Consider the following 53,538-nt stretch of genomic DNA (forward strand, 5'->3'; position numbering starts at 1 on the left):
TAAGATGTTGTTGTTTAAGATGAGGAGTTGTTGTTGCATTGTAGAGTCGTCATAACATGAAATAAATGATGATTGCTTAAGATGTTGTTGCTGCCCTTGATGATGTTGTTGCTGTTCTGACCTCAATGGATGATATTAGTTAATGTTATATAATGATGAATATATACATATTGTTGATGTTTAAGATGTTGTTGGTTGCTTTATCCTTATTAAATGATGTTAAGTTGATGATGTTGCATAGTCGAGTTGGCGTCGTCGATGTCTAAATTGTTTTTGTTGTTGTTGTTAAATTGATTGCTATCAATGAGTTGTTAATGAAGAGTTATGTGAAGTAATAAGTTGCTAAAGGTTGTAGTTACGTTGTTAAATTCCATTGATGAATTACATGCTTATTATTTTTGATTATGTATCTCACTCCTTCTGCTTGAAAATGTTGCTCTTCGTATGAGTAACTTGCAGGTAACGAAGAATAGTGCAGTTGTGAGTGATCTCCGTCGTGTCGTCTAGGATGCTCTGATACGTAACGGGATACGGATTTGTTTGATGCATTGTTTTCCTTGTTACGTATTTCTTTTATTATTGTTGGACTAATTTCACGAAGACTATTTTAAAATGTTAAGTTGTGACCTTTTAGTGCCAAGGATTTTATAAGATGATGTGAAACTATTCCGCTGCATATGATTATTGAATTTTTTATAAAGGCTGGTTATTTTAATAAATAGTATTTTCTATTATTATAATTGTGGATAATGTTGTAAGATGAATGTGATGCTCCGTTTTCTGATGAGAAAACTCTGATATTCTTTATATTTATTTATATTGGGAAAACGGGGTGTTACAAGGGGTAAATAAAAAAAATTACAGGGGGAAAACCGAAAATGACCTATATTACAGGAGGGTAAAGACCTATTACCTTAATATTTTTTTTATAGAGTTTTCTCTCAAAAAATTAATTTTTGTTAGAAGAATATGAAAATTCATGAATTGTCATATTCATTAATTGACGTAGATAGGGATGACAAAATGGATTGGATCTGCCAGATTGGCCCGTTTAACCCGTCATTTGTATTTGGGTGGGTTGAGATTTTGAACCCGCGACAAGTAGGGTGTCCACTCCGCCTAACCCATAATATATATATATATATATATATATCTTTAAATTGGCTTTAAAATTGTATATTTTTACATCATTTATGTGAAGATTTTAATTAATATTTTTTTAAAAAAACATTGATGGTTCAACCTGTCAACCCACCGGTCCGTCATAAAACGGAATGGGGTGAGATTTTCAACCCTACTTCTTTAGTTGGCCATAAGCATTGAACCTTAATGTCATCTATTTGATTTCTCTTTTAGTTGGATTGAATATTTTAAATAACTTGGTATGATTTAAAACCAAGTGTTGGGTTGATCTTATTCTTCTAAAAAAGTTTGGGGTTGCTCTTTGGCATTAACGACATCTTAAGTTTAGGGTGTTGCATCTCTAGAACTTGTTTATCAAAAATGAAAAATTGTACATAAACCATATAAAAATATGGGTCTACAAAAAAAGAAGATCCAAAAACATAAAAAACGTTGATCTTTTAAAAAAAAAAATAGAAAAAAAAAGATAAAAAGTTCGGCTTGGACCCATCTTGTGTTGATTTAGGGAAGGAAGGTTGGTAATGCTTCAATGTTTTCTTGGAATCCGTAGGTTGAGAATCTAACTCCAAGTTATTTTACTAGCCTACTTTCTCAAATATATCTCATATTAACTTAAGCCATGTTACAACCCTGAAAAACTACAAAAGTGCGTATATAGTATGATATTGAATGTCTGTTTAGAATTGTTACAAATTTATAGCAAGGTGCATTCATGTAACGACTGGAGTGTACAAATGTTGTGACCAGCCCTACTGGCTTTAGGATGAACATACATGTACCTTGGAGAAGAGTGTGGTTGAGAGTATAAAATATCTTCTCTAAGTCTGTCCTGCTTAGATGGAAGTGGTAAGTTAGTCAAGTTTGGAAATGAGAAGAAACGATGATCTAAGCAACCTCTTCATAAAGGGGTGTTTTCTTTGAAAAATATGCGAAGTTTAAAATTTATTTTCTTTTGTTACATTAGGACAAGCAACTATTTAAGTTTGGGGTTGTGATGGCAGGTCATTTTACGTTCTTTTCAGCATATTTTTTATTCATTTTAGTTACGTTTTGATCCAACTTAGAGGAGTTCTAGAACAATTTCCTTTGCTTTAAGGGATATTTTGTAATTTTTTCATTTCAAGTCATGTAATTCTAGTTTAATTTTCTCAAAACCAATCAATTCATAGGTGTTTTTGATGTAATTCACTGCAAAATCATGCAAATCAGTAAAGCAAAGCACCTCATGAGGATTTGGGAAGACAATGGATGAAGACTCAAGACGCCTCTGAAAACTTTACAAAGTGGATAAATTATGTTTCAAGTCCCAAGACAAGTTTCAAGGAAGAAAACACTCAAAAGACCACAAAAATTGTGAAAAACGCATTGGAAGAAAGTGACACACGTCTTGGGTGTGGTAATGGGCACCCCTGGTTTGCAAAATAGTGCCAAAAATGCACCATTTAAAGCGCCACACGCGGAACGCCTAGCACCACAAGCGGCGCGCGTGCGCATCCCGGAAAAACTCCTTTTTACTATTTTTCTCCTGCGGTTGGAGGAAAATCCCAGATTTTCAACCCAAACCCACATGGTAGGAGCCCACTCTAATATTTCTAATGTTGGCCTATTGGACCCTGTATGATTGATGACATTGCGCCCTTTAGTGTTGTGTATAACCTTAAGAGTGATCAGCAGGTGAAACTTGACAGATGGAGAGACATATTGCCACACGAACTTATCACTTAAATAGAACCATTGTAATATAAATAAATGTTGACTAGTTTTTAATCCAACAAGGAAATAGAGGGGATTCAAAGAATCCGAGCCGTCGCTAAAATTCTACAATCAAATCAGGTTACAAACTCGCAACTATTTTGTGCAATCAAATAAAACTTGAAAATTTCCCCCAAATTTTACTACATATATTTATTTTATTTGTTTTTCTTTTATGTTTTAATAAGTAACACTAGTTTCCGAGTTGAAACGACAATCCCTATAGAGACAATCGTACTTGCTACTTTATTACTTGTGAACGATATTTGATACACTTGCCGAAATTTTCCATCAGCAAGAAAAAAAATTAAAATAAGACAAAAATTATGAAAGTTGATAAAATAAGATTATTTAAAAGTGAATTTTATATTATTTATTATAAAATTAATAACAAAATATTTAAATATAATCATCATTGACATTTAAATTATAAAGAAATGAATTTATTTTTTAAATGGCGGTTCAAACTTGGTCGATATAATAGAAATATTTATTTATTTATAAATATATTAACAATAAAGCATATTATTAATTATTAAAGAGTGGCGTGTGTTGGGGGGGGGGGGGGGGGGGGGGGGGGGGTAATTCAATCATCTTGTAGGGGAGGAGGAGTATAAGTTTTACTTTTCAAGGAAATGGAGTTTTCTTTTTAACATGATAGGGGAGGGAGGTGTAATTCAAGTCTCTCTTCGGGAGGGGGTGTAATTTACTTTAAAAAAATCTAACCTAAAACAAACCCTAACCTATTGAAGTCCATATAAATTAGTTGCTTTGTTCAGTTTTACAAAACAAACATGAACCGGCGCCAATTTTGCAAACGATATCAATGGGTCTCTAGATCTGATTCCTAACCCTTGTTATCTCATGTCGTTGTAGGGAGGTAAATCTATGCTTTGTTTTGAAATTGACTGCATCTACTTTGTTGTTGGTTTCTTTATTTTGTTTAATCTTTCTGTTAATTTTTGTTCACTATATCCACTTGTGGGGAAACCAATCAGTTTGTGCTTGATCAAATGAAAATCACCAATGATGTCATATATTTATATGATTTCTCTATTATGTTTTAAATTATTGTCGTTTTGTTGATGTTCAACACAAATCTTCACTGACTGTGATTTATCTGATTAAATATGAATGCATTAAGAAGGGGTTTAAATTGAGGCACTTCACACCAATGGTTATTCTTTGATATCGGTGAGTTTCAAGAATTAAATTTTAAATTCTGAGTTTAAATTTTAAATTTTTCGTGGATGTGTCATCATTGTATTTTTTTAGATATTCAGTGGTTTAATTCATATGAACTTTGTAATTTGTTTCAAATAAAAATTTATTTTAAACATAAAAAATCAAATTACTATTATTTCAATGTATTTTTTAATTTAACAGACAAAGTTGTTATTTAAAAATAAGAATATAAGATAAATTCTTCTAAAAGTAATTAATTTCCATGGCTATTATCTATTAATTACTTGAATTTGTTGGTTGATGGAATACTATGTGAAATATGATCATTGGAAGCTAACTAGTAGTGTTTCCATTTGTTGAAACTTACCAATCATTCATTAATGTGATATTGTTTGAGATAATGAATGTTTGTGTTTCTTGAATGTATTTAAAATGATATTTGGCAATAATTATCATGCACATGTATAAAGATATGGAGGCTCAAGTAGTTGCAGCTCTACAACATGAGTTAAAACTAAAACAAAAACATTCTTTGATGTTGGAACGTGAGAAATTTATGCATCAAATGTCCATTGTTCATAAAGAAACTCTTGTTAGATATGGTAGTTAACATTATATATGCTTGCTTTAAAATTGTTTTATAAGCAAATAGTATATGGCATGAGAGAATAAAAACATAGTCCCTGACCCTTTAAATATAGTTAAAAGAAGGTTAAAGAAAATAGATGTATTTAGTTCAAAATTTAGACTAAATACATCAACTTTCTTTAATCAACTTTAGCTTATATTTAAGGTCAGAGGGATTAAATTTATTAATTTAGTCCAATTAATTATTAGCTGAAATTGTGGAACACAAAATGTAAGTAAATAAATTTAGACACACATCAATATTTGTGACATCTTTAGATCTTTGAATGGATAACTTGGTGAACATTTCTTTCTAGAACTAAGGGCTTGTTTGCTTTCTAAAATACTTTTCAATTGTAGGTTCAATTTTCATTTTACCATGTCATGGATGGATTGGCTATTACAGTTAATAACTGTGACACAGAGAAGATGAAAGGGTAAGACAGAAGAGTGCATTTCCAGAAACACTAAAAACATGTTATTCGGTGTGTGGTCTATTTGAAGGATCAAATGCTCAAGAAGTTGGGGCAACAGCTCTGGATATGCAAGCTAGGTTGTTGCAAGATATGCTCGAGAAGGGAATTGAGTCCTTTTTAATACATCTTTTAGATTTATTGCATGACCTATGGAAGGCATCCACGATGATGTTATCCAGCATGACCCCTAATCAATGGTTGTTTAACCTGCACAAATTCCATATATTCAGGTTTGTTTGTTTACAATTGTAAATTGCCATGTTAAGTTTCATATTTTGATTGATGGGAAGTTCTTGATAAAATTTTCTACCACAATAGTTTTTAACTGCATGGTAATATCTACATAATCTGCATTGCTAAATTATCACAATACATACCTCTATTTATATTCGCACTAATAAAAGAACTAATATTGTTGATTATAAAATACACCATATAGATAAATATATCTACCAACCTATTTAAATGTTTAACAAATCAAAGCAACAACACCAACTCATTGAAAGAGTGGAGGCAATAAAAGGATTACATATACAAACATATTTAATAGGTTAGTAGATATATTTATCTATGTATTGTATTATATATGCAACAATATAAGTTATCTTGCCAGTACAAATACAAATAGAAGTATGTATGGCAAAAATTGAACATTGTAGACTATTAGATGTAACCATGAGATTATCAATTGTTGGGGTGCAGATCCTCTCCATTTCTTAAGAAATTGAGATCTTCAAGTTTGTTGAGTATGAGCTTGACACGTGGCACATTAAAACTCCAATGGCTGAGATTCATTTTAAAATAAAATTATTTAAAATAAAATAAAAATTCAGAAAATTAGAAGAGAATATGAAGAAAACGGTTTCACTTCCTTCGTCGTTTCACTTCCTTCACCTCTCTATGGTCTGAACCAATACTATGGTGTTCCCAACCTCCTTCTCCTCATTACTGTGACTTACCATCATCATTTGGTTTCACTTTTGTGTCGTTGCTTCACTTCTGCGTTGGTGTCATCTCGCCTCCGACGACGTCGATTCTGAATTTTTGTCGTCCTTGTTCCACTGTATTGTAGACCTGAAGCTTGCTTCAATGGTAGAAACGACACACGTAGAACATGATGCAAATCTTCACCATTCATCACCACCTCTGGGCACCGGTAAGATTTTGTTCTTTGTCGATGAATATACACACGTAGAACATGAATATTTGAAAGTAATTGGACAATATAAAATTAATATAAAATGTCTATGAATATTAACATGTTGACTTTATATTTTTTTTTTCCATTTTCTAGATAATGTGAATATTACATCCAATCCAATGGTTGAAGGTGTAGAAAAATTGGTGAATGATATCGTGCAACAGGGAAAAGAGAGTATTGTTAGTAATGTACCACACTTGGAAATGGAGTTTGAGTCTGAGTCCTTGGCATATGAATTTTATAATGAGTATAGTAGGAAATGTGGTTTTGGTATCCGTCGAGAATATGCAAATAAAAGCAAAAAAGATGGAGTTCTTACTTCAAGAAAATTTGTGTGCTCCAAAGAGGGTAGACGCGGTGTCGACAAACGTGATTACTTAACAAAAGAGGCTCGAGCAGAAACTAGAACAAGATGTTTAGCACGTATGGTTATTTCACTTGATCGGAAGATTGGAAAATACAAGGTTATTGACTTTGTAGCGGAACATAATCACCTTCTTCTGCCAGCTGAGTATGTTTATATGATTCGCTCTCATCGACACATATCTGAGTCACAAGCATCCCAAATTGTATTGGCTGATGAATCTGGATTGAAACCAAAAGATTTTCATGATTTTGTGTCAAAACAAGTTGGTGGAATAAACACTGTTGGTTACACAAGACAAGACCATAGAAATTTGCTTCGCACTAAAAGGAACCACTCACTAAGGTATGGTGAAGTAGGTGCATTACTAATACATTTCAAAAAGCAAAGTGAAAATCCTTCATTCTTTCATGAGTTTCAGATGGATGTTGAAGAGCAAATAACAAACATATTTTGGGCCGATGCACAAATGATAAATGATTATGGGTACTTTGGTGATGTTGTCACTTTTGACACCACATTCAAGACAAATAAGAATTATCGTCCGTTGGGAGTATTTGTTGGCCTTAATAGCCACAGACAAACAATTGTTTATGGGGCAGCATTATTATATGATGAAACAATCCCTTCTTTTCAATGGTTATTTGAAACCTTTCTCAAAGCAATGGGTGGGAAAAAGCCTAAAACCATTCTAACAGATTAAGATGCAGCAATGGCTAAGGCTCTTTCTATAGTCATGCCAGAAACATTTCATGGATTGTGCACTTGGCATATAAGGGAAAATGCCCTAAGGCATGTGAATCATCTATATCAACAGAGTTCACAATTCTGCTCAGATTTTGAAGCATGCATTGATCTACACGAAGAGGAAGAAGAATTTTTGAGTGGATGGGATGCTTTACTAGTTGAGCATAATGTTTCTAAAGACTCATGGCTCCATAATATTTTTCGATTCAAGGAAAAATGGGCATGGGCTTATGTGCGAAAGACTTTCACTGCAGGTATGAGATCTACTCAATTAAGTGAGAGTTTTAATGCTGATTTAAAAAATCATTTGAAGTCAGATTTAAATTTGATACAATTTTTCACACACTTTGAAAGAGTTGTCAACGGAAAGCGGAATAATGAGTCAGAAGCTGAATATGAGTCGAGACAAAAGTTGCCAAGATTGAAAATGAAAAAGATCCCTATGCTTGTACAAGCCGGCAATGTTTACACTCCAAGAATTTTTGAGGAATTCCAAGATGAATATGAGGAATGTCAAGCTTCTTGTTTAAGAAATTTGAAAGAAGGGTCATATGTTGTTACAAATTATGATAACAGCAAGGAGCGGATAGTAGTAGCGAATCATATGGATAAAACAGTTGCTTGTGATTGTCGAAAGTTTGAGACACATGGAATCTTATGCAGTCATGCTTTGAAAGTTTTAGATTTTATGAATGTTAAGCTAATTCCTCAGCAATATATACTAAAACGTTGGACAAGAGATGCAAGGTTGGGATGTAATCAAAATTGGAAAGGGGAACATATTGAATTGGACATAAAAGCTCATTTCATGAAACGATACAATGAGTTATGTCCTCGAGCAGTTAAATTGAGCAATAGAGCATCAGAATCTCATGAAACTTACACATTTTTGTCCAAAGTTTATGAAGAGTCTCATAAAATAGTTGAAGATATGCTGACTAAAAAGTCTATGGATGGAGAGTCAATTGGAATGAGTCATGTGTCTATATCAATTGCAAATGAAAAAAAGGATCAGAATGTGGACACTGTTGATCTTGGTGGGGCAAAAGCAATAAAGAGCCGAGATTGCTTAGATAGGACTAAAAAAAGGCATCCAACTTGGCTTGAGAAATTGGATAAAAAGAGACAAAAAAGGCTATCACAGACTAAGAGAAAGAAAAAATTGGTAAACAACTCTTTACTTTCTTTTTAACATGTGCCTAAAATTTTAGTACTGCTATCACATATACATAATACATGTTACTTTTACTACTATGTAGGAACAATCTCCTGCAAACAATGATGGTACACATGCTTTGAATGGAAGGAAGAGAAAGAAAAAATTGGTAAAAATATCCATACTTTCTTTTTAACATGTGACAGAATTTCAGTACTGCTATCACATATTATGATGGCACACATGCTTGGAATGGAAGCCAATCTGGATATGGAAGCCATGCTTTGATGGCATCTCAAACTGGGAATGCAAGTCGACATTTACCTTTAACAGAAGCTGACAATGGAAGTCTACATGAGATTAGAATCCAAATGTCAAATGAGATTAGGATCTAACACAATTGGGATGTATAACTTTTTTTAGACATTACTACTTTTTCTATTAGGGGACCTATATTGCATTTTGTTGATCACTTTTTGGGTTTGATGACAATTCTGATATACTAGTTTATTTTGGCTACTTTTATCTTATAATTTGGGTCGATGCTCTTATTTTGGCTACTTTTCATTTCCATCTATATGTACCATTTTGCTATAATGTGAAATAGAAAAGGTTCTGCTATAGTTACACTTGAAAAAAAAAATGTGAAATAGAAAAAGTCCTGCTATAGAAAAGGTTATGCTATAGTTACACTATTAAAAAAAATATGAATATGGTACATTTGATAACAGGACAAAGCCAATTCATTACACGAAAATCCAAACATTACATTTGATATGCTAATTTTATTGACAACGAATGGGTGCAAGCCGCACAAAAACCAACAGCGCAAGCGAAAAGAAACAAACCAATACAAACAAGGGTGCCGTATATAGGCGGAACACCCGACACAAACCCGTGAAACAACACTCCTTAAAGAGACTACCAAAATAAAACCCCGCCGCCTAACACTAGAGAATGATGCAAAGGTATAAACTGAACCAAAACAGCCGAAAATTGAACATCCGGACAAGAGAAATGGCCCTCTACGCATAGGTAGCATACATCTGCATCAAAACCAGCCCCCTTGCACAACAAACCGTGTAGAACCGCGCCACAGATAGCTGCTGGCAGCTGCTAACACCAATTGACAGCAGAAGCAAATAGCACCAACCGCCCCATATTGATGGCAGACACCAACCAAAACCGCAACACTTGCAATGAGCACAAAACCAGACGCCCCAAAATCTAAAACACATATGACAATACAATTCAATACAATGTTGGGCTCCTCTAAGGATTCTTCCTTTAGGACAACAATACAACAGCAGGACATAAAAACAATCCGCAAGACAGAAAAAATAACAACATTTTATCCCTTGAACTTCATCATTGCTTATGGACTTGGCTCAGTAACCCTCCCAACTATGATATTATCATATATGTATCAGCATTACATGTAACAGCAACCAAAGTCTTGCTCAAATTATGAATATCATCACTAGCAAAATCTGCAAAAAGAATAAGCCAGTAAAATAAAATACAAAGTGAGTTCCTCTAAATTGATATGAACAATTGAACATGTATGCAAAGGTATCTGTCAAAATTGAAGAATTAGAATGCCAAGGGAAAACCTTCATGTCTTTGTTGTCTTTTAGAAAACATGAACGAGAAAGGGCAAATTTGGGTCGTCACAGTAACATATGGTGTTGGCTTCTAGAAAGGGTAGGTTTGCAAAGAGGCGGGACGGTGGCAGTGGCGGAGGGCTTTGCTTTGAGATGCGGCGACGGCGGAAGTGACGGAGGTCGTTAGTCGGAGAGACAATTGTGAGAGATGGAGAAAGTGTATTCTCTCTCTTCGTATTCACTATTCCCATCCATGTTTTCTGACTTTTTTTTCTTCAGTAAATCTTAGACATTGAGTTTTAATGTGCCACGTGTCAAGCTCATACTCAACAAACTTGAAGATCTCAATTTCTTAAGGAAATGGAGAGGATCTGCACCCCAATTGTTGTGGCATAAAATTGTATCAAGAACTCCACGTCAAACAAAATCCGGAGCATATGCCATTGCAATTTACACCTATAAACAACAAACTAACCTGAATACATAGAATTAGTGCAAGTGCATCAACCATTGATTGGAGTTCAATGTTGGATAATGTCTCCTTGAATGTCTACCATGCATCAGACAATAAAGCTGAAGGATTTATTAGAGCAGACTTGATACCTTTCCCATGCATATTTAACAACAACCTAGATTGCATATCTAGAACCATTTCCCTGACCTCTTGAGCATTTGATCCTTCTAGTAGCCTATACACTGAATAACATATTTTTTGTGTTTTTGAAATACAATCGCCCGTGTTAGCCTTTCAGCTTCTTAGTGTCACAATTATTAACTGTACTAGCATTTCTATCCATGAAAAGTAAAATTAAAACAGAAATTAAAATTGAAAGTATTTTTAAAAAGCAAACTGTCCCTTAGTTTATGTAAAGAAACTTTCACAAATTTTTATCTTCAAATATCTAAAAATGCCACAAAATATTGTCGTATGTGTCTCAGTTTCTTGAAAATTGATGTTCACACATTTGATAGGGCTGAAAAACAAATGTAAATTACTCAAATGCCCCTCGGCAGTTAACTGCCGAATTTGATTGGAACCGGCTGCAATTAACTACCGAGGAAAACCTCGGCAGTTAACTGCCGATGATCTGTTATAAGAATAGAACAGGCATAGGAGTTTTCAAAACTCCATTGTTACGTTTTTGGTTCTCCTAGGTGCGATTTTCAGTCATTTCAAGTCATTCCAAGCCAATTTCAATCACAAAAACAAGTACGTTTTTTAAATCTTATTGCATTGCTGTTTTGTTGTTGAATTGTTTGTTTTTTTTGTTAAATTTCGATTATATAGGTTTTATTGATTTTATCATTTTATGATATGTTAGATTTATGTTTAGGTTTTATTGTTTTGACGATTTGTTGTAGAATTGTTAAAATTGTTAGAATTGTTAGGTTTATGTTTTATGATTTTAGGATAGTTTAAGTTAGAATTGTTAGAATTGTTTAGGTTTAGGTTTAGGTTGTTATGAATTGTTTTAATTGTTATAGAAATTTTATTGAATTGTTAAGTTTAGGTTTTGATGAATTGTTGTAGAATTGTTTAGGTTTAGGTGTAGGTTTTGATGATAGTTTAGGTTTAGGTTTAGGTTTTGATTTTGATTTTTTGATTTCATGATTTTATCGCATTGTTGTTTAGTTTAGGTTTTGATCGCCAATTTTTTTTTCTGTATACATGTCTCATAATCAGAACCAAGGTAACGTTCAGGGTGATGAGAAGAAGAAAGAAAAATCTCCTATGACATGGCACAAAATCACATGTGATGGTTCCGTCAAAAAGAAGGATTCGAAGGTGCTGGTGTACAATCAGTCGAGGTTGAGGAGGAGCGGGAGGACATGCTATTTTGGTCCTCAGCCAAAAGCAGGTGCTCCAGGGACTGTCACGGGCAACCCGATTGACTTGTGTGACGAGGAAGATGCTTGAATGTAGTTGCTTGTAATACCTATTTGTTTTGGATCTTTTTTATGTTTTTTTATATGTCGCGCGTATTTTGCTACATTTTCCTTGACATTATGGTGCTTTTAAATAAAAATCGTGTTTTAAATTATTTCAATTAAAGTCCCGTTTTGAATAATTGCGTATTCGAATAAAAACTAATTAAATCTAACATGAATTCGAATAATTAAAATTGCGTAATGAATAAATAAATTCGAAAAGTGAATAAATAAGATAATTATTGTTCCATTACATTATATATGTTATCACATTATATTACATTACATTCGGAAATATACCTTCCAACTACAACAATTATCTTACCTTTGAATGGGGTAAATTCAAACTTGCCAAATAGCAGGACTCAAACATACGTCCGGCATTCCCATTGTTCCATTCAAAAGATTAAATTATTATTAGGCTTGGTTTAAATGATGGTATTCAAGTGTCAAAAGAATGAGGTCCATTCCTTGACACTTCAATACATTCATCTAAACCAACCTAACAAGAATTTAATCTTTTGAAAGGAACAATGGGAATGCCGAGTGAATGTTGGAGTCCCGCCGTTTGGCAAGTTTGAATTACCTTATTCAAAGGAAGACAATTGTTGTAGTTGGAAGGTGCATTCCCTACCTAATCACGATCTTCTGGTGGAATCAGACTCTTGATAATATCTTCAGTTGATCTCAGCAACGTTACCCGCATATCGATCCAATGGAACATGCTGCGCTCCCAAAACATGCTCGTCACGTTTTCGTCGTTCTTTAATTCCACCCAAGTGAATGATACTCTCCCCTCGTCGAGTGTTGGACGTTTATACCGAACGTATTCCACCCTCCTTGTGTCTTCGGGGTTGACTCCTTGTTTGAATTCATTCAGTTCATCCTTGAGACCTCTTAATGTTACACCAAGGCACCGAACCTTCAACCTCTGAGGTTCTCCGCCGTTGAATCGTGCATGAACATCGATCCACCCGACCTTTGTTTCAAATCTACACACATAGAAATTAAAAATAATCAATGAAAAACTCATTCAAACATTTCATCAAACATTTGGAGTGTAAATTATACATAAACCCTACAAATCATAAAAATAACCCTGAAATGCTTTACCCTAAAAAAACATAAAAATAATGTAAAATATAACAAAATTATTCAACTTATATCTACTCTTAAAATAAATCATATACTCTTTCATGTAAATCTACTTAAAAACTAAAATAAAAAAATAAATATAAAACACCAAAATAAAAAATAACCCTAAAATTCTAAACTATAACATAAACATCTTGCAAACATTTTAACTAAATTAATCAACTAACATCTACTCTAAAAATGAATTATAACATGTAAATCTACTCAAAAACTAAAATAATTTAAATCTACTCAAAAACTAAAGAAATTTGGTTGAGATTTTGTTGAATAAATTTGGTTGAGATTTTTAGAGAGATTTTGAGAGAGATTGGGGAAATTTTGTGAGATTTTGAGAGTAATAATGGATGAGAGAGCTTCTGCCAGATTTGTAGCATGAGCACATCAGCAGTTAACTGAAGCAGGTTCCAATCAAATTCGGCAGTTAACTGCCGACGGGCATTTGAGTAATTTACATGTGTTTTTCAGCCCTATCAAATGTGTGAACAACAATTTTCCAGTTTCTTTACTTTGATTTTACGTAACACAATTTTAGCTAGTAATTAATTGGAATCAATTAATAAATTTCTTTTTGCACACCTAAATATAAGCTATACTAGCTTATAGAAAGTTAATGTATTTAATTTAAACCAAATACATATATTTTATTTGACCTACTTTTACTTATAATTAAGGTCAAAGGGAGCACGTCTATCTTCTCACATGCCATATAATACTTCCTTATAAAACAATTATATAGGAAGCATATGTAATGTTATGTTTACTACTATCTCTAAGAAGTATTTCTTTATTAAGAATTTCCACTTGATGCATCAATATCTCACGTTCCAACATCAAATAGAGCTTCTAGTTTAGTTTTAACTCAAATTGTGGTTGAAGAGTTTCAATTATTACAACCTGCGTATATTTATATATAAGTATGATAATCAATGTTAACTATCATTTAAATGGAAAATGCTAGATATCAAGAATGGATTTTCTTGATGAATTCAAGAATGACATGGCAGAATAATCACCCTTAGATTTTAATCTTATTTATTAAAGTTTCATAAAAAAAAATACATAACACCCACCACCCCATGATTTCCGGCCATGCTGAGATTTTATTGGCTAACATTAATTTCGGAACAATTTCTTGATAAAATCTTTCTTGATAAATAGCATTGCTGTAAATAATATCTTTGTGTTTATTAGCATTTCCTTCAATCATATATTGTTGTAGATAATTAATGATTGTGTTTCTTGAAGATATTTAAATGCAGCAATGCTATTTATTAAGAAAGATTTTATCAAGAAATTGTCCCGAAATTAATGTTAGCCAATAAAATCTCAGCCTGGCCGGAAATCATGGGGTGGTGGGTGTTATGTATTTTTTTTTTTTTATGAAACTTTAATAAATAAGATTAAAATTTAAGGGTGATTATTCTGTCATGTCATTCTTAAATTCATCAAGAAAATCCATTCTTGATATCTATCATTTTCCTTCTTATGAATTACGAGAACATAAACGGTGCTGTTAAGAGATAAGGTGGTGCGATGCCTCTTATCTTCACATGGTGTAGTCAAAACATTTATTGGTGACCAAGTATAATCTACTACTATACTTGCTTCTCAATTCTTCTACTTGCTACTTGATTTGTTTACTTCCAACATCTATTGTTCATGTTGAGCATACATAATTGAAGTTTCTTTGTTTATTAATTAATTGGTTCGATTTAGGCGTACAGTTCAACCAAACTTGCTGTTTAAGGTTCTTATTGTGTTTGTCTGTTGGTACTTTATATTATAGACATCTAACTTAAGATTTGTGAGCCTCTCTTAATTAATGGGACTGATAATTTCTGTTTTTGATTTTTGTGTTTATTGTATTCTACTATTTCATTTAATGGTGGTTGATACTTTTTTTCAATCGTATAATGTTTGTCTGCTTCATCGAAAAATTAATTGGAAATTGAAATTCATATGTACTCTCTCTATAATCATATCACTTTATTCTTCTTTGCGATGTCTTATTCATCTTCGTGTTGTCCTCTTTAATCTCATATATATGAATAAACACGTTTTTGTTTGTGATATTGAAATTTGTTGTAGTTTGAGTTTGGTAATTTCTCACTTCTTTATTTTTAATTTAAATTTGGTGCTGCTATAATGAAAAATAATAAAGTTGTGTATTTTAAAGTTGTTAAATGTAAGCAAAATATGTACTTGGTTGAGAAGTTGATATATGTGGACTAAATTTTTAACCAAATAAATCAACGTTACAACTATCTTTTTTGTTTATATTTCATTCTTAAGAGAGTAGATTCTACGAGAAATATGAGAAGACAAGTAGTAATAGTATTTTTGTTTTTTGTGGTGTAGGTAGTAATAGTACGTATATGAGAAATATGATAAATAGGAGTTCCTATGAGAAATAACAGGTATATGCATACGCTTTTATAAGAAGAGAAATGATATTTTGACAACCACTTTTTGACAATTTTTGGACAACTTTCTTTCTCATACTCACATGATGTTGTTATCCTCTCTCTTTCTTTTTCTCTCTCCATTGTTTTTGACCAATAAGAAGTGAGAAAAACAAGGTTGTCAACAAAGTTGTCACCAAATGGATGTCAAAATATCATTACTCTTATAAGAAATAGCTTTTTTACTTTCTTCGTTAATATATAATGTAATGTTTTTGTTTGGTTGATATATTTTAGACTTGCATATTCTGATGCTATTTTAGTCAACTAAAATATTTTACCCTCCAATTTTGGTTTTTTTTTGTATTAATTCAGAACTATGTATGCAAGTATATTGAATCCTCCAATTTTGGTGTTTTTTGTATTAATTTAGAACTGGGTATGTAAGTATATTGAACTGACGTGGTTGTGAACAAAAGTAAGCGAACCAGTGATTGAATAGAGTTGTCTCTTCGAGGTGTATTGCTTAAGAATAGTGAGATATGATTATAAAGGCAAAGAGTGATTCTTGGAGTTCGAGGAAGGGAAAATTATACCTCTATGACATGTTACTATTCCGTTCATCACTGATGCAGATGTTTGATACTCCCTCCGTTTTTAAATATAAGCAAAAGTCACTTTTTAGGTTCATTCATTTAATGATGTATATGGTTCATAATATGGACCACATACATCATTAAATGAATGAACTTAAAAAATGACTTTTGCTTATATTTAAAAACAGAGGGAGTATCTTGAAGAGATTGATTGTGTGGTTTCGTATGTAATTTTGTTGTTGTAAATTCGTTGAACTTGGTTCATAAACGAAATGAGTTAAACTTGAGTGGAGATAGATCCATTGATCACGGGTCAAATCTATAATGTGACGTGCTTTTTTCTATGACTTATTTATTATCGATGACAATATATATATATATATATATATATATATATATATATACACACACACACACACACACTATAATAACTTATTGATATATATTACAGTTGATAGAACCCGGGCGTCATATGGGTCGAAGTCTAGTTAAGAGTAAAGACAACTTGTTGAAAACTCAATTCTCTCGCCCACTATAGAGCTGCTAGTAGTCCCAACACTTCACAAACTTGAACATCCACGTGACATTGAAACAACTATACGATTATTCCTCTTTTTTTTTTTTTTTTCCTCTTTCGAATAATACACGTAGTAAAAGAAAATTTTAGATTGAAAATGAAAATTCAACTTTAGTCAAATAAACACACACTTACCTTCATTCTTTTAATTAGTTTTTATATTAAAATAATATAGCAATTGAACGGAGAAAATTACATTTAAAATTAATTGTGCACATGGAAAAAAAAAAAGAGTTTGTCTAACATGTGCAATATTGCACATGTTAAAGAAATCAAAAGTAGTAACTTTTCATTGAAAAATAACAATCATTTATTAAAAAACTACTATATATTTAATATTAAATGCACAAATTTCAAGTCAAGGTTACCACTTTAAACTTCTTAACATGTACAAATTTACACATGATAGAAAAACCCACAAAAAAATAATAGAAGTGGTTAACACTCACCTCTAGACATCAAGTTATTTGATAGGAGAAGGACCCTATAGTAGATTGTCTTAACTCCTTATTCAGAAATAAATAATTCATATTGTATTTTGGCGAAATTCTAATATGGATCATATTAAGAAGGAGTTGAGATTCTCTCTATTTAATTGACATTGTCATTTGAAGAGAGATAAAATCATTGAATATTACTTCTTCCTTCTGTCTCAATTTATAAATTGTTTTGAAGAAACAAAAATTGTCTCAAATTATAAGTCGCTTTATAATACTAATGAACATTAAAACACCAATGAACATTAAAGTTACTCTTTTTAATTTTTATTATACCATTAACTATTACTCTTTCTTCTTTAAATTCTTTAACTTATATTTCTCATACCATTTATTAAGTACATTTTTTTTTTTGCTACCGGTTTCTGACCCACTAAAGGTGGGCGACTAATCCGGCTCGTGCGTAGATGCATGTGTACTGACCAAGCGTTGTTCCCCCCCTGAGAATTGAACCCGGTATTCCCCGAGAAAGTCCTTGGAAGGAGCTCCTTGCCACTGGAGCCCAAACAACTTGGTTTTATTAAGTACAGTTTTGTAAAACAACTCATAATATTTTTTTTCATACATAATTAATTACATTTCTAAATACTTGTGAAATGTCCAAAACTTTATACAATCTGAAACGGAGAGAGTATGAAGGTTTTCCACCGATTATTTTTTTTTAATGTTAGTAACTTGTGCCCTTAAGACACATGTTAAAAATTTCGTAAATAGCAAATATTTATTATAAAAAATTAATTTTCAACTTCTTAAAAAATAAATGGGCATATTTCTGGGTTAAGATCCTCTCCATTTATTATTCTCTCCATTTCATCCATTTGGAGAGGTATAGATACAAAAAAATTTCAAATAACTAAAAAGTAATTAATGATGGTGGGACCCACTTAATAGTAGGATCCACTATCTATTTATGGGTTAAGATCGTCTCCATTTCTTAAATAAAATGGAAATGTCAATTACTATAGTTTTGAAGTAAATATATGATATAAATGTACACATTTCAAGAATTGAAGACATTAATTGCACATTTATACACCAAAACTTTGGTAATGGAGCAAATGGAGAGAACTTAAAATTGAGAGGATCTTCACCCCTATTTTATGTGTCTACCTCTCTCCAAATTGTATCCTCCATTTATAAGCAAAAATCCACTTTTTAGATACATTCAATTAATGATGTATGTGACATATAATAAAGACTACATACATCATTAATTGAATGTATCTAAAAAATGAATTTTTACTTATATTAGTGACCGGAGGGTGTATTTCTAAATGAATTTTTACTTATATTAGTGACCGGAGGGTGTATTTCTCAATGTTTTATTTGAAGATGATTTTGAGGAGATGAGTCGAGTTGGTCACACAAATTTCACTATCCCTCTTAATATAAGAAAAGAGTATGTTGTGGAAAACTCATTTATGCCCATCAATGGTTGGCTGCCACATCTTACATTTGAGGGTAAATTATGTCTTAAAATTACTTTTTCTAACCAAATGACCACACTTAACTGATATGATGTCATCTAAGTACTAATAACTTATAGTTCAGTTTCTTTGCATATAAAAAACTTAGTGACATTACATGCCAACTGAATAGGACAGATTTTGGTTTGCACGGTAAATGAAAAAAGGTTCTCTCTTATACCAAAAGATCTAATCCAATGTCAGACTTAAGCACACAATCAAAAGTATTTCACTATTCTCAATGTTATTACTCAAACTTTTCAATGGAGGCAAAATCTCAATTTCAAATTTCAAATACTCTATATAGCATCCAATACTCTTTCATAATTCAATACTCTCTTATTTTCTCATTTGTTTTAACTCCATTTTAATTTCTCTCACTGCAGATAAAAGAAGAACACGGGCAGGAAAGAACATGGACAGGTAAAAGAATTTCTTTCCTCTTTACAAAGCTATGAAAATGTTCCTTAGAATCATCATTTCTTTTACTCCTGTCTTCATTTTATTTACTTAACAAACTACGCTTTCATGTTCAAATTTATCAACATAACATATGAGGCAAAATAAGAAAAGTAGCAATAGGAAAGATGAGGAAGTGAGAAGTTAATGAAAAAATAAATATCCAAAAACAGTCCTAACATAATTTTACAATTATCCCAACAACAAAAAAAAGAAAATCTACATAAGTAATGGATCTTTGAAAAAGCACAGCAGAAAATGATAAGTAACAAACATATTTCATACAAAACATCTCATTTGCATCTTCTTTATATGTATTGCAAACTTGGCCGTGGATCTAATATTTTTTCTTTGATTGCCAGTAAAGGGAGGTGTTAGCAGATGAGATATCAACGGAGAGACGAAGTCTCCGAATTGAGATGAGTAATAAACTGGAAATTATAGAAATTATTGAAGATTCCAGATCAAAGCTACAAAAATAACATGAAAACGAGAAAAAGGGATGAGTTGCTGGTGTTCTGACTTTCTAGAGTATTGATACTCTCAGGAAAGAATCTATGTTTTTAGTTGACCTAAATATTATTTTTATTTATTTATTGATACAAAAAAATTTGAGGTTTATTGAAAGAGAATTTTTTTAATAAAATCTGGGATATGCAAAATTCTGGTATCTCTATTTTATTATTTATATTGGAAGAGAGAATTTTTTTGAAAAAAAATATGGGATGATATTTTTGTTAAATCATAAAAATCATAACTGAAATTGAATATTAAAAGAAAAAGACATTTTTTTTATTTGGAAAGAAAAAATATTATGGCACTCTAAACAAACCTACTTAGTTCTTAAATAGAAAAGTTTTCATGTTTTATTCGAAAAAAAATCAAAACTGCAGTAAAAATTACAACTTTTTGTGGTTAAGAAAACCTTATATGATTTTTGCATCAACAAAAAAAAACCTACAAAAAAATTCTTCAAGGAATTTGCAATAAAAAAGATTCTCTATCAAAGATCCAGTAAAAGTATGAACAAAAGGATGTCAGTAGTATTAGAAACCTAAAACGGATTCATAAATCTACAAAATAATATTCTTACATCTCTTGAAAATACAAGAAAATCACATCAAAATTCATCTTCTGAATGCTGTTGTTGTTGCATGTTTGATGACTAAACTGAAGCTATTGTTGTTGCGGTTGTCTCCAAAAAAGTTGCTCCGGCCTTCATTTTTGTGGGTTTTGTTGTGGATGTTTAGAGTAAGCAAAGTATCAGTTTGATTTTTTGCAGTGGAGGCTCACGGTGGCCGCAAACGGTGGCCGGAAATCATATTTTAAAAAAATGAGAAATTCTCAAGCTATTTCCTTTTGAAAATCTAATTAGATAGAAAGGTAGAGGAGAATGAGGTCATGAATAATATGTAATTTTTTTTTAGTAAAGGTCGCCGGAAAGATGTAGATCTGGTCGGAAGCTGCCGGTGACGATGGTTCATGGTGGAGACGAAAAAGATATGAATGAAATGGATGCCGTTTCACTTTCAGGCGAGAGAGAAATGGATGGGTTTGTTTAAAATAAACAAATTATTAAATGATATTAAATAAAAAAAATAAAAAAATAAATATATGTGAGAGTGAGACGTGTGAGGATATAGAGAGAGAGAGAGTGCAGATGTGTAGAGTTTTCAGATTTGAAGTGTGGTATGACAATTTTTTTAAAAAACTAACATTAAAACAAATTTAAAATTAATTAATATTTTTAATGGGACAATTAATTAACGAGTAAACCACTAATTTGGTCCGTCTGTGAAAGTTATTCTCAAATCAATCGATGACTCTATTAATATTTTTTTATTATTATTTCAAATATATAGTCTTTGTCAAAATTTTCTCAATTAAATTTTTATCTTTGTGTTTTTGTCACACGACGAGTTACTTAATTGAAAAACTTTTGACAAAAACATAGTCTATTTTCAAATATTATCAAAAGTTTTTCAATTAAATATCTATCTCTATGTTATTGTCACATGATGAATGACTTAATTGAGAAACTTTTGACAAAGACAAAGTAACGCAAACAACCCAAAGGTCAGCATTGACTAAAATTTCAAAAGTAACGCAAATGCACGGGATAAGTTGTCGCTGACTAAACTAAACTACCATCACCTCAATTCAATTCTACAATGATATTGAACACTTATCAACTAAAATGCACGGGATAAGTGGACTTTGAATAAAATTTCTTAGATAACTGAAATGCATGGCAGAAGTGGGTATTGACTAAAATTTTAGAAGTGGCGTAAATGCACGGGATGAGTTGTCGTTGATTAAACTAACTTTGATACACGATATTTATAAAAAATTGTTCATGCTATTTAAAATGTTACCTCACTTCAATTCTATAATGATATTGAACCTTCATAAACTATAATGCACGGAATAAGTGAGCATTGACTAAACTTTCAGAAATAAATCAAATACACGGGATAAGTTGTCGTTGACTAAACTAACTTTGATTTACAGGACAAATTGTCGTTTATAAAATCATCACCTCAATTAAATTCTACAATGATATTGAACACTTATCAACTAAAAAGCACGAGATTACTAGACATTGTATAAAATTTCGTAGATAACTGAAATGAGTTGGAGAAGTGGTCATTGAATAAAATTTCAAAAGTAACGTAAATGCACAAGATAAGTGGACATTGACTAAAATTTTGTAGATAACTGAAAAGAATGGCAGAAGTGGACATTGATTAAAATTTTAGAAGTAACGTAAATGTACGGGATAAGTTGTCGTTGATTAAACAAACTTTGATACACGAAACCTCATGTTATTTATAAAAAATTGGTCTTGCTAAAACTTTCATGCTATTTATCTATCCCCTAACTTAAATTCTATAATGATATCGAGCCCTCATGAACTAAAATGTGCGGGATAATACTGCATTGACTAAAATTTCAGAATATCATCACCTCAATTCAGTTCTACAATGATATTGAATCCTCATAAACTAAAATATCATTGTAGAAGTGAGCATTGATTATAATCTCATAAATAAATCAAGCACACGGGATAAGTTGTCACTACCTAAACTAACCTTAATTTACGGGACAAGTTGTCAGTTATAAAAAATTATTTCTGCTAAAGCGTTTAAACTATTTAGAATATTATCACCTCAATTCAATTCTAAAATGATATAAAACACTTATCAGCTAAAATGCACGAGATAAGTGGACATTTACTAAAATTTTCATAGATATAACTTAAATGAATGGGAGAAGTGGGCATTGAATAAATTTTCAAAAGTAATGTTAATGCACGGGATAAGTTGTCGTTGACAAAACTAACTTTGACACACGGAACCTGTTGTTATTAATAAAAAATTGTTCCTGCTAAAAACGTTCATGCTATTTATAATATCACCTTACTTCAATTCTATAATGATATTGAACCCTCATAAACTAAAATGCACGGGATAAATGGACATTGACTAAAATTTCAGAAATAAATCAAATACACGAGATAAGTTTTCATTGACTAAACTGACCTTGATTTACATGACAAGTTGTCATTTTTAAAAAATTGTTCCTGCTAAAACGTTTGAACTATTTAGAATATCATCGCCTCACTTTAATTCTGCAATGATATTGAACACTTATCAACTAAAATGCACGGGATAAGTGGACATTGACTAAAATTTCATAGATAACTGAAATGCATGGAAGAAGTGAGCATTGACTAAAATTTATGAAGTAACGTTAATGTACGGGATAAGTTGTCATTGATCAAACTAACTTTTATACACAGAATCAGTTGTTATTTATAAAACTTTGTTACTGCTATTTATAATATCACTCCACTTCAATTCGATAATGATATTGAACTCTCATAAACTAAAATGCACGGGATAAATGAGCATTGACTAAGATTTTAAAGATAAATCAAATTCACTGGATAAATTTTTCCTGCTAAAACTTTTAAACTATTTAGAATATCATCACTTCAATTCAATTCTACAATGATATTGAACACTTAACAACTAAAATGCACGAGATAAGTCGACATGATTAAAATTTTATAGATAATTAAAATGCATGGGAGAGGTGAGCATTGACTAAAATTTCAGAAGTAACGTAAATGCACGGAGAAGTTGTCACTGACTAAACATACTTAACCAGTTGTTTTTCATAAAAAAAAGTTGTTCCTTCTAAAACGTCCTGCTATTTATAATATCACCTCACTTCAATTCTATAATGATATTGAACCCTCATAAACTAAAATGCACAGAATAAGTGGTGATTGACTAAAATTTCAGAAATAAATCAAATTATGGGATAAGTTGTTATTGACTAAACTATCCTTGATTTACACGACAAGTTGTCATTTATAAAAAACTGTTCTTGCTAAAACGTTTAAACTATTTAAAATATCATCACCTCACTTCAATTTTACAATGATATTGAATACTTATCAACTAAAATTCACAAGATATGTGGACATTGACTTAAATTTCGTAGATAACAGAAATGCATGGAAGAAGTGAGCATTGACTAAAATTCCAGAAGTAACGTAAATGCACGGGATAAGTTGTTACTGAAAATTCATCGCTAATAAATATTATAAAATTATTATATATAAATTTTATAAGTTATTTTTTATTTAAATAAGCTATTTTATAATACATATTATAAAATAATTATTATACACGGGGCAGGTCGTCACTATACACGAGAGATGTTTTCATTGATAAAAAACTTAAAAGTAATTATAACACACAGGCCATATTGTCATTGATATAAATTTTAAAATAATTATTATCCATGAGATGAGTCGTCGCAATACAAGAGACATGTTCTCAGTGATAAAAAAAACTAAAAGTAATTTATAATACACGGGTCATGTTGTCATTGATATAAATTTTAAAATAATTATTGTACACGGGACGAGTCGTCACTATACAGTAGATATGTTCTCATTGATAAAAAAACATAAAGTAATTATAATACACGAACCATGTTGTCATTGATATATATTTTAAAATAATTATTAAACATGGGACGAGTCGTCGCTATACGAGACATGTTCTCATTGATTAAAAACTTAAAGTAATTATAATACATGTGTCATGTTGTTATTGATAAAAAAATTAAAATAATAATTATACACTGGACATGTTGTCACTGATAAATTTTTAAAATGATTATTATACACATGACAATTTGATAAACATATTTTTAAATTATATTAGTCGATATTTTTTTAGGAGAAAAATCATATAAGTTTATAATATTATTGTTTAAATTTGCATATAAAAAATTTCGAAATTATATAAATCATTATATAAAAAATTTACAAATTTACACATGATAGAAAAACTCTTTTTTAATAATTGTTTTTGTTGTCCTACGTTTTATATACTACATTACAAAAATATTAATAATAATTTGTTTAATGTGTATACATTTCAGCTATTTACAAATACTTTCTCTAAAAAAAACTGTTTACAAATACTTAATGTCAAGTTTATACTACACAAATTCGTCCCCGACCAACCAGTACCCGTGCGGATGCACGGGTATGTTACTAGTTGTAACTCTAAAAATTCTTTTCCAATAACCGCATCCTTTTTCAACCAAAACTACAAAGACAAAAACACCCTTCAACATTCACCCCCTCTATAAAACCCATATTCCAACCACACATTTTCATTTTCATTTTCAATTTTCAAAACCCTTTCATCTTCAATTTTCCCGGGAAAATGCCTCGAAAACGAAAACAACCCATTCCAGGAGTACTATGGCGTCTTTTCCGAAACAGAGCAAGAACCCTAACAGATACCATCCTTTCCTTGCTTCCATCTCCACATCCTTCTTCTGACCTTTGTTGCTGTAACGGGCGGATTTGTCTTGGTTGTTGCTCCGACGCGAAGTCGTTTCTCGTCAGACCGAATGATCCTGTTGATTATAGGAAATTGCTTGAGAATTGTTATGTTGTTGTTAAGGAAAATGTGAATCCTATTTGGTTTTTCATTCCGTACTCACATTGCTCTCAATCTCAGGTTTCGTACTTTAAATTTAAGTGATTATTATTTTTTATGTTTAGTTATTTTTAAACTCTTAGGCACTGTTTGGTAAAAAATAGCGAATATCTAACAAGATAGCTTGTAGTGGATAACTGATAGCAAATAAGATATATTTTATTAATAGTGTTGTAAAAATTAGTTGCTGAATCAGTTTGTAAATATTAAATGACATAAAAAAAATGATATATTTAATTAATATTTTTTTACAAAAATTAAGATTACAGGGGTAAAATTGAGATAAAGAATTATAAGCTATAAGCTACTTAAATTAGTTTATCAAAAATCGATATAAGCTAGTAAAATAAGTTTATAAGGTCATGTGAATGTGACGGTTACCAAACAGTTTTTTTTTTTTTTTTTCCGATGAAATTAACTTTTAAAACATAATAAATATGGTCAAAAACATGTCTTTACAAACACACGCTTAGATTCAACGTTTGTATTGATTAAAGTTTATTATGATAGTCTTATTGTACCATGTCTCGCTATCTTGCGCACCAAACAGATCCTTATTGTTTTAAATAATCATGTCTACCTGTAGCACTGACACTTTGATGAAAGGCGTGTCTGTTGTTAAAGTGTACCACGTTGAATGAGAGATGGCATGATCATGTGTTTATAAGTGGGGACAATCTTCTTACCTCACAAGTCGGTTTTTGTGGTTAAATACTTAAAATAGACCCAACCATATATTCTAAAATCTAGTGTCCGACACATCACTGACATAATACTGACACATGTGATTACATTCAATAATTCATTTTTTTCAAATTTTTACCGGTGTCGACGTGTCTGTGGGTGCTTCATAGATATTGTGTCAGGTGCTTTTTTATTTCAGTCTCATATTTAACTCTTACAATCAGTGTTTATATTGATTGAAGCTTTTTAGTGTTTTAAATAGGCTTGTTTAAGAGATTGGGAATTTATATGGTGTGTTTGATTCACAAAATCGGAAGTACGGGACAATACAACCTGACTAGAGAGATACTATTTTTTATGTTGGAAAATTAGAGGGAAAAGTTGTCCCATAGTTTAGTAAGGGAACAAAAAATTTGTTTTTGTCCAAGCCCTTGCTACCTATGTTGTCCACTTCTACGACCAGTTTCTAAATCAAGCAGGGTAAAATAAAAAGTTTTTTAGTCCAGTCCCTTTTTATTAGCAAATCAAATGCACCATAATGATGTGTTTGCAGAGTTTATTTATAAGTCATCTTTGTTTGGTTTGTAGATGAAGTGATAGGTACCACCTAACACTCCACACACACAACTGCGAGGTCGGGGTTCGAACCCGGGTGAATGTGTTCAGTCTAACATTATTGACATTATCAGTTGAGCTAGGTCTTACGGACATTTATAAGTCATTTGTATAAACTTTTTAGTAAATGTTTGAATAATTTTTGCTCCAATCTCATGTATGTCTTTAAGGTTATGTCTGCTTTGAGTTTTTAAGTATTCACTATTTTTTTCTTTAAATGTCATGAGAGAGAGTGTTTATAAACTACCGCTAATCTCGATTAGCGAGCAGTGAGCAACAAAATATTAGCCCCAATCGAGGTTGAGGGATTGAGGGTCAGTCGGCTCTCGTGTGTGACTTAGACCCTGCTTCTAGCGCCAGTGTTCTGACCTCAATGTTAGTAGTCTACTGGCAGTTATGAAGCACCCACTCTGCCAATGTTAGTATTCAGGAATCAGGATTTGAGTCTTGGACCTCCTTCTATCTTAATAAGTGTTTTCAGTTCATTGATTGTGAAAATATATATGTCTTCCTTTTCTATTGGGGATTGGTTTTTTAAATTGTAGTCTGGAACATGAAGTGGGTGTTTTAGGAATTTCTGTTTTTGATTTTCAGATTGTGAATAGCATTGTTGAACTGATGTGTGAAGTGGACCCAGTCTCCGTCAATGTCTTGTGCTCTGGTTATGATAAGGTAAGAAAATTCTTCTCTTCTTTAGTGCTATAATACAACTCTGTAATTCATCTGTGCCACTTTTAAATTTCGAGCTTTTATTTAGTTTTGTAGTTTCAATTCCTGTTTTTTGCCATTATGAGTGTATTCATAAAGTTGGATTAGATATTTCAAGAGGTTATAATGCAGTGACTTTTTCGTTTTAATTTGGTTCTTTCCAGATTGATATATTTTATTAGTTGCCGAGTTGTTTGTCCTGAAAATTTCAACTGTGGTTATAAATCAAGAGGCGGATTGGTTTTGTGCTGATACATACCATAAGCCTGCATACTTTTGCATGGTTTTTGTTTGCCTGTCATTTAAGAACTAAAGGCCATGCATGTAACAATGTAATCTCCACCTTCTCCTTGCTATATGATACAATACAATCAGCAGATATGCTAGGGTTCATTATCATCAGCATTATTAGAGGAAGTATAAGACTATAATATGTTTATTACAAGATATCTTTCTATCTTCTAATAGTTCTCTTCCCTGATTTTTATTTAACTGTTGATTGTTGACATGATATAACTCGGAAATTGAAGGTTCCTTGTAGTGCATTGCTGATCAAAATGTGAAATGTTTTTGAGGACTCATAATTTTTTTTTATTGAAGGCTAATGTGTGATGTATTTTGGTTACTGGTTTTACTTTTGTTTATTTCACAATCACAATTAATAATTTTGTTCATCTGTGATTGAATTGGTTCACCAGATTGAAGGCGAAACATCTGTAAAGCAGAGTAGAGGAAAACCAGTGTTGTCAATTGCTGGTTGCATAAAACAGCGTTTCCTGAAATTACGCTTCGCAACAACGCTCTAGCACTACTATAGCCTCTATTTGGCAACACTTTGTACAACTTGTGTATTGAGAAATAATAGGAATTTGTTTAAATTCTGCTATGCTATCGCGATATATCGTTGTTATAGCAACTATTTGACAACACTAAAAAGTGATTCTTTTCAGTGCTACCAATTCCTAGGGTATGATATTTTTTTACAGTGGCTTCCAGAGAATTCAAGAGTCCTGGCCTGTCCTTACTAAACTTTCTGATTCCCAAAAATTGTTTTTCTGTCAGCCAGCTGGTCCTTTTATGGCTGCGGCCTAACTAACTACTAATAGCTACCAACTAAATCACTCATTGAGTTAGCCACTCCTCTTTCCTTCCTAACAGAGACTCTCTTAACTACTGGCTTGCTATCAATATGCAGAGTAAATGTCCAAGCCCTAATGTGGAGCTTTTATCCTGTCCATCATGGTGTCTTCTCTTGAGCAGGGTATGTAATTCTATGAAGATTATTTTTAGAAGTATGATGTTATTTTTTTTATTCTTTTTCTTATCATAATTAGGTAAAAACTTATAATTGTATCCATGCAGGTTGGAGATGATTTAATGGTTTACCTACTAAAGAATACATCAATATTCTTGCCCACTCCCCATGGAAAACACTACCAGGTGGCAGGTCCTCCAATCAGCCGTCTATGCTTTGATAAATTAAAGAAATGTTCATCAAAGTTTGACAATCAGCAGCCTTCACTTCATAAAAGCGGTAATAAGAACCATTAATTAATCATACTGTGATCTCAGTAAACATTAACTATAACATTAAGCACTTTCTATCTGAATATGGTTTTTCTTATTGCCAGATATGCATTTGGCGTATTTAAATTCCTCTAGTTTCTCTAAGCTGTAATGTTTTTGTTTTTAAATATATGGACTTCTAGTTCTATTTTCATATTCATTAGCTATACCGCTAAACTCTTAATTACTACTGTAATCACCAATTGAAATTACATGTCCAGTCGGTATTCTTTTAGAAATTTCATTTTAAATTACCAGATATCATTAACTGGTACAATTTAAAAATAAATACCAGTAACTTAATAAATTTGTGAATTGGTGACCCTTGTTTCATTTCTCTGTTAAACGTTTGTCTTCTCTTCTAATGTCATGAGTGTTTGAGCAACATTACATACTAGAATATCTTTTTGCCTTTTGATTACCGGTATAATGTTGATATAAGGGGTTATGTTTGCAACAGGAGCACAAAAGAGAAAAAGATCTGCGGATGCTGATGACACAACCGTACAAAAACAAAAGCGCCATATTTCTTGCCACACTGATGGTCCTGTTGGCTTTGGAAGTAATGTAGGTTTGACTGATAAATCTTCAATGCAACTGAGTTGGCATCATGGGAGCAGGAGTTATGATGTCAGTGTTTCTGAAGCTCCTATGTCTACAAGAACTGTGACTGTTACAAGTAAGGCAGAGTTAGAAGGGAAACCAGACTTGAGCTGTATTACAACTAAACCTGGAAAGCGATCTAGGCATTGTCGTTGGAAGAGGCTTAGAGGAAAAAAGCAGAAGCAATCAACCGTTGAAGAAGATAATCTTAATACGCAATGCAATTTGCTTCCTACTAATACAGATGTCTTGCATGCTAATTTACAACATGACAACACCAGCTTAAGCTGTCATGATAAGGTGACAAATTGTTTCTGTGAAATTTTGTGAAAGTAACTTGCCAAATTTTGTCTTGAAATTCGGGTAGGAATTATATGCTTTTTTGCTGCATTTTCGTTTGTTTTTATAAAATGAAAAATCTATCCCGATAGAAAAGGAAATAAAGTTAGCGTACGATCTTCATAGACTTACAACAATCAGAAACGGAAAAAAGAAAAATGTGTGTACCAAAAAGATCTACTCAATCCTTTTGCAAACTTTTCCTTGAAATACCTTTAAACATGCAAAGCTCGCAATGAAGCAAGGGAAACTAGCCTGTCTGGATGAAGCTATTGATAAACATTATTATCGTCGTGAAGTTCTGATTACTTAACAGTAGAAAAATTTATCTTTTTTTTATATACATATTTTAGAGGTCAATGAGTTGGATAGAAGTGGGATAAGGCTTTGTTGTTGTTGTTGTTGTTGTTGTATATACATATTTTAGTTATGAAATGTGTTTATGATAAAGGGAGTGGGAATAGTGAGATGAGATGTTGATGATAGGTCACATTACCCAAAGTTATCAGTATTGAAATGTGGGATTCTTTTCAATCTTCATCATTTGTAATTTTCATTTTGATTTAGTGCATAAATTGTCTTGCAGATATAATTTTATGTTGCGTTATTACATCACATTTATATGTTGTTTAGCTGCAGATGTTGCGGAAATGTTCTTGCTGTTTGATCTTACATTCTCTTCCAACTATTCCTAAGCGGACTGATATCAATAGGAAATACATCTTTTATAATTTGGAGTCTTCACTCTCAGTTCTTCCGAAGAAACGTATCCACCAATGACTTTTGAATCTAATATAGTGTACATGCCCACCCTGAAATGATTTTTTATATTTATCATTCCCATCTTTGATTATTTTTACAAGGGACCAAATTGGTTTGGGAGTTCTTTCTGAATCACCTGCCCTAGTTCACGTTCCTTCACAAATTATCTTCAGATATTTTACATTCCTTAAAACCAAATTTGGCTTGTTCGAAATTGCTCATTGGCAATATTTTTGACTTCTCAGATGTAAATGCCAGTGCTCAGCCATGGCCATGTTCCCACAGCAGTGGCTCGTGTCTCATTGACTCTGCATGCCTGTAAGTTCAGGCAGGCCCTTTGTATAAGATCCCCAATTCATTTTGCTCTATTGTTCAATCTTCTATCTCCTTTGGAGTTTGGATTTCATGATGCTGCAGGACTGATATATAACTTTTCTATGATTGTTGGAAGATTCATTGATCTTAATCTTTTTGCTGTGTTGTGTGTTAAAGGCGTCTTCGTATGATTTCATGGAAAAGAAGTGCCTAGAACCTGGAAGTTGAATATTCTTTGGTCCAAAGGGCTATGTAGTGAGGGTTTAGATGGTTTCTTGATTGATGTTTACTGTAATTCGTGAATGATATGTTGACCAAGGAAGAAATGAAAAAAAGAAAAAGCTTATGGCACACTATTTCCTTGAACGTATAAATTTCTGTGAATAATGCCTTGATATGCTTCCTTGTGCATAAAATGAAAACTATTGATTTGATGTAGAGAAGGTGAGGAACTACAAAAAAAAAATATCAAAATCATTCAAATTCTTATAGTTGATTTGATGAGTTATAATGATAAAGCTCAACAAATAAATTTCAATATCATCAGCCAGATAATAAGCTTTTTATAAGGATTAGCATCCGAATTCAATAAAGAAGCTCGTATTTCTTTGAAATTGTAATAATTTAATGGTTTGTAGGTATCGTCTCTTGTTAAGTGGTTTAAGTATCTCATTTCTAGGACAAAGTGTTGCTGGGATGCAAAGCTTTCGGATAAGCACTGTGTTCCATTACTTGATCAACATGCAAATTGAAGATCTAGCCCCAGATTTATCACATTAATATCTGTCTTTGAACACATAAGTTTTGATAAATAATCTTGGATATGGTTCCTTGTACATAGAATGAAATGGGTATTGAAAAGATGTAGAAAGTGGTGGAGGAATTAAGAAACAGATCAAAATTGTTCATATTCATATTAGTTGAATGTATGATTAAGCCAATATGCTAAGCAATACAATAATCCATTTTTAGTGTTAATATTCAAATTCAATGATTAGGCTCATACTCTTCCAAATGTTAATATTTGCAATGCTTTTTTGTAGGTATCACTCTCTTGTTAAATGGTTTAAATGTTAATATTTGCAATGCTTTTGTAGGTATCACTCTCTTGTTAAATGGTTTAAGAATGTCATTCGAAGGGCACGGTGTTGCCAGCCTGCAAAGTTCTTGGATAAGCACTGTGTTGTTTCATCATTGGATCAACATACAGATGAAAGTAATAATTCCAGACTTGAGGTATTTTTTTTTCTCCTTAAGTTTTACTATTTTGGCTGGGTCAAGAAGTTTACAAAGTCATTGAGGTTACAAGATTTTTTTTACCTTTTTGCATTACATACAATTATTTTTTCATCATCCATTGAATATGTAGTACTTATCGGATTTTTCTTATTGCAGGACAATGTATTAGACACAAATGTAAATAAGACAACCATGGAGTTTGATACCCAACAATCACAGCGTGAGGCAGTTGAGTCATGCTGCTCAAAAAGTCAAGTAGTATCTTTCATTTGGGCTGTTTCTAGAAGTTTACTTCCTTCTGAATTACTAGGTACTCCTTCTAATTGGAGAATAATGAGAAGAAATATTTCCAGGTTCATACAGTTACGGAAATTTGAAAAATTCCCTTTAAAGCTATGTTTGCATGAGCTGAAAACATCAAGGTTTCCATTCCTATCAAATAAATATTTCTTGAGTAGTCAAAATGCTTCGATTCTGAAGTATTTAGAAGGACATGATGAAGTCCTTCATAAAGAATTCAGAAATTGGAACAATGATGTACATGGTGTTAAACGTAAGCTTCTGGAGAAGTGGATCTTCTGGTATTATTCATTTCTGGTTGTGCCTTTGGTGCAAGCAAACTTTTATGTTACTGAAAGTCAGCAAGGAAAACAAGATATTTACTATTATAAGAAACCTGTTTGGGAGAAGTTGACTAAAAGCACTATTGCTTGCCTCAAAGACTCGAGATACAGTCAGTTGGATGATGTGGCCTTGCATAATATTCTTAGAGGTAGACCATTTGGATTTTCAAAGCTCAGAGTTCAACCTAAAGAGAATGGAGTAAGGTTGGTGGCGAACCTTAAAGGTTCTTCAAGATTGCCATTGGTTGAGTCCACTACGGGAGTTCGATACTGCAAAACTCAAAGGAAAGAAAAACACCAGAAAATAATGATTCAAAAGTACCAATCTGTGAATTTCGTTCTTCGTGATGCGCATACTATTCTGAAAGGAATTCAGTTCAAGGAGCCTCAGAGGCTAGGTTCTTCAGTATTTGATTACAATGATGTCTATAAAAGACTCTGCCCATTTTTGGTTAGCCAGAAGAAGGGTCTGACACCTATGTCTTCCTTATTCATTGTCACGTCTGATGTTCTGAAAGCATTTGATTCTGTTGATCAAGAGAAGCTGCTTGACATAATGAAAGAAGTTCTTTGGAAAAATGAATATTTTCTTAAACAGTGTGATCAAGTTATTTGCACAAAGAACTCTTTGTGGGTTCAAAAGCAATTTACTATGCTGGATGAAACGAGCAACGCTGGCCATACACAGTTCAGATCATTTGCTCCTTCCCGGCATGCTGTCTTTGTTAATCGGGTATAATTTTTCATTTTTCTTAATAGGCGCATGAGAAAGTTATCTGGGTCAGTTTATTTGCATATTGTTATCATCTGTTCTGATTTGTTGTATCTCATGATCATAAGTCGTAATCCAATGCATAACACAAAACTCAAATTTAAATGTCTTGTACTTATTCCCTCTACATATTATACATAAATTTTTTGAAACCTTTCTTTACCATTGAGTGGGTATCTGACATGCATCTCAATTGAATTTTTTTATGATTATGCCTTTTGTTCACCCATACTTAAGCTGACAATAACATTAAAATTACACTTCTTTTAGACCTGAGGTTTTCTTTGAGTTTGATACAATTTTATACAAGATTATGTGGTCCCTCATCAAACATGATTCAAATCAATGTTGTCAACTTTTGAGATCCTATGTAGGACCAAGTGGAGGGGCGAAAGATTGTAACTTTGTAATTGTAACATGGATAAAAAATCCTACGAAAAAGCAAACCTATACTTTTATATATACATATGCATAAAACATAAAAGATAACAGAGATATAGAATATTCATAATCATAAGTCACGATCCAATGCATAACACACAACTCAACATAAGCTCATCATAAAATCACACAAGTTCATAATCAATCCAAATGTATAAACTACAACTCTAGGTACCTTGTAATTAGGGTAGGAAGTTTTTCAATCCCCTGATAAGGATGGTCATCCTCTGAAGAATCTTCATCCTCGTTACATAATATTAGAGTGATACCGTGAGGCTACTGCTGATGTTTCCACTTCAAATAGTGATGACGAAGAAACTACGGAAAATGATAACAATCATGCTTTGGATATTGAAGATCTCTTCGGCATTGAGGAAGAGACAATAATTGTTCCACCATGGCTGTTGTTGGATCTAGAAGTGTATGTTCAAGGAACAACAAAATCAGAGGAGAAATTTTCTTATGCTCTTGCATGTGCATTCGCCATCTTTGAAACCATCAACAAATCAAGGAGTTAATCACCAATCTCTTCAAGAAGGTTTTAATGATGGTTCTTGTACTGGATTGTCCTGTGTTTAAAAGAAATAAAATTATTTAATTGGTTAGAAAAGTTAGTAACAACTTCCTTAGGTGAGTTAGTGGTATGGTAGTTAGTAAGTAGTTAGGTAGTGAATCATTCGTAAACTCTATATATAGAGAGCAATGTTTTTTTTATAAGGTATTCATTTTCAGAATCTTTTCAATCCATTTGTTATTGTTGACCAATATGCAACCCCATGAGTATAAAAATGATCTCTATCTTTCCTATGTCTATGATCTTCCTCCCTTTGATCCATGGATTCAAAATATATTCCAAATTGCTCAAGCATTAACATATTGTTTCTTTACTTTTGAAGAATATATTTAGTTAATTCTATCAGACAATAGAGTTTTATGGAAAAAGCTCCTATTCTATGCTTATGTTTACCTTTTTATTATATCGTAGGAGTGGAAGAAGAATGTGAAAAAGAAATTGCTATTTTCATATCTAAGAGAGCATGTGAAGCACAATGTGTTGCAATTCGATGGAAAATTTTTCTTACAAGGTGTTGGTATTTCCCAGGGAGGGATTTTGTCATCTTTGCTTTGCTCCTTATATTACGGGCATTTGGAGAGGCATGTGATATTTCCATTCTTTGAAAAAACACTTGAATCTGGCAGTTGCAAGGAGAATAATTCTGTCCAAAGCAACAGTGGTGACTCATCACCATGTTACCTGCTAATGCGATTTATTGACGACTTCTTTTTTATATCAAACTCAAAGAAGCAGGCTGCCAGCTTTTTCTCCAGGTTGAAAAGAGGATTTCGTGGTTACAACTGCTACATGAATGAGAAGAAGTTTGGTGCAAACTTTGATGTAGAACAGACACCAGCTTCCTCATTGAACAGAGTTTATGTGGGCAAAGACAGTGCTACTTCATTCGTTCAATGGAGTGGTCTTCTTATCAATTGTACCACTATGGAAGTTCAGGCTGATTACACAAAGTAAATCTCTATTTAAAGCTTTCTGATTGATATTATGGCTGTATGTGTATACTTGTTACAAGCATGTTTCATACATTTATACTCTTCTGTATTTATGACCATCAATCATTGACTGTGGCATTTTAAGCTTTTCGTAAGATTTTCACTGTTTTATTATGAAAATATCCACCTTCTATAAATTTCATAGATTTTCTGAGTTCAATTTTGAACTTGGAATTGATGTAATTGTTTTACTGATCTAGCAAAATATCTCTATTAAGCATATTATGCTGTTTTATCTCTATTTGTCAACTCCTGGTTAAAAAAAAAGCATTCTACATATGTTAAACTGAAATCTTAAGTTTTGATCCCAAAGTTTCTTGTAAGGGCTTTTCAGATGGAAGAATGCTTTGTGAGAACTTATTTTAGGAAAAACTTACACGCTGTGGCTTGTTGTGCATGATTTATCCGTAATTGATATCCTTTTGATATGTTTTTGTCAGGAATAAGACCTAGGGGAGGGTTTTATTAGTTTCAAATATGGAATAGGAATATAGGATTAATTTGACAGGGCATTCTAACATGGCTTGATCCATGTAATCAATTTCACTTAGTCGGAAAAGTATTTGGTTGTTATTGTTGAAATCTTTTTATTCTGAAGTATTATTCACATTGTAGTTTTATTTGGGTTCTTTTTTTTGGAATAACTAATTCTATATTCCAAACAGGTACTTGAATAACCATTTAAGCTCAACGCTTACTGTTTGCTGGCAAGGAAAACCAGGCACTCGTCTCAAGGAGAAGATGCGTTTCTTTCTAAGACCTAAATGTCATCCTTTATTCTTCGATTCAAATATCAATTCAGCAGCAGTTGTCAGATTAAATATTTATCAAATGTTTTTGATATGTGCAATGAAGTTTCATTGTTACATCTGCCACCTATCATTTGTTTGCAAACTTCACAAACGATATTGTTCAGATATTATTGAGAAATCCTTGAGGTATGGATGTAATATCATACCGATCAATTGGTATTACCACTTTAGTTTCTCAATTGATTTGATTTACTTATCTTATTGAACCAAATAGGCAATACTATACAACTGGTCTCAATCAATTGATATGTATTTCTCTCTGAATGCTTAAGCCAGTTATGTTTTCTTTCATGGTCAACTATCAGATACATGCACCTGCTGATAAAGAGGAGGATGCATTCAATGCGTCTGAATTCTAGTATCCGGCCAATTCTGAAGTTGAAGAAGGGGGAGGTTGAATGGCTTGGATTTCATGCTTTTGTACAAGTGCTAAAGAGAAAGGAATCACGTCATAAGAATTTGCTGCCAGTTTTGAAGTCAAAGTTGCGGTCACATAGAATTTCTGGGAATGTGTCACCTGAACTGAAGTATGCTGTCGATGCCGAAAATTCTTCTTTGCTTTGGAAAATCAAATATTAATTCCTATAGGTAAGTTATGATGATCGAACTAGTTCTTTCTTTTTATTAAAATAGGCAATGTGTCATCCAAGTAGTTAGTATATTGCAATATTTTACACATGGAGCTGTTTTCTAAATAAATTTGATCATCCATTTCGCTAGCAAATTTTTGTGCACAAATAACTTTTATCACAAACTTGTAACATTTCAGCAAAAAAAGTAAAAACTTTTAACATATTTCATTCCGTTCCATTCATTTGGGTAAGGCAAACGTGCATGTAGAAATTGCAAGCATTTAGGCAGTCACTTCTGCACAAATATTTGACAAAACTTGTGACCAAATTTACATGGAAATACTTATAAAAAGAATATGGAAATAGAAAATAGTAACAGATGTAAAAATTGTACCTTTTAAAGCGCCCTACAATGCAGGTGAGAGATCATACATGGTAGCACAACAAATCACCTTGCTTTGTTTTTTTTGGGGTGATCAAATTGCCTTGCTAATGCTCATTTTTTCAATTGTTATTGTGTAGGTATACAGTTATGTGAAATGTGGCGTGATAAAATGGATGGTTGTATCATGATAAAACTGATAGGTCTGAGTGGAATGGTACACGTTGTTTTTGTTTCGTATCAATATTTTTTGCGCTCCTAGCCTTGTATCAGTTAGCAGTAATTTTGCGCTCCTAGCCTTGTATCAGTTAGCAGTAAATATGATATTAAGTTTAACTGTGTAAGAAAGAACATGAAAGACTGAAAGAGATTTGAATGTGGTATTGTCCATTGAATGTTGAAAACTTGCATGATTTGAATGTGGTATTAATATTTTTTGCGCTCCTAGCCTTGTATCAGTTAGTAGTAAATATGTATCAAGTTTAACTGTGTAAGAAAGAACATGAAAGACTGAAAAAGAGATTTGAATGTGGTATTGTCCAGTGAATGTTGAAAAGATTTTGTTTTCAAGTACATATCAAATGCAAATACTTTATACTTCTATGATATTCTTGTATATAAAATGTTCTATACCATGTGTGCAAATGGAAAAATTGGGAACAGAAAAAATGGTTTGATCTGCATTCACTGGTTAAAGCGAGAAAACAAAGTTTGATAAGAAAAGATTGGTAACTTTGTAGCACTCGACATTTTTGATCGAAGACGTGTCTCAATGCCCGTCATTTGACACCGATACGACATTGACACGTGTTATTATATTGAATTATGTCATTTTTTTCAAATTATTATCATCGCCGATGTATCGTTCCATGTCATGTTTGGTGTTTTGTTCGTTTGACTATGATTGGGTCAAGAGACTTGGTTTTTTTGTGGTGGTGGAGCGACTTGGTTTAAATAAAGAAGTTATTGGTTTCATTAAAAGTAAAAGTAAACTAAAAAATTAATTTATAAAGTAAATACAAACAAGAAACAACAACAACAAAAATTAAAGAGGTCGGAATACCTATTTCTTTGAATTTGTCACCAAAATCACTTATTAAACTTGTAATTGATTGAAGCGGTCTTTCAATAGGAATATCTAACGAAAACCACAACAAGATGGTAGATCAAACGTCGCACAAAACGACGAACAATAAAATGGCGTATTTAGACGACGAAATCACAAAAACACAATGTAAAAACATGATTTATGTGAATATGTAATTGCTAGTGTATACTACTCTCTCCGTCCCAAAATAGCTGAGTCATTTGCAAAAAAAAAAAAAACAAAAATTGTACCAAAATAACTAATTCATTTCATTTTTTAATGCAATATTAATAATTTTTTTCCAATTATAACTCTAACTAATACTACTTTCATCACCCCAATTTAATATATTCTACTTTGCATTTATAATAATGGAAAATGCACTAATACTTGACAAGATACTTAAAACTATTTTTCTCTCTCTTTCACTTATACATTTTTTCTTAATAAGTGTTAAATGAACAAAATGCTTAGTTATTATGGAACGGGTGAAGTATTAACTTAGATGTTGTAAGTTTGTTCGCATATTCATTTCTTACATTTTTAGCTATGTTGAATATGTAATTGTATTTGACGTCGTTTTTTTTTTTTTTAAAAAAAAAAGTTGATTTTATATTTGACCAATTAAAAAAATATAGCCGCCTCATTTGTTTTCCACTTAGGAGTTAGGACTAGTCAATAATCAAAATAGAGCACTTTATAATACTGTTTTATCCACTTTGACCTGACCACATACAATATTATAAGCTCACTAGCTTGACTACTTCCCTATATAAGAAACCACACATGTGTTTGCTCCAAAACACAACAATTAAGCATAAATCAACAACAATTCATACACCAAAAAAAATAACTTAGACAAATTAAGCAAATTAATCAGATATATGGCATTCAATTACCTTCTCTGCCTAATTGCTTTTGCACTTGTGCTTAGCAAAACAAATGTCAATTGCATTGAAACTATTGAAGTTGATCCACTTCTTGATGTTGCTTCATTGAGTAGAAACAGTTTCCCCAAAGGATTTATATTTGGAGCAGGATCTTCCTCATACCAGGTAATTAATTACTCCAATTTGATGATTTAAAATGAGTTCTAATACAACAAACTTAGAAACTAAAATTAAAAGAAATTCTTACTAGATTTAGTGAGAAAATTAAATAATTTTTTCTAATAATATATGATATATCAAAGCAATTTTTTTAAAAAAATAATAATAATTTTACATATTATATAAACATATAATCTTGATTATATATTGTGTGTTTCTGACATGAATGTAATTTATTTATGATTAGTTTGAAGGTGCAGCAAATGAAGGTGGTAGAACACCAAGTATATGGGATACTTTCACCCATAAATATCCAGGTATAAATATAAAATTTACAATTTTTCTATTTTTCTTATTACTAAAGATTTACAATTTTCAATTTGATATTTTCATAAGCATAATAATTTACAATTTGTGCAACTTTAATTGACATGCAGAAAAGATCAAAGATAGAAGCAATGCAGATGTAGCCATTGATTCATATCACAACTACAAGGTAAACTAGCTTCAAAGTATATATTTGTGTTTTCTTACTAAAAAAAAAGTTGAATCTAAAATTTAAGTAATTGAATAATAAATTATGAGTTGAAAAAAGTGCATTACACTTTGATTGAATTCTTTCTATTTTAATTATGGAGTGTAAAATTATAAAGAAAAGTGATGAATAAAAATTAAATAAAACTAATTTTGATTTTGAGTTTAGGTGAAATAAAATAATTAATATATTGTTTTTTTATATATTATAGGAAGATGTTAGGATCATCAAGGATATGAACTTGGATTCATACAGATTCTCCTTATCCTGGTCTAGAATATTGCCAAGTAAGTTTAATATTGATAAATTACTTTTCTCAATTAATTTTCATCTTATTGAAAATTTTAATTTAATTAACAATTTTTTTAAACTGTTTATCCATAATAGAAGGAAAGCTTAGTGGTGGCATAAATCAAGAAGGAATCAACTATTACAACAATTTCATCAACGAGTTATTGGCTAATGGTAAGATTTTGAAATTCAATGTTTATTTCAATTTGACTAAATTACCCTATATTTTGTTGTTGATGATCATAATAAATTGTCAATAATTTTAGGTATAGAACCATTGGTGACTCTTTTTCATTGGGATCTTCCACAAGTTTTAGAAGATGAGTATGGTGGCTTCTTAAGTCCTCTCATAGTGTGAGTTTCCCAAACAATAGCTTAATGTTTTCTTAGAGAATAATATATATATATATATATATATATCAAGATATGATTGTAATATTTTTTTTACCATTTTTCAGAAAAGATTTCCAAGACTATGCTGAACTTTGCTTTAAGGAATTTGGTGATAGAGTGAAATATTGGGTTACTTTGAATGAACCATGGAGTTACAGTCAAAATGGCTACGCAAATGGACGAATGGCACCAGGTCGTTGTTCTAGTTGGTTGAATCCAAATTGCACCGGTGGTGATTCTGCGATTGAGCCCTATATTGTCACGCACTACCAACTTCTAGCTCATGCCGAAGCCGTCAATGTGTACAAGACAAAGTATCAGGTTTGTTACTTTGTTCAGAATCTTATAGCTCAAACAATTGTTAGACTTTTTTCATATAAAGCATCAATGAGTACATGATTTGTCGATAACGGTTTCTTTATATTTCTATTTAAGGATATTAAATGGTAATGGAAAACTAAAATATGTTACATGTGCAGGAAAATCAAAATGGTGTAATAGGAATAACCTTGGTAGCTAACTGGTACCTGCCACTCTCAGATTCCAAATCCGACCAGAAAGCCGCTGAAAGAGCTGTTGACTTCATGTATGGATGGTAAGAGCTTCTCTTCCCATCACTCTTTTTGATTTATTTTCAAAATGTAAATACATATGCAAAATATCTTGGATGTGGTTTACAAAAAGATAAAAATATGGATTAACATTAGGGTTTTGTTATCATTGGTTTTCTAAGGTTTATAAACATTTCTAGGTCATATATTTTTTGTGATATGGTTAAATGAATTTGTGAACAAAATGTTTAATCAAAAGTTGATTGATTTCAGGTTTATGGATCCACTCACAACAGGAGATTATCCAAAAAGCATGAGATCCCTTGTTGGAGCAAGATTACCAAAATTCACTGCAAAACAAGCTAGGCTACTCATTGGTTCATTTGATTTTATTGGTTTGAACTATTATTCTTCAACTTATGCCTCAGATGCACCATTTCTAAGCAATGCTAGACCTAGCTACTTGACAGATTCTTTGGTTAATCCTGCATGTAAGATTTTGACATTCTACCATTCTATGAGTTCTCTTACTATTTATATACATTGAGTTTAAAGATTTTGACATTTGCATATCTTTTCTATTTGTGGTTAATTGCAGTTGAGCGAAATGGGAAACCTATTGGTATTAAGGTACGTCATATCAACCTTTCTTCTAACGATTTTGCTGGTTTGATTCGTTTCTAAAATATAAAACTAATGTGCTTCGATAATTATGCAGATTGCTTCTGATTGGTTGTATGTTTATCCGAGAGGAATTCGTGATCTTCTGTTATACACCAAGGAAAAGTACAATAACCCGTTGATTTACATCACTGAGAATGGTAATAACACCTAACTATATATCATATTTAGTTTGCTTAAATCTAGCATTTTAAATCTTTATATGTGATTTTTAAACTTGTTGAATCAAAGATGTATGACAATTGACGTGCATACTTCACTTATAGGTATTAACGAGTACAGTGATCCTACACTATCGGTCCAAGAATCGCTCATGGACACTTTTCGAATTGATTACCATTATCGTCATCTATATTATCTTAGATCCGCAATTGAGTAAGTAGTCTTTTACATCTCTAAAAGGTTTCTCTATTTTTCGCCAATCAATTTAACGATTTTCTAAACCATTTTCCTTTAAATATGTTTGACAGGCAAGGTGCAAACGTCCAAGGATATTACATATGGTCCTTGTTCGACAATTTTGAATGGTGCTCGGGTTATTCCGTGAGATTTGGAATGACATTTGTGGATTACAAGAATGGTTTGAAAAGATACGAGAAACTTTCTGCGCTGTGGTTCAAGAATTTTCTCAGAAAAGAAACTAAACTTATGTTTCTTGTGAGAAAAGTTATTAGTTTTATTCATTAAAAAATTTATTAGTAGATATTTATTTATTCTTTATTCATTATTTTGTTCTAAAGAGGTCCTATTCAACCGAAAAGGGAATGAAAAATGGATGTGTAGATATACTGATCTTGTAAGTTGTTACTATTGATTCAATTTTAGAATCAAGGAAAATTGTAGTTGTTATGATAAATATATGAATTACAGTTATTCATATTTGATTAACTTTTCGACTTATAATTTTTTCCATCGTACGAAAGTTAAAGAAAATACAACTTATTATGTCGTAGTTATTGATTGAAAAGTTAGAGGATACAAGGAACTACAAATACTATAAATGAATCATTTAATAAAAAAAACATGTTTTCTAAATTGGTTGAGAGTTGAGACTGCAAAATGCATTTTTCATTATGATCAACTGAATTGTACAACAATTACTCTTAAACAATACTCCCCTCATGTTGGAAGGTATACCTTGTCCTAGTGTTCCGTTCGAGTACTTCAACATGTGTATGTATCCTATGACGATGAGGTTGCCTAGACTGTGCCATGTTTTGGTCAGCTTTGTTTACAGTAAAGGAAATGTCTGACCTTGAGATGGTCAAATATAAAAGCCTACTGATTAATCTTATGTACTGAGATGGATCTTCTAGTAAAACTCCATCGTTCATTATTAAATTTGAAGTTATGCTCCATAAGAAAAGGAAGGGATTTGTGAAGGTAAATTGTAAGAAATAAAACAGGTAATCGCAGTGGAAAATTAAAATTTCCCTTTCGATGGATCATTACGAATGGTCATAAATTCATGATTGATTGATTGATTACCTCTCAGTGTGTCAAAGGATGATCTCAGACTCCATGAATGTGTAAAACAAGCTTGCAATAAGCAAGAAGAAGAAGAAAGTGAAAAAGTGAAGTTTCATTATTCACAAAAAATCTGAGAATACAATGTAACTCTATAGTCTTATATAGAGTGAATTCTACAACTCTAAATCAACCATAGTTGCTTAACTAACTATAACTAACTAGATGCTAACTAATTCAGTTAAAATAGTTAAGCTAGAGACAGTTACACAAAGGTAGCTTGCTGCGCAAGTAACCAAGTACATCTTAATCTAGGCTAAACTGCACTTTTTGCCCCCTAAGTTTTAAAATGTTGCGATTTTGACCCCCTATTAAAAAAAATGGCAAAAGTGACCCCCCATGTTTAGGGAAATATGCTCTTTTGACCCCCTAACATAAGGGAAATATGCTCTTTTGACCCATTATCTTTACAAAAAGTTGCGATTATGGCCCCTTTTTTGGACATGTGGCGTCTTCTTGGCAATTTTGGGACGAAAGGGGCCAAAATTGCCTTTTTTTTAATAGGGGGCCAAAATCGCAACATTTCAAAACTTAAGGGGTGAAAAGTGCAGTTTAGCCTTAACATTTCAAATTTTGAAAAAAAGGTTGCATATTCTAGGTGTTGTTTGCCTTAAGAGCTTCTATTTATTCACTCTTTCCTTAGCACCATTCTGGAAACTTGGAGGCTTGGTGGTAAATATGAGGTTCCTAGATACATGACACTTTAAGGACAAATTCCTTGTATGGTTGTGATAGTTTTTCATAGGTAACGTTATGTTGAATTGGATAACGTTATGGTCACATTAAGTGAGGTAAGGATTAAAAAGGGAAAACGTCTTCATAGAGAATGACATCTCTAAGAGATGTGAAAAGATCTAGAGGTTAAGTCATAAAATTTGTAACTTTTATAGCCAGGGGAAATCCGAAAAGACACATGGGTTTGCTCTTTGTGAGAACTTGTTGCGATGATGAGGTATAGTAGAAGTGTAATGCATTCAACCTAAAATTGAATCATTTGTTGACAATGTTAAGTAGACATAACAGATGCATTTGGAGTATTTACTGAACTGTCAAGAACACCATCTGAGACTTTATTAGCTTGGGAAGAGGGTCTTGAATTCTGACTTTTCTTGTAGCTAGGGGATACACATTGATTTTGAAGCACTCATCTTTGTGTGTTCTAGAACACCACAATGTGAGCATATATGATAACCTTTTTTGGTGATTTTTGCAGTGTTTTGAATAGAAAAAGCTACATGTGGTTCACTAGAAGTTGAGCATATATGAAAACGATTGTGAAACTCATTCCTAATTGTAGCAATTCACATTTGTAACATAGATTGCACCAACTGAAAATTTCCTTGGAGATTGAATTTTACAGCCAAGATAAGAAGGCGATGTTGTTTCACATCCAAGAATGAAATTTTGGATCTTTTTAGCATGTTTGGAAAGAGAGTCATCAACAAAGCCTATCTTGTTCTTGACATCGAGCGCCATTTACATTGCTCGATGTCAAGAGTTGAAATTGTTGACACTGAGAGGTTGTAACGCTAACATTACACCAGGATGATCATAAAAATGCATAAAGTATGGATCTTCATGGTTAACCTGCTATTGGAGGAATCGACTAGGAGAAAGAAATATCATAAAGATCGAAAAAAGCGGAAGAAAGTTTGTGAAGAAATATCTTCTCATATCGCATTAGAGTTAACACCATCAAGAAAGAAAATTGGTTGAGACTGCAAGATGCATTTTAAATATAATCAACTGAATTGTGTAGGTTTTGAGTTCATTAGATAGATATGGCTAGTGAGGAAGCTCTAACATGTAATTGAAAAATGAAATTAAATTGTTACAATCGGTTTGAAAATAACTAGAAATTGAGAGTTAATTAACTAACTAAACAATAGTAGCAATTACATCGACCATTTATAAACTACTAAGAACAATGGAAATAGGCTTAATCACTGGTTGGAATCACCCACATGCTAGAGATTATGCCAACCTTTGGTATAGGCTATATCTCAATGGTTGTCATGACACTAACCGGTTTGTCACGAGGTACATAGAACATAGGTATTGTACAAAATCTTGGTGTTTGCGTTTAGGGTGCCGGGGATCGAATCTCCAACAATTAGTTCTTACATGACCATTGCGGAGGTACGACGATGGCGTATTGTATAAAATCGTATAAGACCAAAAATTATTCAATACCATAAAAATTTATCTTGTGTTGTTCTCACTTGTGAATGTGTTGTTCTGTCCAGTACTTATTGTTTTGCAAACACACCCCTAACTTTAGAGACAAAAAGTGTAATTTAGTCTGTTGAAACAAAATGTGTTTAACAATGAACCTTAAAGAGTTTTGATGATAACAAGGTATTAAAAATTGTAAATTGGACTAGCTAATATTTGTTCAAGTGTACAGGACCACAGTTAAAAAGTTACATCATTAATTGGTTCTGAATGAGCAAATAAAGAGCAAAAGAAAATGAAGCTTAGACGCTTCTGAAGGCAATACGCTCCTGAAGACGGAAAGCGCTCTTGAAGTCGAGCTGCTCCTGAAGAGAGTAAAACGCTCCTGAAGAAATGGTGCTCCTGAAGATTACTGCTTCTGAAGACAAGAGGTCCAGAAGCCATATCATCATAAGCTAAGTTATCAGAAGATGCGTTATCAGAAGCTGCCTCATCAGAAGTCATTTCACCAGAAGCTGAATATCAACTGGATTTGCAAAAGATTCAAGGATTGAAGAATCATCACTGCAAAAGTTGTCTATTGGATTCAAAAACACAACAAAAGATTAGTGGAATCTTGCAACGGTCATTTCAAAGGTGTTTGAAGGCATGTGCTTGCAATTTTGGACGAAAGCGTTGACATTGTACTTTGTACGAACTGTACAACCACCTTCTCCACTACTCTGTTTTGTGTCCACACTACAAGACAAGAAAACAGCTCCAGAATACGGCTTCGCCTGCATAGATGTTCCTTTGGATAAGGAATGGATTTCAAATTGGTTCTTCATAGGACAACAACCAAATCAGGCAAAAGATCATTGGTGAAAGATCAAGCTTCAACAACGACTCTTTGATGTGCTGGCAATTTCACAACGTCTCTTTCACACCTCTATATAAAGGAGTGAAAACTTAGAGTTTAGGGAATGCTGAACGAAAGACTCACAACATTATTACAAGTGTCAAACCTCTGCTGAAATTGTTCTGCATTCACTTAGAATTTCTGTGTCTCAAAGTTTCATTTTAGAAATTCCTAAGTCATTGAGTCTGTATCTGATTTGTATTGTGAGCACCTCTGGTTGTATATTAAGTGTTCAACGTTAAACAATTTTCTGTGTAATCTTGTTTAGTTAGAAGTCTCTTGCAGTTGTGCTTGAGCAGGAAGTCTCTTGATTGTGTTCTTGAGCAAAGGAAGTCTCTTGCTTGTGTGCTTGAGCAAAGGAAGTCTCTTGCTTGTGTGCTTGAGCAATTGTAATCAGATATTACTCTTAGTGAAATCTCCTTGGAAGTGCAAGGGGGACTGGACTACTTCCGGATTGTGGAAGGAACCAGTATAATTGTTTTGTGTCGTTCTTCTTCTCTCTCTCTCTCTGTTTTATTCCGCTGCATTTAGATTCTGATTACCACTTCAGAAGCTGTCTCGCTTAGCTTCTGACCTGTGTGTTCAGTTTTTAGGAGAAACGAAAAAAATTTCAAAACACAATTCAACCCCCCTTCTTGTGTTTTTCTCACCTTCAATTGGTATCTAGAGTCTTGGTTTGTTGTGTAACACTTAACCGTGCAACAGTCAAAGATCTGAGAAAAACATGTCTACTCCTCCTCCTACTGGTTCTGGTGATACTAGCTATAAAAATGTCTCACATGATTATAGTGATAGTAAGAAATCCAGTGTTGGAAAGATTCCAAAATTCAATGGAGATGCTGAAGAATTTTCGTGGTGGAAAACCAACTTCTACAGTTATATCATGAGCTTAGATGAAGAATTATGGGATATACTAGAAGATGGTGTTGGTGACTTAGTCCTTGATGAAGAAGGAGCTGCTGTGGATAGAAAGAAACATACTCTTGAGTTGAGGAAACTCTACAAGAAGCATCACATTATCAGAGGAGCTCTTGTCACTGCCATACCTAAAGCAAAGTACATAAAGATGAGTGACAAATCCACTACTAAAGCTATGTTTGCTTCTCTCTGTTCAAACTATGAAGGCAGCAAGAAGGTCAAAGAAGCAAAGGCTCTCCTGCTTGTACATCAGTATGAGTTATTCAAGATGAAGGATGATGAAACTATTGAGGAGATGTACTCAAGGTTTCAAACCTTAGTCTCTGGGCTACAGATTCTAAAGAAGAGCTATGTTGCTTCTGACCATGTGAGCAAGATACTCAGAAGCTTGCCTGCGAGATGGAGACCAAAGGTGACTGCCATAGAGGAAGTTAAAGATTTAAACACTTTAAGTGTCGAAGATCTTGTTAGTTCTCTCAAAGTTCATGAGTTCAGTCTTAATGAACATGAGTCTACTAAGAAGAGTAAATCAATAGCTCTTCCATCCAAAGGCAAGTCATCAAAAGCTCTCAAATTGGTTGAATCTGAAGAGGAAGAACAATCAAGCTCAGATTCTGAACCAGATGCTGCTGAAATGGCCATGCTCTCCAACAGACTTCAGTATCTGGCCAAGAAGAACAGAAAGTTTCTAGCAAGAAGGAGTAACTCCAGAAGCTCAAGGAAAGAAGATCAGAAGGGATGCTTCAACTGTAGGAAGCCTGGACACTTTATTGCTGAATGTCCTGATCTTTAGAAGGAGAAGTCAAAGGACAAGTCAAAGAAGTCAACGTTCAAACTAAGCAAATTCAAGAAGCAGATCAAGCAGAGTTTAATGGCAACCTGGGATGATTTGGGAAGTGAATCTGGATCTGATAAAGAAGAAGCTGATGAAGATGCAAAGGTAGCGGTTGGGTTAGTTGCCACAGCAACTTCAGAAGCTGGATCAGAATTAGATTCTGAAGATGAAAATGAGGTATATTCTAAAATTCCCAGAGATGAACTTGTTGAGTCACTTAAAGAACTTCTTACACATTTTGAAGTAAGAACCAATGAGTTGAAGGATTTAAAAGAAAAATATGCTGATTTGGTAAAACAGCAAAAATCAACTCTATTGGATCTGAAAGCTTCTGAACAAGGACTTAGGGGCTTTGACTTCATGTGTAAAACGTATGAAGATCAGCTCAGGTTCTTATGTCAGAAGCTACAAGAAAAGTGTAATGAAAAACCTTTAAGTAACCATGAAATTGCTCTTGAAGATTTTATTATATCTGGCATTGACAGAAGCAGAGTGGTTTCTATGATTTATAGCATTTACAAGAACAATGGCAGAGGAATTGGTTTTCCAGAAGTGAAACTTGAGAAAACCAATCTTAAATCTTGTTGTGAATGCATTAAGGAAGGTCTGAAAACATTCTTTGTACCTGAAGGTGCTGAGTTGGAAACTGTTGTTCAATCAGAACCTGAAGCTTCTAGTTCTAAGGCCAAGATTACTTCAAAGCCAAAGAACTCTAAGCCAAAGGCTATGATCAAATCTGAATCCAAGACTTCAAAGATCAGGATCCTGAAAAGATCAGAACCTGTACCAATCAGATCCTAGAGAATCTCATATGACTGTTGTCAAGAGAATCTTCAGGTATTTGAAAGGAACAACTAATCTTGGACTCCTTTATAGGAAAACCTTAGATTATAAGCTAATTGGATTCTGTGATCCTGACTATGCTGGTGATAGGATTGAAAGAAAGTCAACCAGTAGCAATTGTCAATTTCTGGGTGATAATCTTATATCATTTGCTAGCAAAAGACAAACAACTATTGCTATGTCTATAGCAGAAGCAGAATACATTTCAGCTGCAAGTTGTTGTACACAACTACTTTGGATGAAACATCAGTTGGAAGACTATCAGATAACTGCTAACAGTATTCCTATTTATTGTGATAATACTGCTGCTATTTGTTTGTCTAAAAATCCAATTTTGCATTCGAGAGCTAAGCACATTGAAATCAAACACCATTTTATCAGAGACTATTTTCAAAAAGGAATTTTAGATATATAATCCATTGATACTGAGAATCAATGGGCTGATATATTTACTAAGCCTTTAACTGTTGAAAGATTTGATTTTATAAAGAAAAATTTGAACATGCACTTTGTGTCTGATTAAATGTTTGCTTGCTCCTGAATTGGATTTTAGGTTCTGAAGTTAGTTCAGAAGCAGTAGTCCATCAGAAGCTCTTTATTGAGGTTCTGAGGAAAACTCGCTTCTGATGATGACGTTAGCATCTGAAGTCCAGAAGCTGGATTTTATGCTTCTGAATAGTAGAGTTAGTGGAAACGTTGGGAGTTACTTTTTGTGGTAACTTCTAGCCCACTAACTTGGTAGTTACTCTGAGAACTTCTGACGTGGCCTGTATGTATTGGTGTATAACTAAAAAGGGCAATGATGATTTAATAGCTTTGAAAGTACTTTTCACGCGCCCCCAATTTTGTCATTAATGTTATGTTTGTTTGTCTCTTTTGAATTGCAATCGTTTTTACTTTTAACACTTTGTCAATTCACACACTACTCACTCACAACAAACACATTTGCTCTCAAACCTCTTGCGAAGTAAGCGCAAAAAACCTAGAACCCTAAATCTTCATCAAATGGCATCATCAAGCTCGCATCAAAATCCTTCAGAATCAACTTCAAGGATACAACAACAAGCACCCGGATCTGAATCCGTTTACAAACAGAGGACAATGTCTATTCCTCTTAACTCTCTGATAGTTCAGTCAGAATCACCAGTAGACTTCGTTTCACTCAAGAAATACAAGGTGGATATGAAACCATTGGTTGATGCTCAAAAGCTGACTGGGTACTTCGAAATGCTAAATGGGCCAACGTATGTAAATTTGGTTAAAGATTTCTGGGTAAGGGCTGAAATCTTCAATGGAAAGCCTGCAAAGGTTGCAGGTAAACAAGCTGGGTCGAAGAAAGGAAAGATGGAGATGGAGTTGAATCCCACTTCTTTCAGTAGCCTTGAGATAAGGTCTGAAGTGATGGGTATTCCTGTAACCATCACTGGGGAAGCTATAGCAAAAGCATGTAGAGTGGATGCAGAAGGAAGATTCCAAGAAATAGTAAAGAAGGAGGATGTCCTTCTGAAGAGCTACTGCAACTTGCTTTTGGGTGGGAAACCAAAAGGCAAGACCTCAGAAATGAAAATTCACCACAGAATGTTGTTGAAGTTCTGCACTGATTGTTTCTTTCAGAGAGGAGGAGGATCTGATCAACCAAATTTTCAGCAGAAGCTAGCTATCTATTTCATGGCAATCCATGACAAGATCAACTTCCCAAGATACGTCATGGATCATCTATGCTGGGCAATTAATGAGGGCATTGTTAAAGGAAGAAAGCAAGTGCCCTATGCAAGATTGTTGTCGGAGATCTTTCATCAAGGGAAAGTGCTAGACAATTTGAAAAAGACAAGGGATGCATCTGATAAATGCTTTGAAGTCTCTACTGCTGAGAAGACTATAAGTAGCAAGACCTTGCATTCCATGCATCTTTTCAAAAATGCCACTCAAGATGAAAAGTGGTTGGAAATGACTACAGCTGAATCTAAGATTATCAGGGACTTTCCTCTCATCATTAAGGAAAGCAATCCTGAAATATTAGCTAAATCAGTAGTTGAGTGTGTCATGGAAATAGATGCAAGCACACAGGAGGAAGTTGCTCCTGTTAAGACCAAAGGGAAGAAAGTTAAGGGTGCTACTGCATCAGAAGCAGCTACTGATAAGGGAAAGCAAAAGAAGGATGCCAAGATAAAGCGAGGGAAAGCTGAAACTGTTTTCCATAAAGAAAAGTTGGAAGAAGCTCTGGATGAGCTAGAGAAAGAAGATGATGAACCCAAGCTGAAGAAGAAGAAGGCACCTTTACAAATGGAATCTTCTATGGTTAAAGTAACTCCTGCCATGAAGAGAATGGCTAAGGAACGTTCTGATGATTTTTTAGCCAATAGGCAAGAAGTGAAAGCTATGAAAGAATTTCAAAGAGATGAGGAAGGAGAAATGATGATAATCGTGGAAGAAGCTGGTGTTGAAAATATAGAGCAAGTTCAAATAAATCAGGAAGAGAATCTTGGAACTTCAGAAGCAGTAGATAACTCAACAATGTTATCTAAGGTACCTCAAGTTTCTCACACATCTTGTACCACATCCTCTATTCCTTCTGAAGACACTTCTCTTTTAGATCACCTAGAAAGTCATTATCTAGGTGAACTACCCCAATCTAGCTTTAACACAACCTCAGAGAAAGCCTCTGAGACAACCCCAGAAGCATCCGCTTTTGATAAAGTTGTTTCAGAAGACCCCCCACAACAACAACCAGAACCAGAAAAAGCCTTTTCACCCCCTCAAACAGAACCTACAACTTCATCACCCCCAACTGTTCCTGAACCATCTGTTCCTGAACAAGTCACTCCTCAAAAGACCGTTCCTGAACATATTGTTCCTGAACAACCAGTTACTAAACTCATTCCAGAACCTGCATCTGAAACTGCTGCTCCTGAACACATTGTTCCTGAGCCAACCCCTGCTTCCATAACTCCTTCACCAGTACAAGCCATCAAGATCACCCACCATACTGGTGTATGTGATATGGACACAGACTCTGAGGATGATCAAGATGATCATGCCTCTGATATGGTAGTTGACCCCACTCCTGACCAACCATCAACTAGCCAATCCTTAACTACAAATGACCAATCATCATCAAACCTACCCATTGTACACTTAGCCCCTCCAAAACCCTTTAAACAACCTTCATCTCTCACCATTTTCATGGATTCTCAAGTGCTACAAGATGTGTGGGAAGATATTGCTTCTGAAGTTCTCAGACTGATAGCAGGAAGAAATGACTTGAGTCATCAAGTTAACTATCAGAAGCAATGGAGAAGGATCAAGGAAAGGGTCATCAACCTGATTTCAGCTTTGCATGATTCCTGCATTGAGGCTCAAGAGCAAGCCAAGCAGAAGCTGGAAGATTGGTTGAATGGAATTGAAGAGAATACTGGAGATGTAGAAATTCTTGGTACTTGGGTGAAGAACCCACTCAGTATCAGAGGCAGAGAACCTGGTGAATTCCTGCCTAAGGATTTGCATCTGATTATCCCTTCTGAGATCCTAGCGAAGAATGATGCACCTAACCTGGCTCTAGCTCAGGAGAACAAGGTGCTCAAAGAAGAAAATGAAAGACTTGAAACAGAGCTACTAGAGCAGAAGCTGAAGATATCAAAATTGGAAGCTGATATGCAAGAAGCCAAGATCAGAGAAGACAACTACAGAAAAGAGATGGACAAGAAGTATGCTGATGTTCAAGAGCTTCTGAAGAAGATTTTAGAGAAATAAGCCAAACCCATAGTTGCACACTTTTAGCTTATTTTTTGTCTCTTTAGGCTTTTAATATTATATGATCATCTCTGCTTCTGATTCAGTTCTTTTCGCTTCTGATATTATATGCTTTTGAATTCTTATTGCTTCTGAATATCATTAACTGTTTATATCATGTGTGTTGTTATTTGCTTTGATGATAATGCTTGCTATGCTCTGTTTATTTAATTTTTTTTTAAGATGGTTAATATGCTTTAAAATAATTTGAATTATGCTCTGAACCTTTAATCTTACGTTTTTCTCATCTCTTCTTTTTATTTATGTCTTTTTGCTAATGACAAAAGGGGGAGTATATGTGATAGTATTTAAAGGCTCTGAGCCCCATTAATGATATTTGAAAATTTTGAAAAACTTCTATCTTTTTGTTTTACCTTTAAAAGGGTGTATCAAAAAGGGTGAAGTATTAAATCTCAAATAAAAATTAATTGAACCATTCTTCTTATCTATAAGTCAATTCTTTCAATTATTTTTTTTAAGCTCTGATATTATTGTACGAAAAATGAATTTAATTAACCTGGATAGAACTTAGGGGGAGCTTACAAACCTCACCTTAAAGACTATCAGACTCAGGGGGAGTTAGAGCTTACAAACCTCAG

The 53,538-nt window shown here is 33.0% G+C and overlaps 2 protein-coding genes, 2 long non-coding RNA genes and 1 pseudogene across 6 annotated transcripts; 4 read left to right on the forward strand and 1 right to left on the reverse strand.

Moving 5' to 3' along the window:
* Positions 1 to 6,794: 6,794 nt before the first annotated feature.
* Positions 6,795 to 8,880, forward strand: LOC146936571 (protein FAR1-RELATED SEQUENCE 5-like; annotated as a pseudogene).
* A 447-nt stretch (positions 8,881 to 9,327) lies between these two features.
* LOC146936572 (uncharacterized) lies at positions 9,328 to 10,504 on the reverse strand. The gene is made up of 2 exons (XR_015030661.1): positions 10,265 to 10,504; positions 9,328 to 10,141 (listed from the first exon to the last, which is right to left on the reverse strand). It is a non-coding gene; the product is annotated as an uncharacterized LOC146936572 (long non-coding RNA).
* An 8,686-nt stretch (positions 10,505 to 19,190) lies between these two features.
* On the forward strand, positions 19,191 to 19,998 carry LOC146936573 (uncharacterized). The gene is made up of 2 exons (XR_015033196.1): positions 19,191 to 19,300; positions 19,699 to 19,998. It is a non-coding gene; the product is annotated as an uncharacterized LOC146936573 (long non-coding RNA).
* Positions 19,999 to 25,038: 5,040 nt separating this feature from the next.
* TERT (telomerase reverse transcriptase) lies at positions 25,039 to 37,812 on the forward strand. 3 transcript variants are annotated; one of them, XM_085751315.1, is made up of 13 exons: positions 25,039 to 25,389; positions 27,262 to 27,339; positions 28,571 to 28,636; positions 28,738 to 28,909; positions 29,402 to 29,844; positions 30,517 to 30,649; positions 30,819 to 30,963; positions 32,058 to 32,196; positions 32,356 to 33,555; positions 35,021 to 35,559; positions 36,267 to 36,539; positions 36,719 to 37,001; positions 37,508 to 37,812. In XM_085751315.1, exons 1-12 carry the CDS (start codon positions 25,090 to 25,092, stop codon positions 36,990 to 36,992), a joined length of 3,762 nt encoding a protein of 1,253 aa, XP_085607441.1. In that variant the 5' UTR covers positions 25,039 to 25,089; the 3' UTR covers positions 36,993 to 37,001; positions 37,508 to 37,812. The 3 variants fall into 3 exon arrangements, with proteins under 3 accessions (XP_085607441.1, XP_085607443.1, XP_085607442.1); XM_085751317.1 differs by having other exon boundaries at positions 25,051 to 25,389; positions 30,891 to 30,963; XM_085751316.1 differs by having other exon boundaries at positions 25,051 to 25,389; positions 30,523 to 30,649.
* Positions 37,813 to 39,253: 1,441 nt separating this feature from the next.
* On the forward strand, positions 39,254 to 42,842 carry LOC146936575 (cyanogenic beta-glucosidase-like). The gene is made up of 13 exons (XM_085751318.1): positions 39,254 to 39,509; positions 39,751 to 39,820; positions 39,941 to 39,999; positions 40,250 to 40,325; positions 40,426 to 40,503; positions 40,596 to 40,683; positions 40,788 to 41,043; positions 41,202 to 41,317; positions 41,547 to 41,764; positions 41,872 to 41,903; positions 41,992 to 42,094; positions 42,221 to 42,329; positions 42,425 to 42,842. Exons 1-13 carry the CDS (start codon positions 39,339 to 39,341, stop codon positions 42,639 to 42,641), a joined length of 1,593 nt encoding a protein of 530 aa, XP_085607444.1. The 5' UTR covers positions 39,254 to 39,338; the 3' UTR covers positions 42,642 to 42,842.
* Positions 42,843 to 53,538: the final 10,696 nt, after the last annotated feature.

Source organism: Medicago sativa, chromosome 3 (assembly GCF_051527215.1).
Source record: "Medicago sativa cultivar Bolivia chromosome 3, Bolivia_mono, whole genome shotgun sequence".
NCBI lineage: Eukaryota > Viridiplantae > Streptophyta > Magnoliopsida > Fabales > Fabaceae > Medicago > Medicago sativa.

Bases quoted from the DNA above. Each gene is read 5' to 3' on its own strand.
- TERT (XM_085751315.1), top strand. From the start codon at position 25,090: ATGCCTCGAAAACGAAAACAACCCATTCCAGGAGTACTATGGCGTCTT. The intron at 28,637-28,737 runs GTATGTAATTCT...GTATCCATGCAG, and splicing joins GGTGTCTTCTCTTGAGCAGG to GTTGGAGATGATTTAATGGT. The intron at 30,650-30,818 runs GTATCCACCAAT...AATTATCTTCAG, and splicing joins CTCAGTTCTTCCGAAGAAAC to ATATTTTACATTCCTTAAAA.
- LOC146936575 (XM_085751318.1), top strand. From the start codon at position 39,339: ATGGCATTCAATTACCTTCTCTGCCTAATTGCTTTTGCACTTGTGCTT. The intron at 40,504-40,595 runs GTAAGATTTTGA...CAATAATTTTAG, and splicing joins CAACGAGTTATTGGCTAATG to GTATAGAACCATTGGTGACT. The intron at 40,684-40,787 runs GTGAGTTTCCCA...ACCATTTTTCAG, and splicing joins TTCTTAAGTCCTCTCATAGT to AAAAGATTTCCAAGACTATG.